The sequence below is a fragment of the Cinclus cinclus genome, chromosome 4 (genome assembly GCF_963662255.1).
Source record: "Cinclus cinclus chromosome 4, bCinCin1.1, whole genome shotgun sequence".
In the NCBI taxonomy this organism is placed as follows: domain Eukaryota; kingdom Metazoa; phylum Chordata; class Aves; order Passeriformes; family Cinclidae; genus Cinclus; species Cinclus cinclus.
The window spans coordinates 32,321,309-32,393,397 of record NC_085049.1 but is presented as its reverse complement, the minus strand read 5'-3'; the positions used below and the strand labels follow the sequence as shown (position 1 = coordinate 32,393,397).

Below are 72,089 nucleotides of genomic sequence, written 5' to 3'. Positions count from 1 at the left end.
GTGTGTTCAGCCTGGAGAAAAGGCTCTACAACTATAAGGGCTATAGCTAGGTGGGGGTCAGTCTCCTTTCCCAGATTAAAAGAGACAGAACAAGAGGAAATGCCCTCAAATTTCACCAGGGGAAGTTTAGACTGGTTATTAAGAAAAATTTCTTCAGCAAAATGATGATCGAGTAATAGAATGGGCTGCCCAGGGAAGTGGTGAAAATGTCCTTGGAAGTGTTCAAAAAATATGTAGGTGTGGTGCTTAGAGACATGGTTTAGAGGTGAATCTGGCAGTGCTGAGTTAAGGGTTAGACTCAATGATCTTAGTGTTTTTGTCCAACCCTAATAATTCTGTGATTCTATAAAAGAGCTGACCTTTGAAAGAACCAGAAATACCAGAGCCTGACTGCTACCTGTAAATCCAGTATATGGCCCTTAAGTTCATGCCTCGCCACCTCTCCTCTAGGGGAGCGTCTGAAATTATAGAAAAAAGAAAGGAACTTATAAAAGTGTAAGAAATTTTATTTTCACATCTTCTGGAAGTTTTGGTGCCTCCTTCTGAGTCCCCTGTTGATGTTCTGGACAGTGACCCATCTTGCCAGGGCTTGGCTGAGTGCAAAGGTGCTGGTCTGACTGCCCTGCAGAGGTGAATCCTTCCCACCAAACAGGGCAGGTGGCCATGGGGCTCCTGCCAGGTGAAGCCACAGCCATTTCTGGAGGCCAAGTCTGTGCTGCACACAAATGGGGAGCCAGAAGAGCTGGTGTGGGACAGTCCCTGCACAGCGTGGTGGGAGAACAGATGTCCTTAGAGGCTGTGTCCAAGGCCTCTTCCTTGCCCACAGGGTAGCACAACACAGTTACAACTCTTAAAAAGCACAGCAGAAGCTGTGAGTACTGCAGACTTCCATGTCACCACTTGTACATCTTTCTCAGAAATCCATCATTTCAGTGGAAGTAATGATTAAGGCAGAGCAGCTTTACACCAAAAATAGAGAGGACTTGTCTGCAGGCTGTTTAGAGAGTGACACAGATGATCACCATGGGTTAGCCATGGAGTATTTGCAATGCCTGGATGTAAGGGGAGAGGTAGCTCCAAACACTATTTTCACAGGTGCAGGCCCAAGTGAAACAGCATCTGAAGGGTGCGTACAATTTCAGTAACTAACAGCCAGGAAAAATTGTTTTGAATTGGAAGAGGGACAGAAAATGGCTGGGATAACTGGGGAACTGAAGAGGCTGTCCTGTGAGAGAGATGAGAACAGGTGGTGGGATCAATCTAGCCAAACAAAGGCTCAAAGGGATTTCAGCTCATGTCTATAAATACTGCAACGTGCAAATAGCTACAGGACATAGTTAGCAGCAGGATAAAAAACAAACTCTGCACAACTGCATTTGGATCAGAAATCAGAAGACACATCCAAACTCTTAGAACAAGAAGGTGCTTGGAACAGCCTTTCCATTAAAAAAAAAGGGCAAATTCTTACTGTTGAAACAATGGAAGAAACTTATGAAAATAGTAGTATGGTTTGGTGTTTTCAGAAGTAGGAGCCTGAAATTGGTAACACAGAAGCTCTGCTATTATTTAATTAATGCCCTTAGAAGTGATAACTCCACAGGATCTGCAACCTGGAATAGTGCTGAAAGTTGTAAAAATCTCCTACAATTTGTAGTAAGATGCTCTATTTTCAAATCCATGTAAGATGTAACTTTAGACAAAGACTGTTACGTGGAAACCAAAGTTTTCTACCAGATTCTGGCTTAATACTATCCACACTTGACGCCAGCAGGAAACTAATAATTTACTAAAGGGAGTAGAATTTGGTTCACTTATTGATAAGCCCAGCATTGCATGTACACTCTCTGGTTCTGACAGATCTGTTTGTCCAATGCTGCACTTATGACAGAATTAATTTTTAGATTCATTCCTCAAAAGTTATAAAACAATTTTACTTTGACTTGCCAGTTCAATTACTTGATTTTGAATTTTGAGTTCTTTAATAGGGTAGTGATAATTGTGCCTTACACCCAGGAAGAAAGCCTTGCTTAAAAAAAGAAAAAGTGTGCCTGTATCACTGAGAAGGTGCTCTTTAGAATCACCTGGTGATTTGTGGTGGCCCCTTTTATATAAGTAGCATGAGATGTTTTTGTTTTCACACGTGTGAAATATCTGCCTACTTGCAGTGTTTCAAGTTAGGCACTGAATGAAGTTTCTGTTCAGGACTGTGATTTTTGCTGTATTTTTAGTAATTTTATTTTTTGTGATAGCTCTCCTGCTTTGCGAAGTACAGAGGACTCATGTTTAAGAGCTGGTACTCAGAAAACACCATTATCAAGGGAAAACATCCAAATATCCTACCTCTTGCCTGGGACTTGAGCTTCCCAATCCTCAGCCTCACCCTGAGCTGCCAAGACCCAGAGCCAGAAAGGAGTAGGATTAGGGGCAAGGGGTGCTGCCACAGCTTGGGTAGGCAAAGTGAAGGTCTAAATCTGGACAAAGCAAATGGTGATTGGTAAGGATTGGTAAGGATGGACTCACCATTTGCCCCAGCTCCACACTGCTCCCTGCCTTGCCAGGGCTGTCCTGCAAGGGCAGCATGGGCTGAAGCTCCATGCTGGTATTGGGGGATGCAACCTTATGATGGAAGGCAAAGGAGAGAATGGCAATGACAGCACAACAGTTGAGGGCTTTCTTTCTTTAAAGATAGTGGAAAAATAGGGCCACTGTCATGCATGGGCTGCAGGGTAGCTGGGGCACTATCAGTATGGAACTGTTTTGTGTGAAGAGGATGGATCCGCACAAAAGAAAAATTGAGATATAAAAAAATTCTGTCATTGTGAAAAGCAAGGAAACAGTCTATCTGTGAAATGTATTTATTTCTATCTGTAACCTTTGACTACTTCCAGCTTCAAATGAATATGAATGGCAAAAAAAGTGAGTTATTTTCTACAGAACTATAACACAGGGAAAGATGAGGGTTTTTTCATTAAAATACAGTCACAGTAAAAAATCTTACTGTCTGGTGAGAGTCCAGACATGTATCTCAAAGCCAAGACTGAGGGTTATGTCCTGGGCTGTTTGTGTACTCTGGGGTATATTTTTTCATTTGTTATGTCTCTCTTTTGCCTTGGAGAGATCAGTACTGATCCATCGCACAGTGCTGCAAGGTTGTGTTCACACAAACTGAAGTGTGCTCCAAGAGCCTCAGGCATCAAGTGCTATTGGATCCATTATTACTATATTTATTTTAATTTTATTATTGCTAACATGAATACTTTGACTGGTGGAATATAAGTGAATACTTCTAATTGGTGAGAGAAGCATAGCCCATGATACATTGCAGGAAATTTTGTAACTGCAGATGGGGCAAGCCATGAGGACTGGAGTCTCACAGCTGACCTGGCTGTGAAAGAATGCCTATGAAAAGGAAGACACGCCATTTCTGCCATTTCCTAAGAAAGAAAGAAACAAGCATCTAAGAAATTGGTAGTTAGAAATGCTTATGCACTCTGAGGAGGATAAATTTGGGATGATTCCCAGGAGTGGCCTCAAAGACGTTTCACCAGACTAACCAAGTATAGCCTCTACACATGAGACTATTTTTCTTGTGTGGGACATACTTCAAGTTTCAATTCTACAGATAAGAAATTAATTTCTTCTGCACCCCATTATGCCTTTGTGCTGAGAGCATTAGGTCAGTCCACCCATGAAGGACTAAGTATTTCCTGGGCTTTTCTTTCCATTTTTTTTTTCCAGGAAACATTTGGAGCTATAGCTGTATGTTTTAATTATCACACTCGTGAATGCTCTTGAGGGCAGTCAATGAGCTACAGTTAAAGCAGTGAATTTTGCAGGCACCTGAAGGAAGTGTTTATGTGTACACAGTGTGGGGTCACCCCTGTTGCTCAGTCTCAGCTTACTGCTCTCTAAATCTGCAACCCATGCATGTGTTGCTGTGTTTCACAAACAAGTTGGAAAGCAACAGCGATCAGGTTTCATATGCTCCTAATCACTTCTGCCAAATTCCATCCCTTTGTTTTCCTCTTGTCTAAGTGTGCCCGGACTGTGGCAGGTCAGTCTCAGCTGCAGAGAGTGGGCAGGTACAAGCAAACTCTGCCCATACTGTGAGTGGTGAGACAGGCACCAGCACCAGACCAGAAGGTTTGTGACTGCGCAGGCAGCACCCAGACAGGGCAAATACTTCTGCCTTTCATCCCAGTTTAGCATGGGTTTGGGTGTGTTACAAGCCCTTGTGACAAGATTTATATATGTCATCTCATGCCAGGATTATCCTCTGTCTAGCCACTCATGAGCTAAACGTTTTAGTCTCTGCTATAGTTTAAAGTGACTAAAATCAGTTTGAGATCCAGTCACTCTGAACATCCCAGTAGTTGGATTTTAGGTGTAACAACAGCTAATGCAGCTCCAGGACAATTCTGCAGCTCTGGATGTGTGTTGCAGGAAAAAAAATGTTAGCCAACAAAAAGGAAGACTGTTCCAGTTTGCTTCCCTAGACCCCTCACTGCAGTTTCAAAGCTGTGTTGCTAGTGAAAAGGAGATGCTGAGAACCTCTAGCTAGGAGCAGAGGGAGGACAGTATTGGGTAGCATGGATTTAGCATGGATTTAATTTTTCTGGATCAGTCTCCTAAGCTCTTTGTGACTACAGAGTCACAGATGTTGATAGTTGATAGCCCAGCACAGCTGAGCAGGCTGAATAACCCCACCGTGCCTCTGGCTCCCGCTCTCAAATTCCCACTGCAAAGAATCCAACAGGTCACATGGAGAACTGAGTTCACAGCTGGTTGTCAGACAATCCTGAGCCCTAATCCTGCTCTGACAGCTCCCTGTTACAAGATGTGGTGTTACCTCAAGGGCACTGGACACTGAGTTTTGTTGGCTTCCTGTCTGTAGAGCATAAAAACTCCTCCAGACTGGCCTTTGCTACAAGAAAGCATCAAACATAATTAAACTGGCCCTAAAAAATACATAGTAGATGGACCTCCTAGTCTCCCTATGCATTTGGAAAGTCCTGTTTAGTACTTTGTCATGTTCTTAGGTGAAAAGTAAAGTCATTAATATCAACCACGCTGGACATTGAGGACCATTCACACTGGACAGATATAATTTGATTACTTCAGAGTGGCGATAAATGGCCTTATCTGTGAGTGACTGTATAGCCTATCAATACTGAAACTCGCCCGTGTCTCATTCTAATGCTCAATTAAACACAGGGTGAGCAGACCTGTTCAATGCAGAGGGCACCAGGTCCTCAGCCGGACCCCTCAGGACCCTCAGCTCCTTGCCCATGTCCATGTCAGCCAGCTGTGACCCCACCTGCACACTGATCCTGAAGCAGTCAGCTTTCCTCCCTGCAGCGCATTTCTCCTCAGCTTTATTCCACGCCGCAGGAGATGTGGTGCTGAGTCACTGGGAATGTGGGGTCCTTATCACATTTGGGGATCTGCCTCACCCAAGACTGCTCTCCCATCACTTGCTCTGCTTGCTGATTGTCTGATACTGTCTCATCGTTGTATTGAGCTAGCAGTGCCGCCTGGGATAAAGTGGCAATGGGGTGATAGATGCAGAGGTTCTTTCCTCAGAGATGGGTCAATTCCAGGGTGGATTTTCTGGGTCTCCAGTGCTGCCGTTGTGGTGAGACTCACGTGCCTGACATGGCTCAAAGCAAAGACCTGAACTTTACTCTGTCCTATTTCAATGAATGTTTAAACACCTGCTTTCCAAATCAGCTTCTTTCCAAGATGATAAATACTTAACCCCTCCTCCAAATGGAGCAGTGGTCTCAAAAGATTATAAATTTGACTATAGCATTGTTTATAGGATGTTTTCTTATTTGAAATTCAAGTTTAATGCATCTCGTGGGCAGACTCAAGGTCTCTCTCTCACTGGATTTTAAATTAAGAAGTCTGGAGAGTTCATTACTTCTGGGGCAAATGGTAAAACCTCTCAGTTCTTCAAGAAGCCATGAGGTGGAAAACTGCAGGGTCATTCAGTCCTCTTGCTGGGTCTGGGGGAGCTGCAACAATCTGTGAAAAGAAAATTCAAATGTGTTCACTTTGTTCTAGTGTTTGTCAGCAAAAAATGCTGCCTGCTGTCCTGGGGTCATGGGCAGTTTCCAGGGCTCTTCCTGGCATTTAAAAGCATGCAGTGGGCTTGAGTAGTTATTTCTAACACAGAATATCATACTTTAAAAACTGAACATCTGGTTTAGTTGAAACCAGCTGGGGATGACCTGAAGGCAAATCAGGAGCTGCTTAATTACACTTAGCTTCTAAGTGGAATTAGGGATTTAGTCTGGAAATTTTGTTGAAGTTCTCACTCTACGCTGACCTCCTGCCTCTTACACCAGATACATTATAATCCTTCAAAATGAAGCTAACTGCTAACTGAGCTAACTGGTGCTGGCAGAATTTCCTTCAAGGTATCTGTACAGCTGCTTTTGAGCGGGGCCCACACTGTGCTGCAGAGGGGAAGGCTACATTCAAATATACGAGGAAGAAAAGATGTGACATCCCAGCACAGTAAAGACGTCTACTTTGAAGCGAGTCCAGAGGAGGCCATCAAGTTGATTAGGAGGGTGAGCAGCTTTCCTATGTGAAAAGGCTAAGAGAAATGGGATTGTACAGCCTGGAAAAAAGGTGGCTTTGGGGTGACCTAACTGCAGCCTTCCAGTACCTGAAGAGAGCCTACAAGAAGGTTGGAGGGGACTTTTTTAGATCAGGTAGTGGCAGGACAAGGGGAATGCCTTGAAACTGAAAGACAGCAGGTTTAGATTAGATATTAGGAGGAGATTCTTTACTGTGAGGGTGGTGGAACAGGTTGCTCAGAGAATTTGTGGATGCCCCATTCCTAGGAATCTTTAAGGCCAGGTTGGATGGAGCTCTGAGAAACCTGGTCCAGTGCAAGGTGTCCCTGTCCATGGCAGGGGGTTGGAACTAAATTATCTTTAAGGTCCCTTCCAGCTCAGGCTCTATGAGTCTATGATTTTGTTTGCCTTTCCCCCAAGTGGTGTATGAAGGATCACCTTGCTGTGGGGCAGAGGTGAGCACCATCCTGCCTGTGATCTGACTTCTCACTTGAAGGGCTTTCTCACCAGCTTGGCCTCCATGATGCACAGCACCAAGAAAATCATTATTATGGTCAGGTTTTCTTTTTTCTTTCCATATCTCTTGCCATTCCTCCAATTACTTTCAAAATTTCAGAGGAATATGCTCCATAACATCCATTTTCCTCTGCCAACGCTTCCCTTCATTGCAGTGTTTTGCATAGAATAGTTTTTTTTCCATGTTTGCTTTGGGACATTTGTCTGTTTAATAACTCTCTTGGAGACATAATCAGTGTGATTCAAATGTTATCAGCGTGGGCTCAGGAGCTCTCATCACTGTCAATCCTTTCCTCACGTCTGTCTGCTGAAGTCCACATTTTTACGTCAAAAGACACCCTGCAACCTTTTTTCCCTCCCTCTTTAATCCTCACCTGGAATTGCTCAGGTAATGGCAGATGAAAGTACCTGAGGTAAGGAAAAGTCAAGCCTAATCCATGAAGACAGTCTGAATCAAAGCTTCATCAAGCCACTTTCTCCTTCCCACTGGCTCTGAACCAAAACAAAGAATAATACACCTTGCATCTTATATCTTGCTACTGATGAAGAATATTCTCTCCTAGTAGACATCACACAATCCCTCAGTTGACATCCCTCTCTGTGTTTCAGGTAAAGGGTTGTGTCCTTGTCGTTGTGATATCGAGCCCCTCATGATCTGAGCCTCCCAAAACTTGAAGAAACCAAAATGTTTCTTTGCTGCTAGTCGGTAGCTAGAGCTGGACAGTTATGATTAAGCAATTGCATTGTGAACATTGTGTGCTTGGCTAATCTTTTAAGGGAAAGGGAAGAGAGTCCCAAGCTGAATGGGCTGTTTGGACAAGAGCCACCAGGAGTGAAGTCAGCAGAACTGAGAAGTAACTGGGGGAAAGGTAATTCCAGCAGTGGGAGATCCTGACCACCAACCCATTGACCACCTACTCAAAATGAACCCAACTGAAAAGGAGGAAAGAACTGTGCATGCAGTCTAATTAGTGTGAGAATAAGAGTTATAACTTGGAAATAGGCATTTCAGTACTAATTAATGAAAAAAAGTTATGTAATCTGTAACCAATGAATGCCGATGCCTTTGTTAAAATGTATAAATAGCATAAAGTTGTGATGTCTGAGGAGCTAGCATACACTTCAGAGGAGAAACAGTGGTGAAACACAGAGACAACCTCATAGCATGAGTCCCCAGCAGACAGCTATGGCACAGGAGATCTGCTCAGTGGTCATTAAGAAAACTAATTCTACAGGGACTCACTCTCTGCAGACTAATAACCCTACTCCTGCGGGTAAAGTCTCACACTAATTAAACACATAATCTTCTCTGGGACTGAGACTATTGCTAGGGAAGTACAACTCTACCTCTGCACTTGCTGCTGCAGAGCTCCCAACCCGGTTGTTTCCAGGACATCCCAACAGCATGCACGTGCATGCACAAAACAACCAGTATTTAAACTAAGTGAAAAAATTTGGTGTTATTACCTCTATGAGCTTCTGCTCAGCAAGACCTTAAGGAATTGTGTAGGGCAGAAACATTTTGCCAGTTTCACTCAAATTAGCAACACAAAGGACACACAAAAGTTTTGTTTCTTTTTTCCTTATTTATTGCAACAAAATAGATGCTGCTAAGTAAGCACCGGTCTTCACAGTAGTGAAACAGAAGGTCAGATTTAAAAAGATGCACTTGCCCTTGTGTTTCTTAGAAGCCTTTTCTGTCTCCATGTTGACAGTGCAGCTGGTTGACTGAAAATTATGCAGAAAGATTAATAAAATCTTAGCTGGAATCTAAAAACTTATGGCAAGCCAATTTTTTTTTAAGTAAGCATGGATCATGTTGTTCAGATACAACAGCTGACACATTTTTACCTTATGGCTGTACTAGTTATCAAGTGCAAATTGTAAAAAATTAATTTAATGGAGGAAAGTAAATCAATCTGCCTTCAGCCACACCCTGTCACAATTTCCCCTAATGTCCCATGATGATCCAAAGAGGCTGGGGAATATAGGGTGACTATCATCCAGCAGCAAAAATATTATCATACGCTTCAAAGGTACTGGCTGCCTTTCCTCTAACAAAGTCAGAGCTCTAACGCGTACCCCGATGAAAACAGGATGGCTGCTCTCAGAGATGACAGAGACAGACGAGGCAGTAAGATGAAACCAGCAGATGCCAGCACACACAGAGCTGCAGTAAATCTAAGCCATAAACAGAATGCCTCCTGTACTTCAAATCTTCCAAGGGTCCTGCACTTTCTGAAAGCACGGCAGCAGCACTGCTGCACCTTGGACTTTGAAGACCTATACGCAGAGAAGCAACAATTCTGATTTTAAAATGACTCACGGCCATGAAACTATGGCTTTTCACATGTTTGGGGAGGAATGTGTGGCTGTGAGTGGGCTGGCAGGGAGGCAGCCTGGTGCAGCCCTGGGCACAGCCATTCGATAGGGCTGCCCACACACTGCTGCAGGACTCCCTGTTCAGGATCAGTTAAGCTTCTGACACCATCACTCACAGTGAAGTGCTCCTGGTGGGAGCTGTGCTGCAAACTTGGCTGGCAAACCAGAGGATTAGCAACTAGTCTGTAGGTCCCAAACTTCATGTTTTTTACATATTGTATTAAAACATTTTTCGTTTATTAAAACTAAATCCATGGGGAACTGCGTGCTGTGGCAGGGCTTCCAAAATGTTAAATCAAAAACCAGTTTGATGCAATATGACCCAATATGTGCACACACAAGTAATCAAACTGCTCAGATTAACTACTCTACAGACATGATTCACGTTGTTTTGATTTTCATTTTGAGAGATTAAAAATGGCTACTGATCCTGAAAACCAGGCCTTGTAGAAATGAAAAAGTCTTACCTAATGTTTTGGTGTGAGAACTGCGATAACTAAATTTGAACAAGGAAAACGGCATTTAAAAATATTTCAAGTGTCACATGTCTGGACTGCAGTACATGTCTGGACTAGATGTATTTATACTCATAGTGCTATTAGCACCATTAGAAAATGAGCAACTGAGGCACAGGGTAACACAGATTTGGTTTCAGTTATAACACCTGCACCTAAGTGTCTGAAGAGCAAGATGCACCTGCTCGGTGTCTACACGCTCACTACAGCGGGTGGAGATAAGTAAGGGTCAGAGGAGTGACTGAGCTGGACAAATGCAGGATTCCACTTTGCGCTGCATCCCTGATTGCACATGTTTCTGAGAGAGCACAGCTACCCCTCCTGAACATACACCCTGGGGCCTGGTGTATGGGACACCACCCCCACACTGTTCTCTATACTTTCTGTACACACTGCTGAGATGCCCTGTGCAGGTAACCTACCCTGATGGCTTGGTGACTCTTTGAAGTCACCTTCAAAAGAGCACCAACAAATCCTGCTTGAAGTTTGACAAGATGCTTCTGTCACACACAGCAGCAGTTTCATTTAGGGTTCTGTCCTCCTGCTAACAACCTGAATTTGTTTTATGGCAAAGAATGAACAAGACAGCAAATGTAGAGACAGCTTGACTTTTCTCTGTCTTTCAGAAGGCACTATCTAAGCAAAGAAGGAATATTTGAAGAATGGGCCAAAGGCTAAGAGGCTTAGTGCTGAAAATGGGCTTGGGGAAGGAAAGAAGCATATGGGGAAGAAGGAAGCACATAATCTAGTTTTGGTGCAAAGTAAGGAACTACAAAGATCTGTATGATTTCATACTGTAATGATTTCATATTGCATCACTCTTCTGGAGCATTTTAGGACTAACAGAAAGGCTGTTCTGACTGAAAATACAGAGGATGCAACTGACAACTTGATCTACCACTGTATTTGATTCCAGTTAGGAGGTTGAAATTACAGCCTTTCAGAAAACAAAGATACCTTGTGTCTACAAGTAACACTATGACAATTCACTTCTGCTTGGCAGAATACACAGGTCTCACCAAACCCTCCCCACTGCAGAGTACCTGAAGGTAACTCAGGTAAAACCTATCATCCGGGGCACAAAATACAAGGAAACTGCTCTGAGCTCATTCGCAATCCAGTTATCATCTCTAGACTGGACAGGCAGCTTGACTGAGGATGCATATCCTACACATAAAATGGTGGAATGATGATGAACAGCCTGATTGGTTGCTGCCCAAGGTGTACGTGGTTTCCTGAGGTTTGTAGCCAGGAAGTGAGCACACACAATGAACCAGGCAATGTGCCCAGTACCAAAGAAAGACTGCAGTATTTGTTTGTTTTCCATGCCAGTAGTGATCTATGTTGGGTTGATTCCTAGAAGAATGCTTCTAGGATTAGTCCTGTCCTTTAACCAGCTACCCACCTCTCACAGTGCTCATGACAGCAACCAGCACAGTGTTTACCCAACTGGCCATTTAGGATCATTTTCTTTTATCAACTTGGTACATAGGCAAGACCATTTTTTTTTCCCAAAGAGGAATCCACATCAGGACAACTTCTGTTCCCTTGAAATGTGTTCAACAACAGCTGTGTGCTGTAAGATGCTGAAGGTATTTGTGCTAACTGTATTTCTACCAGGAGGTTTAGGGGCACTGTTAGTGAAGACAAGAATGGTCAAAAATAGTAAGGGCTGAGATGTGATAACATCTGAGTTGTCCAGGCAGGACATTAGTGTAGTATGAGTCACAAGAATATCCCAGCTCCTGTAAGGCAAGCATAGATGATACTATAATATGAAAGGGATCTTTTAACATTTCAGAATGATTTCATACTCTTTCTTCTACCAGCTGCAGGCCTGAGCACTGTGAACACAACTGACAGCAGAGAGGCTTGCTCTCCATAAACTCCTACACTTCTTACCTGTGTCAGAGACAGCAAGTGAGTTTCAGTAACATATTCTCTAAAGATTAGCTACTAGAAGCAACTGAGGTGAAAAAGACTGGTACAAACTAGCAGATTTCTGCTTTAACCATGGGCCTTACACAGGAGATGAACCACAGAAAACATGTTAACTGTGTGTCTGCTTTTTCCATTTTGAATTTAAAAATAAAGCCAGATTCTCTGCTGACAGTTGGAGAGCTGTAACTTTGAATGACTACATTCTGAGGATTATATTTTCTCTTGATTATTAAATAAGCACTGCTTTCATCCAAAGGACTACTACTCTGTAGTATTATCCAGAACAGAAGGAGAACAGAAAATGCGCAAGCTTCCCAACAGTTTGTCAGTCCATGCTCCTTGTATGCTGAACAACTGCGAATGTCCCATCTACCAAAAAAAATCCATATCAGATGCTCCAGCAGTTCCCTGGTTTTTGGCATCAACATCCCAAAGAGCCAACTTCCAATTCTGTGTTCCTGCCAATGTCATTTAAACAAAATACTTTGTCTGACATATGATACAACCATTATCCTATTTCTTAAGCTTTAAACATCAGATTTCATTGTGTTCCCAAAGTGGTACATACAAAAATATAACGCTGGCAATAGCTGTTTTTTAAATTTTTTAAAACTTGCGCTCCCTCATCTAGTCCATAAGTAACAAATTTAGAATTCCTACTGCACAAGTAGCCAAACTCAAGATTATTAAGCTTCAGGGAGGAAAAAGCACGCACATGAAGTAACGGCTCAAGAATTTCACTCCAGAATAGACTCCAAAAACCCTTTAGAGCACAAGAAAAAAGGCCTTAAAGTATATTTGTTGATACGAAGAGATAAAGAAAAAACAAATAACCCCACAATAAAGGCAACATATCAAACTTCCCAATTTCAGCCACTATTTATAGATGAGCAAATCCTGCAGTTATTACCTAAAAGTATGTTAGAGAAAAATGTTAGTAACTGATAAATTACTAGTCTAATTCATTTTAGCAGGGCAAATTTGCCCATTTTACACGGGCAAATACTGTAAAATTCACTATAAAACACGATTTGTCAGCAAAACATCCCACTAACTATATTTGGGCAATGATTGTATTTCTCAACATGTATCTGAATTGTTTTCAAACAATCAATGTTTTATTTTTTTCAAGCATAATGTAGCAGACAAGCCATAGAAATTCAGCAATTAAAGAAAAGCAAGCCAAAAAGACTCCTTCACAACTGAATAAACATCTTCAAACTTTCAAAGACTGTCTTAGATCTTAGATGTGTCAGGCTAGAGTCACTGACACGTGGTTAAAACACAGATGTTAAACCTTCCCAGCTCACGTTCTAGCTCTTACTACTCCATCCTTTCCATCTTCTCACTCACAAGAAAATTCCAGGCAGTAAACAAATACATAGCAACAGAGTCTCTTTGGCAGTGCTAGAGGATAACACTGGTCCTTTGAGAGACAAAGGCTGAGTATCTTCTAAGCTTCCCTAAACCATTTTCACTTTTCTATAAATAAAGCTGCTTATCACTGTACTTAAGCTTCAGGAACTTTAATTAGACCAAGAATTCCTCTAATGATTAGATAACGGCTGTTGCAGTGGACTGCTAAGTCTAAAAAGCAATAGGATCATTCCTCCATTTTCCTCTTTACAAGAATCTTATTTGGGAAAGCAACCACTGTCAAATAAAAAACTTCTTTCAAAAGCGTATTTTAATCTTCTGCTTATGAAGTGGAAAGGAAATGATTATATACCTCAGCTCATCCTGCAGTTAATGATTCCAACTTCCTCACACTTAAGGCCTAGACATCAGATAAGTACTAACCTGGTGTACACTTTGTTTTGAGGTTAACAGTTTGAAATGCTGGACTCTTCAGATGCTTTAGGAGAGAGAAACAAACTTCTGAAGTATCCTGAACTCAAACTCTATAACATGCAGGACAAAGATTTGCATCTGTATAATCAAGGTTGAGTTAGAACATTCATTGACAAGAGTTAATTATTTAGAACTTCTTCTAGAATGTTTATTAATGATCCCATGTTTGTTTGACCTTGAAATGTTGCTGATTTACTGCACTTGCCTGCAGCAGTAGCTGTTTCCAAGGAAGCTGCTTAGCAGAGGTGAGATTTGCCAGGAGGACAGGGTGTCACATTCTTACTCATTGTGTTTACTCAACAGCACAATCCAACTTTCCAGAGACATGAAACTACTGTGATTTGACAGTGGCTCTTTACTGCTTTGTGAACTTGGCCAGGTGACCAAAGTCACTTTTAAAGTGTGTAATCAATTTACAGATCTATTTTAAAACCTGTGCCGCAATCAGCACTTAAAAACCACACAGTTTTACACTAGTTGGGTCAAATTAATTTTATTATGCTTCATGATGAATTGCCACCAGTGCAACATCCTATTCACTGTACATTTCAAAAATTCACATACTAAAAATTTCAGTTTGATAAATGGAAAACTGAATGATTGAGAAGTTCTTACGAATTTCATACGTACAAGTGGCTAGCTGATATTGTCTATGCACATAGAGTGTTGAGATACAAAAGCCTCATGCTAGTTTGTAAATTACTAAGGCTATCTGGACAGTCAATTAACCAGAATATATAAGAGGCCTTCATTACAATGTTTAGCAACAATGCACCAGTATCATGAAATGCTATCTTCTGCTCGGAGTGCAAGTGGCAAAGTGCTGAAGCATGCAGCTATGACTAATGTAACTGCCATTGCAGTCTGTGTGCCTGAAATTTATCATGAAGAAACACTACTTTAAAGTAAATAGTAACCTGGACACCACAGGTGTGAGTGTACTTTTTGTATGAAGAAATAGAAAACCCAAAAACTTTCTTTGGCCAGTATCTACAAATCAAAGTTTTATTCAGTAATGCAACTTCAGAGCTCCCAAAATCCAGAATAGAAATTTGATTCATGAACTGTGATGCTTAATTATTAACTATATTACAGAAATTCCAATTCTGGGAACATAACAGCTAAACATATCTAGCAAGTATCATGTTAAGAAAACCTCTAGGCCTCATCTGCTTAATTTTTAAATGCCCTATATGCAATAAAAATAAGAGTGCAGTGCCAGAAGTTATATGAAAGCCATACAAATATTTTCCTAATGCACAAGTTGTTAACTCCACTGCCATTAGCTACACCAGGCTGCACTTGCACTTGATACAAAGCTCAAGCCATTACAGCAGCAAAGCTAGCAGGAAATGTTTCCAGCAGTGGAAACCAATGAGAAAGTTACTGCAAGAAAGTGAGACCACTTGGCAATTTTTTTCTCAAGTTATGTGCTTAAATTACTCTTGGAAAGAAGTTAGCATCCTCTGAATAATTTAACTACCACCGTACCACTCCCACTACTTTTCAGCAACTTTCTTTTCTCCTCCTACGACTAAATTAATTTGCTAAAGACTAGGTTATAACTGGGTTAGAAATCCAAGCCGTATCATGCAGGTCCAGCCTGTCAAGATCAGGTCAACACTGGGTTTCAGTCAATACTTTTCCGATAACTTAAATTTCTTTTGATACCCTGACTACAGTCAAAGACCCAGGACACTGTATTTAACTACACTCCAAATGTAACTGACAACTAAACATTCTGTGTCAGATAATGTGGTTTTAAAAAGACTTGTAACCTGAAAATTACAGTAAGTACAGTAATTAATGTTGCAGATATTAAATACCCACGTAGCATAGGTTAGTATTTCATAATAGGCAGATGTGCCAATGTTTACTGCACTACAAAGTACAATGCATATAAATGTGCAAGCTGTGAAATCAAAATCCCATTTTCTGCCTACCTATTCAAATATTGATCTTCATCATAACCCTTGGTCTTAAAGCGAACATACGAAGACAAAGTACTGCCATAAAGTTCAGTACTTATTCAAAGTGTATAATTCTGAGTTAATGACCTTCCAACCTACAAGGATGTAGGATTGGTGTTTCAGCATCTGTTGTGTACCATAAAGCAAAGACTGCAAAGTAATACCACTTGTGTTTATTAGTACACCAATGTCCTACAGATTTTAAAAAGTAATTAAATGGTATTGAAGCAAGCCTTAAATGCAGCCCTTCAGCCTAAAAACCACAGAAAATACAGCCCCCAGTAATTTAGACATCTTCATTCTGAGAGTAAGAGCAGGGAAGAAAAAAACCAACCAACCAAAAAGAAACAAACAAAAAACCCCACCCAAAACAACAAAAACCCACAACCAACCAAAACCCCACCCCCCAAAAATCCCCCAGAAACCCTCCCCAAAACCCCAAACCAAAACAAACTGACCAGAAATTGAACTTGTCTGCATCAAACTTGCCATTACCACTATGACAATATAGAGCCACCCTGTTTAACTTCAGATAGAAGTCCCCAATTGAAGAATTTAATTACTACTGCTGTTTAATAGCAGTCAGTACTATAGTTAGGGCAAGGTAATTTTAACAACTAGCTGTGCATTTCTGTAGTGCTTTTGTGTTATGTAAAGCATACTGTTAAGATTTGAACTGCAATGTTTTGATGTATTTGAAACCATGCAATAGTATAAACCAGCCTCAACATTCATATAGCATTGCATTTGAAATCAAGGGGCTAAATAAACTAAGAGCTGCATCATTTAAAGAACATAGTGCTATACTAGGCTTTAATAAGAAAATTTAGATACAGAAAAAGTAGGGTATGAAAATAGTGTTTTCCTTCTTGCATTATAACTAAATTACATTAAGGTTTTTGTCAGTCTCACATATTACATTTAAACTCCCTTAATGATGGAATGGAAAGTATTCACATGTACATGATCATCCAGGTGTAAACTTGCACACATTAATAGGGAGTAGCTTTGTAGAGGATTATGACAAACCTTTACAGATTAAATGAGGTATTGCACAGATTAATAAAAAAGCAAAAGGCAACAAAAATATACAGCAAATTGGTAGAACATTTACATGATAATTTTACAGAATCCTTAGACAGAAAGCAGTGTTTAGTATATCATTCACCTTAAAAAAAATATATATAATAATATTTGATCAATCATCCCATTCGTCATCATCCTCAAAGTCTTCTTCATCGTCTTCATCCTCATCTTCATCTGTAAGATAGGAAAAGCATGCACAGAATTAACATGATAAAAGTATTACTGATTTCTATCACAATTTCCTGAAAAGAAAATTATCAGTTCAAGGTCATCATGGCAATACATTTAGTAAAACTCTCTTAAGATTGCTACGTGTGACATCCAGTTCAGATAGTTACAAGCTGGAAGCTAAATCTAATTTGTTTATTTTCTCACTCTTTTCCTCACATAGGAAAAACATGTTTTGTACTAGAGAAAAAGAATCAGAAGCTCTTGTTTAACAGTTACTACTTATTACTCTTTCTTAAAGAGTATGCAAGTTGCCAGCTTGTTCCAGGGTGTTAAACTTCAGAAACAGACTAATTTCTGGAATGTAAGAACTGCTTCCCCAGGTTTACTATATAATGGAACTTGTTTACTTTACGAGCAGATAAAAAAAGCAGCCTCCCAAAAAAGGTCTGGTGAGCTAAATGCCATAGTGCATACTGGAATATTCAAAGCTGTGTAATGAACATCAACTTCAAAGTCAATTCTTGTTGACTTTATTCAGCCTTCCACTTATTTTATATGCATCATACTTAAAAAAATGTAGTCTGTTAAAATTAGACTACTTATTTTGTTGGACAAGAGCATTTTCTACCCATAGGAAAACACTGCATTTAGCTTCCTTTGGGTATTTAATTTATATTAAGTACCAAAATTGGCAATTACTACATAGGGCAGCATATCAACAAACCATACTGCACTTGGTCAGATGCTCTGCACACTGCATAACCAGTTCTGATATCAAAGCAAGCTCTAGAAATTTATCAAAGCCTAAATAGAACAGATGCAACCAAACAGCTGCATTGCAGCTACTGAACTACATTTATTACAAGCTGGTATTTGAGAAATGCAAATCCTCTGGCAGCCCTGATTTTTTTCCCAGCACTTAAGCATGGAAAGTTGATTCAGTCCTGGTAGAAGCCTAGTCAACTAACACTTGAGTATCTGTTCCTTATCCAGGAGGTGGCAGCCAAAGCCCACCTGGAGCCACAGCACAGGACCTGAATACTGGCAAGAGATTTAGCGTCAACAAACAGACAGCATCAAAAACTTTCTTTCAAGTTATTTTGACAACTTATTTCATCAGACAGCTAGTAAATAAAAACAAGCCAGTTGCAACAACAACAACAAAAAAAGTCTTTTTAAGGATATTAACCTTCTTAGTAACTCAGTTGAGGATTACTGCAAATTGTTACACCCCAGTAATTCAAAGCAGCATCAAGGAACTCTTCAGCCCATAGCCAGGGCACTGCCAAGAGCATTTTGCCCTGAAATCCATGCTTTTCTTCAGGAGTATTTTAAAATAAATAGAAGTGTTAACTCTTGAAAACCTAACACCATGAGATCAGAAAAATTCCATCAGACTCACCTGAAGAATGAATGGCTTTGCTCCTTTTCTGCATAACTTCCATTAGCGCACCCACAATTCCTGAGGTGGGTGCAGGTGTAGGCGGTGCACTCTCCTGACCATCAGATACCTCAGAAAAAAATGTTACAAGAGAAAGAAGCAATTAGCAAAACAGAACTTCTGCATTTGAGACAAACTTCTTTGTATGATTAATGAGTTTATTTTCCACGAGAAGAAAGTGTGGAAGAGCTTGTTCCTTTAGCTCAAACTGCAAAATCTTTCTTGATAAAGTAAACTTTTTTACCATGTAACAGAACTGTAGTTAGCCATACCAAAGCATAAATATTTCAGCTCTGATGAAATGAGCACTCATCTAAGGGGAAGCTTCTTCATATGACTGTACAGGCATGACTTGTGTGGCTGCATAATCATTATTTAGCTTTGGTATATACCACAAAATATTTTTCATTGTTTGGGTTTGTAAACTGAGACTGCTTTGGGCGGATAATCCCTTCAGCAGAAGCCTTGAGTGCAGAGGAGTGGCAAAAAATAAGTACCAACACGCAAAATAGTTTTTAAGAAATTACTTTTAAGATAATCAGTGGTATCAGTGAGAAACAGTAATAGCCTGTGCTGCAGCAGGGACAGCTATGGCATCTCTTATGGTAGCACTTGTTGAAACACACGACAAGCAACCACCTTCTTACAAGCCTCAGTATTTGCAGAGCACAGGTCCATACTGAGATGAAAACAGACACAAACTAATAAATCTAGTGTTTGCCTTCCGCTACCACTAGCCTTCCGCTACTCCTGAACTCATCCCCTGCAGTTTAGCTTATTTCGCTCATTAGTGAAAAAAGCAGCAACCTTTCATAATTCTTGTAAAAGTTCTGTACAGCCACGATACTATGGAATCATCACTGTAAGATTTACGGATTTTACTCAAAAATGAGCAATGAGTTTGAAAGGGTAATTTCATGCACCAGGACTCATCTGTCGCAAATGTGTTCTTTGCATTTTCTCAGTACTACTGTTTAGTCACTGATTCAGAAACTCTAAAACATACAATCCGGCCCCCAAAGCAGAGCCTCATTTTGCTGTTCACACTGCATTTGCAAGTCCCAAGGGAACGTGGATGAGAAACAGCTCTTACTCACAGATTTCAACTGTATACCCTGTCGTATCTGGTCTAGCAGTGCATCTCTTCCTGAGCAGGACACTGGTCGACTGTTCTGTTCTACCTTCTTTAACTGAGCTCCTTCTCTGATTTGATCCAAGAGCGCTGCTTTGTTTCCCGCAGGAACTGGAAGCTGGTGATCAGCCTCTGAAGGAAGGCCTGGCGGTGGAGGAGGACCAGGAGGGGGCGGAGGAGGCGGGGGAGGTGGAGGAACAGAAGACCCGCTTGCTGGTGGCGGTGGGGGCGGAGGAGGGCCGGATGGTGCAGATGAGGAATGCACTGGCGGTGGTGGAGGATACATCCGGTTGGGAGGAGGCGGGGGCACTGCTGCACCAGGTCTAGATGGAGGTGGGGGTGGAGGTGCTGCTGTGGGAGCTCTGGAAGGAGGTGGAGGTGGGACCCCTCGGCCCCTAGCAGGGGGAGGAGGAGGGCCCGAGCTATGGGGAGGGGGAGGTGGAGGGGGTCCTCCTCTGCACGGTGGTGGTGGAGGTGGAGCTGAAATCAAACAAAACAACTTTGAATTACCTGCTACTCAATACCCCTAAGTCTTACAGAAATGAGCAGAAAAAGAACACAGGCTGTGCTGTGCCTTGCCTTTTGCAAGGATCTCTGTGCCTGCGAAAATTTTACCAATTCTGGATTAAACTGAATGCAGCTGATTATAAGCTACACCTATAGGGCAAACCAAGCTAAACATAGCCTGTCAGGTGTGTATTTTGTAAACATCAACCACCGCATGAAGCAGGTGCAATACATAGAATGACTGATAAAATCAGAAAAATCATGTAAAATTTTGAGCAAGGAAAATAATAATAATAATAATAATAATAATAATAATAATAATAATAATAATAATAATAATAATAATTTTTGAACTAGGACAGAAAAAAGAGGAAAATTTTTCTGAAAATACACATAAAGTGAAAAAGAATTTCCACTTTCTAATCTATCCATTATTCTATTAGGTAATTATTGAAGCAAGCACTTTTTGAAACAGAATCCTCTAGTAACATTCCCACCCCCCCCTCCCCCAGGCATTCTAATGCAGCATAAAGCATAAGCTGACTCTTAGTCTCTTTTACTGAAAATTACTTCCAACAATATCTTTATGCCAGTGGCTGTCAAAAGGAAACAACTTCGGGGCTACACACAGGATCGTTTCTCTCTGAAGTGGCCTTGAAATGTACTTGCTTTGCTAATGGCATTTTAAATAGCACTGTTTCATTTCCTCTTCCATTAGGCATCTAATGGCTCACGGTACTTTAGGTTGTGTGGTTGCTGAATGTAACTACTTAATAATCCAGGTACTATCATGTAACTAAGAAAATTCAAGATTGATTTTACATGCCTTTATAACAAAAAGGGTATTACACTCAAGAAGTTACTTCTTTACCTCTTCTATTATCCCCTTTGCATTACTTGCAAAGAAAGCAGGCTGGCTGCATTAGCATAGAGAAGTGAACTTCCATAAAAATGGGATTTTGGGGAAGCAGGAGTCACTAGTACCTCAATGCCTCCTTCCCTGCTCTGCTTTAGAAAAAAAGATGTCACTGTTGAAATAATGTATTATGTTGTTAAGTTTCACGACCTGCTGTTTTTTTCCTACCCCTTCACAAGAACAATACAGAGAGATTTGCCTCTGAAATGCCATGTATTTTCCAAGAGACATACTGCCAACATTCTTGATTTTAGAAATTTCAGGTTTTGGCCGATGTGGCTATAGTTCCGTTCACGGCCACTGGAGGGCGGTATCACCAAGTGTAACAGCCCGCCAAGCACTACAGACGGGTTTTTGCAACACTGGGGAGATACTCGGCCGTGGTCGTGGCTCCAGAGCCTGTGCTGTCCCTACACTTCGTACACAAGTTAGGTTCTCCTGTGGGGATATGGTTTATTCACATTATAACTAGAGAGACAGGCCACATCCAATGTGTGGAAACAGCATTCTGCCTGTCTGCAGTCAGCTGAAGTGAAATGAGAGAGGAGCAGCAAGGAAAGAGCACCATTAACTCATCCTCCCTCCCTTCTCCCTCTAACAGATGGTACAAGCAAAGCACTAAAATAATGTTGGGTTTTTTTTACAAATGCACACTGATCTGTACACTGCTATTAACAATAAAGTTTGCATAATTGTCTATAGATGGTACTGTCACCAAAAAAACAACGACCAGTACCAAAGCTGGCACAGGGCAAGGAAAATAGGAAAATATTTTCCATCTCAGCAGAATGGCTCGTCCACAACTCTCTAGTCAGCATACTAGCAGGGTGAATATGTAAGCACAGAAATTCTTGCAATAAACACAGAAAAACGTTTTTCAGTTGAGAAAGAACACTTCAAACAGCAGTCAAGCCCATACATCAAATAATGCAATCGTGGATAAACCCACTGAAGTACTGGAATATTTTATCTACCTCTATCAAAAAGCACAGAGGTAGATTATCATCATGCATATCACAGATGAGGCAGTTTTTCTTTTAAGTGCATACATGCAAATGGTCATAATGTGAAGTTAACACACATGAAATAGAAAAACAGGCATTTAAAAATATTTTAAGCTAGTCATAAGACTCCAAGCCAAGTCTCCTCAATCTAGTTTTAAAGTAGCAACCTGGGATCAACAACCCTGCAAACATTAAAACAGAGTTAAGATTCTACAGAGAAGCTGACAGATTTCTTACTGAGAAAAAAATTCGTAATTAGGAGTTTTGCTTGCAATTTAACTAAGAAGTTTGAACATATTTTTTAGCATTGGATTCAGACAGGAGCAGACTCAAGTATCATCTAGGAAAGAAATCACACAATAGCATGAATACTTTGAAGCATATGTTTAGATGCCAGCTCAAGTACATACCACTCCACCGCGGGGGACCTAAGGAATAAATGTAACAAGTCACTGTACCCTGATTCTGTATCTCTTCAGTATTTCACTGCTTTCAAACTGCTATAATTTCACTTTAGTTTTTTTTTTTTTGTCTTGAGAAGAGCTCCAAGCAAATTTTTGAAAGTTTGACATCGACAGTGCAATTTTAAACTGACTTGCTATCTTCCACTAGATAATGCATCAGCTGAGGTCCCATTCAAAGGTTAGGCAGGCAACAGCTTATTTGAGAATTTTTTTGCAGCACAAGCATGCTCAAAACTAGTATTTTCAATTTCAGATTAGAAAAACACTAACTTTAAAAAAATAGAAAAATTGCAGGTCTGTAGCTGTTGCAAGGCTCTCAGAGTGCTGCCAGGGTAAACAGGCAGCATACATACCTGCCAGCCATCTACTACCACTACAGCTGACAAAGCATTATGGCTTCCAACATTTTCATTTATTTATAAGATTGAGGTTATAAATAAATATTTAACGCGCAGAGTCTGAAAAATCTGTATCAAACATACTGCGTAGCTTTGCATTCAGACTAAGTGCTCCTGGAAATTACTTAATTGGCAAAAATATCCTTATTCCTCAGGGACAAGTACTCTCATCATGGGTCATGTCTTTATGCTTTAACATAGTGTATAGTGTATGGAAACATGATCCAGTGCAACTGCAGTTGCCCAGAGAAGAGAATCAAAAACTGCTCACCATCAACAGTTTCTACTCTAATCCTTAAGGCAAAAAATACCCTGGTAATTTTTATGTAGAAATAAAAGGAATCCCACCTTGTCTGCGCAGTTCATTTTTTACAGCTTCCACACCTCCTGTTTTTTCAATGAAATCATATATGACCTTTGAAGTTTCTTTGTCTTTTAGCTGAGCTTCTGAAATTCCACACAGATCAAACAGATTTTTCAGTTCTGGGTCTAAGTTGTTCACCTGCAAGTCAGATACATTAGTTTTAAGTAGCTTGGAATGTGGAGATATTTTTAAAATATCATTTGTATTAGGGGAAAACAATATCCACAATCTTAGAGTTAAAAGGAACAGCAAGGTTAAGAACAAGTCAGAAAGTACTACTTTAGGAGGGCTAAGTACCCTGCATGTAAAACTGAAGGTTTTGAATCTTCTCCCCCCTCAGCCCCCTGGCTTATTCCCTTCTACTCTAACATCTCTCTGTTTACATCACATTATAAAATCCCAATTTATAACTATTTAATTGTACAGTTAACTTTTTCTTTAATGCAAAGGGTCTCTAAAATTTAAATCATTGTCTTCAGTAACTTATTAAATTACTTACATCAAAACCTGTGTTTGGATCCCAACCAACATGTCCAATATGCCTAAAAAAGCAGAAAAGTCCATTTAATCAGCATACAACTGAAGATGACTACCAGCTTCTAAGCAATTCTTATTCCTCAGCTCCCCACTTGAGAACGGAATAGTGAAACTTCTTGTCTTTTTGTCTCATGTCCCAAAGACCAAGTAGAGAATTTCTCCCCTTAGGTTACAATCCGTGGCAGAACATGAAGGCTTCATGCCACCCTGTGGTGCATATGGATAATGATGGAAGGACTTCACAGAGATCAAGGAGAAGTTCAGCCTTTACATATCAAATGGACTTTGAGCTACTGCCAAACTTTTCAGTGCCATGCAACTGGAAAACATCCTCCTCCTCCCTGTTACCACTGTGGATTCTCCTATCAGCCCTTTCCCATTCACATCTTTCAAAGATAAGTCAGTACTGTTTTCAGCTGCCATCTTCCTGAGCTTCTAGTAGCCATTTCATGTGGCTATTAAAGTATTATTTTATGTGGAGCTATAACCAATCAGAACAAAGATGAGTTTTGTGTCCCTCCAAGCTACTTCATGATACTGTTATTGGATAAGGAGAAGAGCACCATAATGTTACCAGGACTCCATGGTTTGTGATTCTTTTCACATATGGTGACTTTAAGAAGCATGATACAGTTTTCAGGAAGTTCAACTCAGAGTTATAAAAAATAACAGGTGAGCTGTTAGTAGCCAATGTTGTCTAGGCTAAGCTTGCTAAATTACAAAGACTATTTGGCTGCTGTTAAACAGTGTCTTGCACAACAGACCTTGTATTCTTGCTTGGGTCTGTTTTCATCAACAGCACAACATAAAATACTGAAGTACAATGATCAGTTTTGGTTTTGGTGTAACTATGACTGGTTAACTACTTATTTTAAGAAGCAAGAAGAGTCAAAGGTCTGGTTTAAAGTGACATTATGCCATAAAAAAGGAAAACCAATAAAGTCCCTGTTTTGCATAATTTAAATGCCTTTGACTACCAAAATATGGGATGATTTGTTGATTCCAGAATTATGAATGCTAAGCTACAGCCTGCTTCACATAAATTAGACAAGCATTTCCTAACAGGGTCTCACAGCTGATCACAATGCATTAACCTGGAATATACAAATTGACATTAGTTTACCACTAATAAAATCTTACCCAAATATTTGTGCACATTGGTGCATTTTGTGCACATCTGTGTGACTTGGGATGCTCTTTTAAGAGGTTGTGAGCATACAACTCAGAACTTAGTGCACTTAACTGACACTAAAGTTTTATATGCCATAGTTTTAGCATTATTTTTCATTTATTTTTCATCCTTCACAGTAATATAAATTACTTGCACATACTGACTGTAACACATGTTTTTCAGATCTTTTCAATGCAAATACATACTTATCAGGTAACCCCAAGCTTTCTGTGACTTGGAAGAATGTATATAGTAATAAGTTACTTTCATGTTGAATACAGATTGTTGTTTTTTTTCTCAAAACACTGAAACTCCACATCTAACAGAAGGCATTTAAAAATTTTATCTACTGATTGCAACTTTAATCTGGCATAAATAGCGACCGTGCTGGTCTTCACAAATATCACAGCACAAGCAATTCTGGTTATCCTACTGGCTTATTTGCCTAACAATACCAAATACCAGTTTCCATATGTTTGTACAAAACCAGCAATTAAAATAACTTACAAAGAGTAAGATGACACATAGTTGATGCACTCTACAGGAAACTTATACAGACCTTAAAGCCAAAAACACTTCCAACAGACTTCTTTTGTAAAGGTTCACATTTACAATTAATGGAATGTCTCTTTTGTTTGAAGGTCATTAAATATTTTATCACCTTACTCTCAGCTTCTCTAGGTCACAATCTGATAGACACCATAAACCAAGTCTCAAAGCAATTTTGTATCTATGCTGCTGCACAACCCCTTCCACCAACTCTGAACAGAGGTCTGACAGGGTAATGCAAATTTTGTCTGCATATGCTCAAGTCTGCATTGGTACAGTCACAACTGTGACCAGCTACCAAGCATCCTTCATTTTTGTTTCCCTCTTCCTTCTTTTCTGTATTTTTCCATTCAAGTGACACTTACAGAGCAGCACTTCACTGATACTCAGATCAGTAAGAACAAGTTTGATGCCTGAGTTTTCTAAGCGGAGTCTGCTTAGGGAAGTGTTTTAGCTCACCTTTTTTATGTTCCATCCACTATCACATTCCACAGAGCACCGTCTCAAAACACTGTGCAGTAATGTTACTGTAACTAGTAATGTCAACATTACTTTAATGGAATTTTATTCTGGGAAAACACACAAGTGTAATGATGGAACACACCAGTTCAAAAGAATAAGACATTCACTTGGCATGTAAACATCACACTGGTTTTCTCATGCTTCACAGAAACTGATTTCTCCTGTAACTAACTCAAGTTCTTTAAGTTCTTGTTGCTTCAGCAAATAAAATACATTTATTTTAAAAGGCAGAAGATTATTGCATCAATTAATGTTCAGGAAAGCAACAGTTAATTAACTGTAAAGTGACCAAAAGCAAGTTTCATGAAAATGAAGCTTAAAGTGGTACATTGCAACTACTCCAAAAGATTAAAGATGGTAAGAAATGACAATACTAAAAATTCATGAAGTATGCTGTACTTTCATCACAAGATACACATCCTAGCCTACACATCAGAAAAAGTTTGTAAACAGAAGGGCAAAGATGAAATTATGGCAAGTAATTTCTGCAGCTATGACAAGTCAGGACCCAAATATGTATTTCACATGACAGTGCACAGCTGAATATGCGCAGGTGTAGGAATCATGGTGTTAAAGAGTTGACCATTGAGGATGAATATGAGTCTCCAACTTCAATAAGGCAGCTCTATGCAGCAAAAACATTTTCTAAGCTGATTTTGGATTGCAAGTTACTTTTTGCTTACAGCTGCAGGAAAATCCTCATCTGTGTATAAGCTAACCTTCTTTTAAACCACACAGCATTCCACCTAGTATTTACTAAGTTCAAGTTACACAAATTCAAGTGTAACTGACACAAAAAAAAAAAAAAAATCAGAAAAGCAAAATGCCAATATCCCATCAACCCAATTTCCCCCCCCAACCAACAAAACTCCCACCCATCCAAAACCAAACTCAAACTCAAGAACATACTTACTGGAAATTAGATGGAGTTCCAATATCTGCCTTTGTCAATCTTCTCTTCTTAGTTTTTCCTTTCTTCTTCTCTTTGGTATATGAAATATTGTTGACTTGTGGAGTATAAAATCTGTTAGTTGTAATTTCTGGGTTTTTGATATCAACAGTTGCCATTGGTAGATTTGGGCCTATGAAAGTAAATAAAGTATAGGATTTTTACTACTGTGTTTCACCAATGCCTTGTTCAATCCACAAACTGTGGGAGTTGTTTTTGAGTTGTAGAATACTTGTAACTCTAGCTGTAGCTTTACACGCCACATGCATCCAAATGGGTTCTGGATGTCAGATGCATAAACTAAGATATTTCATGAAAAAAAATATGTTGCTAGAGCAGAGCAACAGGAATATTTTTTGAACTATAGCTTGTTTTTTGCCATGTGCACAGAACACATGGAATGATGAGACACACTAAGTAAAATACAACATAGCTACAATCCTAGGTAAGATAAAAGATGTGACTTTCATAAACAGTTAGACCCAAAGAGCCAGCAGGCCGTTACCTGGGCAGCACACTAAACTGATCTTTCAGGAGACAGAACTTCATTTAGTAAGCCCCCCACAGGAATGCCTTCTGCCATCACACACAGAACCTGAACATCACAACAGCTTCAGAAGGCTGCTCTGGACACACTACTGTCTTCAAATACAGGACAATATCTACGGAATTACTCAGGATTTCTTATGTCTTACTCTTTTGACAGGTTTTCTAAACAGTGAAGTTCCAGATGAGAAACACCTTGCAGAGACAGTAAAAAGAGACCTAGAAATATAATTTGTAATTTGTGTATTTCATTTATTTTCTCAAACTTTGTTCTTAATTATAAATAATTCTGAATTATTATTCTAGGTATTTAAAATGCATCTGAGTTATACTCTTGTCAATTTTAGCATTTTAATATTATGTTACTTGTGTAATACTAGCAAATGAACATAGCACATGTTCCGCTCAGGTTTTTTAATTTTGAGAGAAAATAACTCTTGACATAAGCAAGTGATAGCAGTATTTAAATACTGAGGCAATTTATGCATTTATCATACACATATATATGTATACATACACATATACACAGGTGTATTTTTAAAGAGACCTACACAAAAGGTAAGTAATTTCAGTTTCGGAAGAATGAGATTAAGCAGGTCATTTAAAACCAGTTTGGCTAGAAATAGTTTGAAAACACTCCCTACTTCCCCGTGAGTTAGGACCCAATGGCTAGCAAATCAACTGAAGAAAGACACAGTCTTACTGGACATATGATGAAAAAAAGTCTAATTAGACTTTGATAAATCTGAACCTTGTTCTGACACTATTTTTTCATAACTGCATTCAGAAAGAACCAACAAGCCTTATGTTCACAGTCCAATATAAAAATCAGAAAGGACAAGCAGACAACACAACAGATAACACAGCTGACACTTGCAGTTAAAACACCTCAGTGGGAAGTACCCAGTACTGGTCAGGACAAGGAACAAGAACAGAAACATCACACGGGGCTAGACAAAACTCATATAAAACATACGACAACTCCAACACTCCTGTAGGAATCTTAAAGTACAAGATTAAAAACTGCATTCAAGCCGCATGAAAAAATCTAAAATGTTTTCTGCTAAGCAGAAATGCTTTTATCTAGAAATGATTTCATCTAGACAACTGTCCTTTGAGAATACCAAAACATAAATTGACCACATAAGACTACACAAATCTTGCATTGTTAAGAGTTTCTCTTAAAATTAGCACTGAATTGACTAATCATCAAATATTATCAACTCTAAACTTAGCAATAAATTCAGTAAAATCTTCAGAATTAATTTAAAATTACAGTCTTAACTTCCTCTGTACAAAACAAAAAAAAACACTAGGAGTTAATCTTAACTTTAATCACCTATTACATTTTCTGTTATATTCTGTCCATTTTCACCTATTATATTCATATTTACAGTTTCAATACTTGAACTGACATTCAAAAAAGAAACAGGTACTACCTTTATAATGCTAGCAAGCTGGTGATATTCATCTCTCAATTACTAGCAGTCTTTGAAATGCATCTTTCTGCAGATAAAATCCTGAACTAACCAAACATGGTCAGTTTTATGTAAAATAGCAGCAATTTGCAAATGGTAGTTTTATTCAGCTGAGCTAAAATCAAGGACTGATAGCCTGATTCCTTGACAATAATATTAATACAAGAGGTCACAGTAAACTTGAAGATGAAAATTTTTCTTACCATCTGGTTTAGACCTTTGATGTCCACGAGGGATAAAAGAACCTTGGAAAGAACTGTACTCTTCTAGAACTGCCATATTTATATCCAGTAAAATTTTCCCCATCATTACGCATGCACCTTCCCCAGCAGGTGTAGACAGCTCAATAAATGAAGATGACAGAGGCATATAGAGCTCATCATTAGGAAGTACCTGACAATACAGTGGCCTTAAGCATCCACTGTTATCACTGACATCTTCAGAAGGGGCTCCAGAAAATGTTGTACAGAACATTTTGAAATGTTAATTCTAGTCTATATTTTATTTAGAGCCTCTCTAGGTATCCTGTCCCAGGCTACAGACAGCCCTACAAGAAATGCAAACTGTTCTAGTTAATAGCTGAAACAAAATTCTGCCACATGGCTCTTCAGGATTTTCTCAAAACCTAATACCCTGACAAATCCTCATTTCATCCTCATCAGTACTTCACTATGAGGTCAGTTCAACCACAGTAACTCTTCTTTATTTGCATAAAGAGACCTAGCTATTACAAATGAGTAGAACATAAATCCCGGGAAATTACAGACTAATACATTTTACATAACTGTTAATGCCAATTTGAGTTTAATCCTGCAATTCTACAAAAAAAACAAAACTTAAATCCCTATCATCGAAAACGTCATACAAAAGACCAAGTGCTTTCTCCATGCAGCTTCAATGTATGCAGAAAATCCAGACTAACAAGTCCCAGTAAAATAAAATTCCTCACAGTATTTCAACCATGGGTCATGTGAGAACAGAAATGTGACTGTTCTTGTTTTTCAGTTTTAGAGCTAATAATACATTAATACCCAGCAGAAAAAAAGCAGGTGTTTCATCTTTTCTCCCCAAGAATTTCTGAACAGAAACTGCATATAGAGAGTAAAGGAAAAACTAGCTGTTATTACAACAGGTGTGTTTTGTCTTTCTCCCAGTTACATGCTGATAGCATGTATCTGCTCTGGTCTTAATTCCAAATACTGAAATGTGAAGTCTGTGTAGGGTGTAACAACCTGAAGCTATAATCCATGCCCTGACCATGCCCTATCTGTGACTACTGAGGACATGGCCACAAAACTTTTAACCAGCAGAGAAGCCAGGCATTACAGAATTTTATAAAATCAGAAAAGTAAAAGGTTTTGACAGGTTTTGAATGTGGATGCCCCAGAGGAACAATTTATTAAAAAACAGATGCTGTAAAACCTTTGAAGTGATTATACATCGGAACACTGAGCATAAAACCCATGTCTTCCACAGAATACTCAGGATACAGTCAGCATAGGGACAATGACTGCAAGTCTAGTATGAGAGAATTTTTCTCAGAAAAATATTGTTCCCACGTCTTACAGCATTAGATATGTAGAATATTTTAAGCACAAAAGTTTTTGCAGGCTTATTTTTCTTCAACCTTGTTCTATTCAAGGATAGCAAACTAGACCAATAAATTGTTTGTGGTATAACAGAGACTAAATTTTTTGTGGGAGGTGTTACTACATGATCACTACTGCTGCTGTAATTCCCATCTGCTCTGCAGACACTGCTATCAGGGATGTGCTGTTTAGGTAAGCGGAGAAGTTAAAACCTTCTGAAAGCTCAGAAAAGCTGGCAAGACCATCACAGATGGTATTACTATGAGTGTGTCAAAACTTAACAGCCCAGTCAAAGTTTAATCGATACTAAAAATGCCTAACCTAAACTGATGATTGCCTGAATTCCCTCAAAACCTGAAGTTTATGAAAAAGAAAAAGCAGTTTTTTGAGAAGTATTCCATATGAGGGAGGTTTTATCTAGGTATATAAAAGGAATCATTAGTTTCCATAATTCAAGATTATAGTTATGAATGACCTATTTTGATGACCTACAGAGATGCTTGAATGATTTGGTTAGAACAAATTTTAAGGCTACTCCCTCAAGACATTAAGATTTCAGAAGATTGGCTGACTCTACCCTTGCTCAAGCAGCAAACTCAGAGATACATGCTATGACCTATGATCTGGATCACTGACAGAAATATGACAAGAGAAATCTCTTTTTAACTTCAGTGTGAATTCAGAAACCAGAACCACCAAGCTTGGTATTAATTGATGTGCCTTTTTCATGATTTTAGAATGGACGGTAAAAAAGCTCTGTATTAAACTGATACATAGCTCGATTCCTTCCATCATTGTAATAAGAGGATGTCATGAGGAACCTGTATCTTCATGTTTGTAAGACATGCTCCTGAGAGGCAAAGAGATTCAAATAATTCTTCATTCAAAAGTAGTCTAATATTGATGAACATATGACATAAACCCAAAAGACTATGTTACATGGTTAGCCAGATATACTGAAATTGATCCATCATTATTATGCCTGCCATTAAGACAAATGGACAGACATTGTACAGTGATCCTATACATGCATATTCTGAAGATCAAGCAGCAAATGCAAGGTACAAAGTTTTCTTCTTAGTTAAAGCTGAAGGGCTCTCTCTCCTACTTGCAACAAAACATGCTCCTCCAGAAACATTCTTTACAAATGCCAGCTAAGCCACAAAGTTTTCAAGCCACAACTAAACAAATACCAAAGAACAGAAACAGAAAGAATACTGTAAGCTCCAGTTTACTGCTTTTGCTGTTTCATGACTATCCTGAACAAATCTGAAACAAAGCTCTACATAAACAGTAAAAGACAGCAGAAGGAAAAAATAAAATGCAGTGATTCATGCAAAAAGCTTACCATTTGGTGGGTCTCGTCTTTTTTCTGTTGAAAAAGAAAAAGAGCCATTTAACCATAGGTATCACAGGAAAAATTAATTCTAAATTTTAGTGTCTAGTGAAGCTTTCAGTGATCTTGACCTCAAACTTAGGAATCTATTAATATCCTTAAAGTCTACTTGTGCAGTTGAAAAAAAGTATTACAGAACAAAAAAGAAAACCCAACCTTAGACACTAAGCACTGATTTTAAGTGTACAAACTGAGCACGAGCAAAAGGCAATAGATTACTGAGTTGGTTTCAGGCATTTCAACCATGAAGTAGAATGAGATATTCAAAAGGATCTGTTTTAAATATAATCTATCAAAGTAAGATTCTTGAAGCATTATGCTTTTAGATAACCGCTGAATAAAACTGTTCTGCCATTTTTATGTGAAATATAATTACTGCTTTTTTAGAGTATTGCTCCCTCCCAGAACCTAAAATTTAATTAATTTTCTGCTTCATTCATAAAAGATTGGACACACAGGAGCAAGACATTCCACCTATGTTATCCAACAGGTAACTGAACAATACGGAAAGAACTAGACTCTCCTTGGTACTAATATGATATTCTATTCACAGCATCACAGTGTTTCACAGACTATGAAGAACCTGGCTTGATGACTTAAAATGTAAAGATTTCACACCTCAATATTCTCAGCCTATAATAGTAATTTCCCCTTTAAAGGAGATTTCCCTCACTTACTTTTAATTCCTATCCACCCCCAGCACACATCTACACTATTTGTCTATCGCTACACACACTCTTAAGAAATTTGGATTTAACAGCACCCATAAAGCCAAGCAGTTTATCATCTCACTGCAACAAAGGCCACAGCTCTGTAAGGATATGGATTATCTGTAGTATAACAGGGGCTCCCAAGAGTTGCATAATGAGAATTTGTAACAGGTACTTCACTTTCTAGCAAGCCCCAGAAAAACTGGGGGCTTGCTGTATTTTTCCAGACTCACAAACATAAGAAGAGAGACAGTACCTCCACAGATGGTGCTGACCTTGTCCTAGGAATACTTAAAACCCCAAAAATATACAATCCTAAGTATGCAAGGCAAGTCAGCCTCATGACAGTCTGCTGATCTTCAGGTAGGAATAAAGGAATCTGTCAAGACCATCAAACCTTCATGGGGAGGTGACCACAATCCATTGAGAATCAACTTTTTATGAACAAGCCTTCCAAAGACAGTTGATTTTTATGTCACAGCAGGTTAGTTTCAGGCATAGAGGTGGAGAACCTCTGCAAAGATACCTCAGCATAAGGTAACAGGTCTGAGGTGAGAAAAACTTTTACTTTATGGCTAAGTATTGTGCTCTCCCTTCCTACAAGATTCAGTTTAAGAAACCACATCTTGTACTGTACCCTGGAAATAAATTTTTTAAAAAATAAAAATCAACCCCCAGCTCAACCTGTAGACCATAATCAGAGTTCTAGTCAGCAACTTAAGAGACAGCAAAGGAGAGTGCAGGACTGGTTGTAAGTCATCTGTCATAGGATGGGAAGATGGCAAAAGCAGGAGGCATTCACAGGAAATGTTAGATGGCCTTGAGTCAAATCATGCGAACCCTTCACAATTTTCATCATAATAAACAGTTCAAGTAAAAAAAAAATAGGGGGAAACAAATCAAAACATTATATACACTTCCTATAATTTTTACTGGCTAGCTTAATTTGTGAGAGACTAGCTCTGTTTTTCTGTGGTTGCCACTGCTGACAAAAAAAATGAACTTTTGTTCCTGAAGTGCAGATGACCTGATGAGAGTGGCAGATTTTTGGGTTTTTGAAGATGTATGTGCTTACTGATCTAAACCAGATGAATATCAGAAGCTGCCCGTGTACTAAGAACACAGCTCCCTTCAGTGAGTATTCCTGGAAATGAGAATAATCTCTGCCAAGACTTGAATCCAATGCAAGCTGAGCAGGTTAGAGGCGCCCTTGTCACTTAGGCAGCAAATACAAAAGCTGCGACAAAAGATGAAAGAAATAAACAAAAACAAATATAAGAATCCCTCTCCATATGAAGGATCTACCTTGAAACTTACAAAGCCCATTATGAAGGTAGTGAAGAGCTAAAAGCTGGTGAAGGAAAAAAGCAGTTTCATGGAAGATCAACAGAGCTCCCACCCATTAACTACAAGCAGTACATAAAAACTAATCAAGAAGCCTCCTACTTCAGAAAGAACTACCTGCAGTTAAGAACAAGTGTCTGTTTCCCTTTTAGGGATGAGTGCTCAGCATGTGGAGAAGGCACTTGTCGGTGTACACATTAACATTTCCAAGGCAAGATAATAAAAATAAAAACTAATATTATCTATGTGCAATACCCAAAGTGAGAATGTACTGCAGTGACAAGCACTGAGAAGAGTCACACTGTAATCACCCTGTTTACTGAGAGAACTACTTGGGATTGGTTCAAGAAGTAAATGGAGATATTATTGAAGTAAATCTACAGACAAAATAATGAATTATAGCAATTTCTTTCTAATCTAAGGTTAAGAATTTAATTGACTAAAAAAACCCAAAAAACAAAACCAAAAATCCAAAACCCCCAAAGCCCCCAAAATGAAAAGGCCAACCCAAACCAGGGTTTACATGAAACCCTGCACTATTACAAAGATTTGGACAAGAGATTAAGAATTCTTTCCCTACCTTTGTCCCTCATGCTATTCTCTACTTGATATTTTGTACATTTGCAAGCTTCTGTAGATTTCTGTTTGGAGCCAAACTTTCACCTCTCTAGAGCTCCAGATGCACTTACTCAGGGGCTGTCTGTACAATGGAGTGCATTTCATGCTGAGTGAGGAAGAGCAGAACACAGTTGTGTCTTCTCTTAGCTGTCAGACAGTATTTTGTGTGCTAACCTCAGAACCAAGCCTTGGCTTTGAGAGCCAGAACTGATGCTACTGCTACCTTTCATCCACCTAAGTCTTCCATAAGACTCCTGGAGAAGTCTCCAAGCAAGTCCTGAAGGGCATATCAGGCAGCTAAATGATCACATGGAGTACTTAGCTGAGCTGAAAGCATCTCAAGTGGCACTGCTATGAAATTAAACATAGTTTGGAAGGTATGAAGGTAAAAATCCCGTTAAAACAGAAAAGCATCAAAATTATCAGACTATTACCTCTGTAATTGTGAAATTAGGATGTACTAATATTATAAATTATATACAACTCTGGTATCATTTATATATATGTAAATTAATATGTTCTATATAAGCATTTATAAATGAATAAAAGTATAAACATCAAGAGCAAATCAGCTTTGATTTGAACAGTGCAAAACTTGTTATTTCAGAAGCACAATTAAACAGTCACAAGGACAAATACAGAACTCCATCTGGTGGCTTGACTAAGGAATCTTGTATCTGTTTTAAATTCTTGGTTTGCAGCTCTTAAGAAAAAACCTGTAGTGTTGTGAGGTTTTTGAGTTTTTGAGTTGTTTTTTGGTTTTTTTATAGTTTTTGAGGGTTCTTTGTTTTTCATTTAATTGTCTGCTTAAAAGAAAAGCTATCTTGAAGTTGCAAATGTTTGGGGAGGTGGAGTTGTTTGTGAAAACAATATACAAAGTAACATGAGCTTTAGCATACAAACCAAGATATTAGTTCAGAGAGTAGACTAGAAAAACTTAATGTGGTCCTGTGGAAAAAAATCACTATATGGAAGAAAAACCTCTGAACAGAAGGTTTGACTGAACCACTATTTTCAAATAAAGTTTGCTATGGCCAATAATGCAAACATACTTCTTCCCACATAATATCTGTGCATTGCAGCATTATGTTTCAGACACGTAATAGAGTAAAACTTCAGGAACAATAGATGCAAAATTACTTTTGTAATATGAGTATGAGAAACTTGGTAATTTCCACTTCTTAATGATCCCACTTCTTCTCATGAAACCTTATGAGCTTATTCTGAGCTGAGGGAATCTTAAAGAAGTCATTTAAGCTCCTGGAACAAGTGTTCTGCTCCTGAGTCACCATGCTTTAATGAAATCCAAGTGAATACATACAGATAATGCACACTCACAAGAGTACCTGCAAGAGCAGCTCTCCAGGATGAAGGCTTCCTCCTTCTACAGTAGCCTACACTGCATTGCTAGTGCAATTCCAGAATGGATTACAAAAATGCATCCTGTAGCTTGCACATAAGTCCACATTACATCTCACAGCAAGCCTGAACACATCTACTTCTTCCAAGCCTGTATTTTATATCACTTTATACTTCACAGACATATGGCTGTAAAGACAGGAAAGTTGTTTATGGGCTCCCTGGAAAATGCCCAAGACAAGATCTGTAGGAGCCTGAGCTGCCTTTAAAGCACTAACCACGCTCCCAAGGCATCTTGCAGCTGGCAAAAAGCATGCTGTGCTTCACTGACTGTCCTGTGCTGCTAAGGACAGTATAGGCACATCATGTCTTCTGTTCTTGGCATGAGCCAAGATCACTAGTTCTGAATAAAAGATGTTTCTCTACTAACTGCTGGATCATTGCCAAAATTTCATGAACTACTGAACATACCAGATGGTAAATTTTTTGTTACAACCCACTTGGGCTGAATTTAACAAATTTTAGCCTAGGGCTAAAAGAGGGTTTATTCAAATACGAAAACAACTTAGAGAAAGATTTCTAGTTTGCCCAATGTCAGCTTACAATTTTGTTCCCCCAGTCTGTATTTTCAAATCAAGACCTTGGGGTCCCATCTTACACAGACACTTATAGAACAGAATACCAAGGTGAGTAATTTCAGAAAACTAATTTTTGCACACCAGAGAAAGAAACATGGTTTAACAGCTAATTACGCCAAAATATAAATATGGCAGTAGTGCCTCCAGTGGCTTTCAGACATAGCAATAGCTTCCTGCCTCCCCCCCAAAACAACATAAACAAGCCTGAATTTAAGATTAATTTGAATATTTACCAGATTTTTTCTGCCGTCGTCCAAGTAAATCTGTTACTGTTTTGCGGAATAGTTTAGCTTCTTCTTCATTAGCAAAATTAAGACCAACTTGACATGTCTGAAAAACATTAATATTTCCCCCCCCATGACTAAGAAAATGTTTTAAAGGCTTTCTTAAATATTGTCTTACACCTTTCTAAAGGTATAACAGAAAAAAAAAATTACCACAAATTTGGAAATTGTATCTTAAGAATGTCTGTCTACTAATCAAGTTTCTAAAGATCACAGCTAACATATTAGTAAAATCTTGTAGCTTCGAATCAAAAAGGGGAGGGGAAAGGAAAATTTCTGCTTTTAAGAATACATGATATATCATAAATATCATCTGCAAGTCAAAATGCAATTTCATTGAAGAAAGTTGAAAATAAAGAACCATGTTTTATGCTTCTGCACTGTATATTAAATTTTCTAGTTGATATACCACAAAAATTCCTTTAATAAATAAGCTTTTACCAATAATTAATAGAATTAATTAATAACCTTTGTTACATTAAAAGAAGATACTGTTCAAATCAAAGGCATTTTAAAATAGGTATTCAAAGACATTGAGACTCACATCTCCAGCAAAGGTATGAAAATATCCTCTAGGGCTATTATATACAAAGTTATTGTACAGCTCCTGCTCCCACAGTAATTTCCCATCCTGAAAAGAAGAAAACAAACAAAAAAGAAGACTATTAAACTTCTTATTAAACTACAGATTTTAAGTTCTTTTACAATAGAACCTATTAAGAATTGGACACAGCACAGTGTTAAACATCTGCCATGCTTTTAACCCAATGGATTAGCTCAATCAAAATCAAAGCAAACCAGAGTTTGTGTAAGTGCTGTGAAAGTCTATTCCATTGGGTCACCGTGTTCTCTTCAAATTCCTGGATGTTACCAAAAACTTGCTTCCAAGTTTTACAACCCTGCAACAGTGATACTGAGAGCAGTAATAGTGACCAGCCACAGGAATACAGGGACAAACCAGCAACAGCAATAAAAGGAGGCTTCCAGTCTCCTGTTCTTAACTCAGTCTTGACTTGAAAATACTTAACTTAAAGAGAACAAAAAGCTCATCTTTCCAAGAAGTCTCATGTATTTAAATGACATTAGAGTTCAGCACCCAAGGAAGAGTTTTCTGACAGAGTCTTAGCAACCAGGAGACCAAATCACAAAAGTCAAATGCAAGTGCGAACTGGCAATTCTGAACAAGTCTGAGAGATTTTAAGCATTGAATGCTGACAGATAAGAAGCTGTTTCCTGGCCACAGAGATAACGGGAAGCTTTCCAAAGTCTCAGCACAGTCAGTAGGACTTAGTATTCTCAGCATCATTTTTGTTATGAAAACACATCTTGGACACTTCATCTCTGAGTTCCCACTTTCTTGAATTGTCCTATTATAATAGGACAAAGATCTTCAGTATGAGTCTATTTTTTGTGGAAGGAGAATGAAAGAAAAAGCTATCCACTCCAATCCCCCCAGAAAGTCAGAACACACAACTTGTTTGTCCTGCAGTTTTTACATGCACCACCACACTAATCAAAAAATTGTTTCTACCCATTATTTTCTTAAACCATCCAAAGTAGTGACACCTGTTAGAATTTTGACAGCTATCCATATCAGTGACACTATACTAATTTCCACTAACATGACTAATCAGATCTGAAGAGGACAGCTTCTGAGCGCTGTAAAAAATTGATATTTATTTCATCTATTAAAGGTGAAATGTAGGAAATTATTTAAATTTAGAATACCTGAAAACGTTATCAATTGGCAAGTGCAACAAGTGCAATTGCACTGCTTAAAGCACAATACTTAGTTGAGAATTTCTATTAATGCATAGCTATAACCTATACTCACTGAATTCAAAATGAAGAATGAATACAACCAAATTTAAAGGCTCTGAAAAAGAAAAAAAGACGCTTACCTTAATGTCAAATATTCTGATAAAATATGACCTCTGCGGATTGTCCTTTACAAGACAAGCAACACCACAGCACTTCTTTGACCACATGGCATTGCGATCTGCTGCGTATATCTGAACAACTGCTGAAGACATAGTCTAAAAAGAAAAGGTAGCTATTACTTAAAAGGAAAAAAAAAATCATAAATTCTATAACTGATCCTTTCCCAAAGCATCTCTTAGTTTTGTTCCTTGTTCTAGGCAGCAACTTTGCTGGTTTCCCAGGTAGTTAACACCACAAGGTTCAAATGACCCCAAATCACTCCTGTGCTTTAGATTTTCACTTCTATGCAAGATTTAGACACCTCAAGAACCCAAATGAACTTTTCACTCTTTTTCATTAAAATTAGCAAAGAGATCTGGCCTGTAAGAAGCAGATGAGTAACTATGGTGGTCACACAGAGTAGCCCTACTGTGCAAGGAAATGCATGTTTAGTAATTCAAGCTGAATACGAACACAATACTCAAGATGAAACTGTAAATTGCACCGTGCCTGGACACACTCCTGCGTACTGGAATGCAACTGGTTGCATTGCTTAATTGTTTAAATGGTCTCTGGCACAATTTTAACCTATGCCAACTAGCAAATTCTGAAAATTTCTGGGCACTTTTTGAGAATTCACATGAGCTAGGCTCATTCCCAGCTGGCAACCATAAATTGTCCCGTTTTCAAACTGAGAGATTTTAATAAGAGATGAAGATTATTCCACAGCAGATTGCTTCAGTCACAAGAACATTCTTGAGCATATATATTGTATACATCTGTCTTATATTAAGAGTCCCATAAGGAAAGGAAAATGGAAGCCCTCAAATACTATTTATTTAGTAGGCAAGCCATAAGGACATAAAGCTTAAATGATCTGCAATGGGCCAGACTGGAGGCTATCTAGCCTAGGATCTACACCCCAGCAGCACCAGATGCCAAAAGAAGGTAAGAATACCAGAATATACCGTTACAATTATGGAAGCATATCGCCAGGAACTACCAGGCTAGAGCTCAAAGCTCCCCAAGCCAGCAGCACATACTTCATTCTTCCTTTGTGAATTTGTCTAGTCACTCTTCAGACCCATTTGAAATTCTGAGCATGATAACACTGAACAGGATTATGTTTCACAGTTTTCTTATGCACTGTGTGAATAATTAGCTCCTTTTATCTACACTTTTGCCACCTGCTAGTTTCAGTTGATCGTCCCCTCCTTACTCTTAACACTAAGAGATGGTGTTGATGGCCACATAGTTGTTCCTTTACGCTGCACATCCTTTTATAGATATTTGCCACACTACTTTGGACTCTATTCTCTCTTTAGGAAGTTTAGGAAGCAACAGCAGTTTTATGTCATTCTTGGACCAAGAAAAAAAATCATAATACACATTAACCTTGTCAGTCTTACATGGATATTAACTAGTCCCACTATTAGGACTATGTTCTTCTTCGCATGGAGATGAGACTCATGCTGTATGAATCCAGTTTGTTAGCCCTTTGAACATAGAGTCACAATAATAGTTTTCTGCTTTGTTCTCTACTTTTTTTTTCACTATCAAAAAGTTGCACTTCCTTTATCACTATGAAATATTAAGCAGATGTTTTCCAAGATCTGTTATAGCTCCAAGACCTTTCTAGATGACTTATACCTAAAATGAGTAATGGGGTTCCTATTAGGTTTTCCCCACCTGCTCCACAAGGATGACTTTGCCTTCATCAACGCTGGCTATCTGCCAAAACAGTAGACATCTAGAATGCAGGCATGTCCTCTTACATTATAAGATTATCTACTAAATATCATTGTCATCATGGCCACATTTCAAATGGCTTAAAACTACAAAAGAATAGCCTACGTTTCACTGGATTTTTTCAATCAAAAAACTTTCAGTTTTGTTAAAATAGAGTCAGCATAATATAGTCAGACTGACAGCTACACCTTAGGGAAGCTATACAACCTTTGTCCAAGCACTGCTAACTTTACCAAGTCAAGATATATCTCTTTCTCTTTGCAGCCACCTCGCCAGAATTTATCAGACTGAATACTAATCTTGCTGGCAACCTACAGAAGAAGTTAAAGCATGGTGTCTGATGAAAAAAGTGCTCTGTAGTTGCTTCCTCAAATGCTCTACAACTAAGTGTAGAGTATATAATCCTATAATCTACAGTAATATGAGTAATTTCATAACTGCAGTTGTCAGGGGAGTAAAAAGAGACCTAAGAGTTAGCCATACTACCACAACAAAACAATTACATCTGCAACTTAATGTCATCTAAAGGATGTCATTTTCACCTCTATGTTGCAAACAGGCAATGACCTAATTTTGGCCACAGCTGGGCAGATTTTGCTCAAAACCTCTGTTTCCCTAACAGCCTTTTCCCCTCATCTCTCCAATACAGTCTAATTGTTAAACTGATAACCTTGTGGACACAAGACAACACACAGGAGCAAAATAGGCTATTCTACAGTTCACATTTAACCACAGCAAGTATCTTGCCACCCCTGCAAGAAGCATTCTTAATACGCCAAGTCCAGCTCCAATAACCTCTCCCCAACAAGACTTCTCAGAGAAATGGGTGGTCTTGAAAGGAATTATACAACTTAAAATCAAGGCATAGGAGACAGTGACCTGCATTAAGACAGGGCTCACAATGCATTGCTTATCATCATATCTTACAGCAAAAGCACCAACTGGATTATCTGGGTAAACCAGTAACTGTCGTAAGTCGGCAAGTGCTTATAAAACCTTGAACCAACACCTACCTCATGAGTACAAAGAATATTATGCAGAGTGTGTCCTCATTCTGGATAATCATAATATATTTAATGTATACTTGGTTACCCTATGAGTAGAGCTTGATTTAGAAGTTAGAAAACTATTTCGATGAATCTAAAGTAGATTTTGTTGTGAGGGCTACCAAGTTTAGCATTCAATTGCATTTTAACTTACTCTTTAGCATTGTACAAATTCCTAGTGTTGACAAGCTACAATGAGGCTTTTGCATATTAGAATATAAAGTTACAAATTCTGTTGTCATACCACTTTTTTTTATTAAAAGGGCAATATAGGAAAAAACATATAAAGCGTATTTTGGGGGGGGGTGGGGCAGGGGGAGAAAGACAACAAAATCCAACTCATTTTACTTCATCCCCTGTTCATTTTCATGACGTAGAGCAGTGGTGCCAAGTTTTCTGCTATTCAGCTTCTGGAACAAAGATGGTAAAAGTAGTCACCCCCACCACTTGGAAATTTACAGACACACAGTAAAATTTAAAAGTTGAGAAAATAAAACTTCATCTACTGCTATTTAATATGAATCCTAGCCACATAAATTCAATTTTAAAACTTCAAATTTAATCACATTTGCAGCATCTGAGAGCATTTACACAAATACCATAATCTGAGTATACTACTGCATTTACTGAGGGAGCATTCACAGCCTATTGTGAAGGCAATTAAGTAGTGTAGTCTCAGTGTAGTCTCTCACAACATTCTTGAGGAGAATATTGCATTTAAAAGTATGGGTTCTTTTGTATGTAAATATTTCTTCAGAGTTGGTCAGACCACTGATTCAAGGACTGCATTTTTTTCTGAGGTGTAGTAGGTTACTTTGTTACTACTGTATTTTCAGGAGGAGGATTTTGAAGCTGTCACTACTGCTTTTTTAAGAGTTTTCATGAGGACCTTGTCCTTTCTATATAGCTGTATATTTAGAAAAGGTCTATAGGGTAAAAAAATAAGGTAGTCCATCAAAAACTGAAGGGCCATGGAGGTGAAAACCAACTCTTTACTTTTTCCACAGTCAGCCTCCAGCTGGAGGACATACCACTGATTCCAGGAATCTGTCACACCCTTCAAGATGATGAGCTATGAAGCAGTAAGTCTGTGTTGTCAGCTGTACACTGGCTGTGCTGGAAGAGCTGGTCCTACCCTTTGACCCATACTGCAGGATATGTGGCATCAACAAAAGGCTCACAAAAACACCTTCTGCCTGCAAAACTTAGCCACAACCAGTCATCACACATCTGCAGAATGTGATCACAACAGCCACTGACAGTTTCTGACTGGACAGCAGATAGCTGTGTACTTTGATTGGCTTCTGGTGTGAACATTTCCTGCAGTGGTCTGTCAAGTTAATGACTTGCTGTAACTCAAGTGTTTCTAAAAAAAACAGTGAAGCAAGCCAACCCAGATGGTGGCACATCTCATTACAAGAAAGAATCATTACAATGCATGGCTTATGGCTGACAGACATTAAAACAAAGAGTGGCAGCAAGATTAAAACTGCAAGATATTCAGCCACCTCAGTACACACCAGAACAGAAAGCAAGACCTATTTGAATGTTTTTTTTTCCTGTGTTTACATACAGCTGACAACAGGCTGTGGTGCAAAGATCAAAGGCCCATAAAATGACTTTGGTTGGATGTGACTTGTGTAAGTTTTCCAGGCCAAGCTCCTGCTCACAGAAAGGGTAATAAAAAGCCTAGAGTTCATATGCTTAGGGTCCTGCCCAGTTATGTTTAAGGAAATCACCTCTGTGTTTATTCACTTCCATTTTGGTGCTTGTACAAACACATCTAGACTTCATGTATTTCTCTAATGGTTCAGTACTGTTATGTGTTACATCTTGAGAGTACTACTAAAGCATTAACTTTCAACATTTTCCCAAATTTAAGAGTGATGTTTTTTCCCTCATAAAGGGGCAGAACCCTGCATACACACAGAAGCAGATCACACATGACAGACAGCTTGATGTTCTGGAGTTACCCTTCCCAGCCCCTGAAAGTGTCTTACAAATAAAACCAGGAAAAAAAAATTTAAAAAAGAGAATACTTTGTCCTGTAATGCATGAAAGCAAGTAGTAGCAGTTGCTTGCAAGCAGAGTGACCTCTGGGAAAAAACCATGCTTATACAATGGCTGTAGCTTCTTTGTCAAGTCAGTCTGAAGACTTTCAGCTCAATGAGATACTTTTACATTTCTGAGGGGGAAAAGCAAGCTATGGTGAATAGTTGAGTGCAATCCAAACCATATAAGAGTAGAAATCAGTATTCCTATTCTCTTTTCCATAAAGCATTATCTGGAAATGTTGTCCTAATCAATACTAGAGCTGGTGAGAAGATACCCATGGCAGGTATTTTTAAGACATGCTATGGTGGAAATCCTCATTAGAGCTAAGCCAACATGCTGCAGCCTGACCCGATAATGCTGGGTGCTCCTGGGTAACACATTTCTTCTTTAATACAAGACCAGGAAGATTGCCCACAGTTTGCTTCTAGGATGAAGAGCTGTTGCTATTCACTCACATTACATTCACAGCAACAGTAGTTTTCCTCAGAGAGCAGGGTTCAGGAACACAGGGATGCTGACATCAAGTACCACTTCACTGCAGAAATGCTTAGTAAGGCCTAACTTTAATCTTGACAAGAACAGCAGGAAACTTCAGTACCAAAGCAATCTCTAATAGCCTAGCATTAGCTGAGTCATGAAAGAACATGCAAAAACAATATTGTTAGGACTTGTGAATAAGAAAGACAAAAAGCTGAAGTGAGACCATGCTCTACAGAAAATTGACCTTCATTCACATATAAGTAGGCAATTAGATAGAATACAATGGCTGACATCTTTTTCTCCAGATGACAAATATTCTGAAGGAAAAAAACACCTAAAATACAACCCTGACTAGTCAAGCAGAGAGCACTTTAAATCTTAGGGTTTTTTTACAAAACAAACTTAGGTTTTGGCAATTACACTTTAAAGTGTTGATACTTTAATTCATGTTATTCAATGCAAACAAAATTGTAATTAGACTATGATAATAACTCCCTGTTGATTTGCAATTGCCTTAATCTTCAGTGTCATAAATATATGGAGCCTCCAAAAATGTTTCTGCAGTGCTCAATACTGCTATGCATTCTATATCCTCACTCAACACAGAAACATAAAACCTGCTGTAGGGACCAGGCACCAGAACTTCCATCCCTTTCTCAAGGGAAGACTTTGGTGCCCTACACAACCAAGCTCTACTTGCTCTTTCTGGCAGTTTAATTTTCCTTCTGTACAGTGGTTCTGTTTCAAGAAAAAGTGTAGTTTTTTTTCTTGGCATTGAGGAGTCTATCATGTGGGAACAGTATGTTCCCTTCCTGCTAGGAAGGGCTGGTAACCCACTTCAGGGAGAATGTTCTCTCCACCATGCACTCCTACAGAAGGCATCCACTGCAACCTCTCACAATGGTAATTTTAAACAAATTGAGTAAGCCTGCCACTACTGAAATGACCCCTAACTAATTAGGCCACATAAAAACATGCAAGTACACTTCCCTAACAATTGCAACATTTTAAGAAGCAGAGGGATTTGCTAGAGTAGACAAAAATACTTCCTAGCATTTTGACAGAAACTTCGAATAGTTTAATTAGGTTCAGAATCCTACAGTATGCATTAGTCCTGGAGAGTAGGTAAGCCAAACTTCTTAATAAGTATGGGTGCCTAGTATGATGGTATAGGTAGAATTCAGGCCTAACAGTGAGAAATATGAACACAAATTAACATCACCACCAAATTTTAAAAACCTCAGGAAGTATTCATGAGTGTCAACTTGTACTTACTTTTCAGTTATGGATGGGAAAGAATTGAGATGGGAAGAAATTGGAGAAAGGACTGGTGATGCTGAAGGCAGACTACTCTTGCTTACTGCTAACACCTTTATCTGAAGGACTGCAAGGATTAGGGCCTCAGATGACAGCATAAGTACAACAGATGCATCTAATGGTTTTTTAAGGCTTTTCCCCTCTAAAAACAGTGTATCAGGCTATTTATGGTTACTGCATCTTGTACAAAAGAAGTGTGATGATACTGTCTTGATAGCACGCACACACATGCATGCTAAAAACACTCTTCAAGGACTCCACAATATTTTGACTGCACAATTAGATTTTCAGCAGTCAGATTTTGCAACTCTCAGACTGGTCTATAATTTATGTTTTCACACAAGGTTGCCTCCAGAATCTTCATAACTCAGTCTAAATGTGACAGCATTCATCCACTGGGAATTTGATTACTATTTTATTTCTAATTTGGACAAACTGTGATTACTTCAATTTTTTAAAGCTATTGCAACTTCTAAACATGAATTTAGCAAATTATTAAGATTCTCTTCTTTAAAGACAATTGTGTATTGCAAAAAAGCTACCTTCAGATGCTACCAACATGATTTTAAATGTTTCCCATAGAGAGAAGACATACAGAACTTCAGAAGTTTAAGCTGAGCAGCTAGAAACAATCTTCTAATTTTTATGCCATTTACAGGACATTGTTTTCCAAGGACCAACTGATTGCTCCAAAGACAGGAAAACTAAAACAAAACTGCACATTATTTGACAGAACTGACAAAATAAAGCAAAATATCCAACCACATGAGTAAAACTTTACTTTGTGTCAACTGAAAAATAACTCAGCTGAAAACACAGCTACAATTACCAATGTTCAACTTTAAGCTTAAAGCTTGCTTTTCATTTTATTAATTTCCCAGGATTTCTCACTGATTTAAAAATGCCACACATATAGATGCTAAGAAAATAGTAACATTTTCCACCTATATACAAAGTTAAACTGTTAGAAATAAAGCCACCATGTAAGAGATGCTTTTTCTTATTTGAAAGCAGAAGGAAGAAAGAAATTTTTTCAGAAATAACAAAGCCACTTCAGGTATTTCCTATCACTTCTGAAACATGAGAAGACAATTCTGCACAACACATAGCCAAAGCATTTAATGAATTAAGAGACCAAGAACAATGTAAAAAAAGTTAATACCTAAGAACAGATACTCTGTTCTTGCCTGTGCCCTAATAGCCAAACAAGTTAGCTGCAATATCTGCACTGAAGATCTTTTATTGATGTGAAGAAGGTATCAGTGATCAGTAAGTGATGTTACAACAAAAAAAGGGAATTAAAAAAGGGATGAAACAAGGGACTGCTGTTTGACAAATCCAAGCCATAAAAGTGCTTATCTAAACTTAAGTCTGCTGCTGTCCAGCAAAGAAATCCTCCACTCCTAATCTTCAGTCAGCAGCCTGTTACAGACAGCTCACATTTTAACGAGTGTCTTCAGATACAAATGCATTTGCCTTTTCCAGTACCTCCCACAACCCCTCAGTTCAGTTAGAGCTGGCCAACTCCTTTTCAAAACATTGCTCAACGGTGGATCACAGTAGACCAACAATTAAGGTGTGGGCAAACAGCAGAGCATATAAAGCCTAATCAAATAGCACATGATTAAGAGAGACATTCTTTTATCAGACACAGCATGAAGGTATTTTTAAATCCTACAACCTCAGTTCCAGACAGCACATGGAAGACTTCAGCCTTCCTGAGATATGACATAACCATAACCACAAGTACGCTGCAGATTACAATATTCCAAGTTATCTCAGTTGGGCAGATCATTTACCAGCTGACATACACAACCTGGGGTTTCCACTGATGAGCAAACTGAACACTGTCACTTCCTGTTTACCTGCACAGCACCACTCACTGAGCAGCACCTCACTGCTTAAGGCTGCTGAAACCGTGGCTGGCTACAGAACAGCACACACAGCAAAACAGTTACTTGCGTTCTGGAGCTGAAGTTGTTCACATAGTTACTTTCAGAAATAGAGAATATGCTGCATACAGGCTTTCCATAAATTTGTCAGCGTCTACTGCCAGGAAACGAAATTCTCACTAAAGAAGACATTTTGTCTTGCAGTTCTACTCCCTCTTCAGCCTCCCAAGAAACACTCAGATTCAAAGCATGTAAAACTGTTCTTGCCAAAGTTCAGGGAATTTTTAGATGAAAAGCTATAGTCTACGTTTCAATTTCAATCCATTTTAAACTTATCAAAACTCCTAAGACTAGGATGAACATTACACAACCAGACCATTGTACAGATACATAGATTAACCAGTTCTCAAAAACTGTGTTTCATGGTCATACACATAAACTGCAGATTCAAGTCAAGAATAACAAGTTTTATGCAATGTACAGGATAAAATTTGAGTTCTCCTGTTTTGTCCTGTTCCACTGCCCATCCAGCTATAAGAAAATCCAGCTTCTTGCCCTCAACATTCCCTTTTCTTCTACAGCAACTCACTGCCTTCATGCACTAAGGTCCTCTTTCATCAGCCTTCAACCATTCCATTCTCTGCACAGTAACATTTTTGTAGATGCTATATACTAGTTCCATATTAAATGCAGATTCTTACAAGCAAATCCTCATGCCCACTTCAATGATGAGAGCACTTTGAGAAAAAACATCAGAATTCAGGCCCATGTTTTTAGAGCTAGATCCACTGCAGTTCCTTATTGACCCACAGAGTGACACCGGTATCACGAAGCTCACAAGTAAAAATCTGTAGAACAAAGTTAAATTGATTGAGGAAAGGATGTGAAGCATAAACTTCAGGAATTCATGAATTATCCCAGCTCTGGAACACTCAATGAGCCCTTGGAAATGCTATTTAGCATCCACTTGGTACTCCCAGGTCCAGATCTTAAAAAACAGATTAAAAAATGAGTATCTGCTTTACAGAGATGTTGTTTAGGTGAACGTTACTTATGATCTTTACACTCGAAGACACAAAATATGGAATTTTGACTTTTCATACCTAGGGAAGATTGAAATAAAACAGCTTAAATTGTTTAAAAAGAACTCTTTTATAAGAACACATTCATTACATGCCAACACAAAACAAAAACTCCCTTCAAAATATTAAGAAATATGAGAAAAGGCTATTAAAAGTAAAACCTCTTTGAATAATAGCCAGCAACTGGTCTTGCAATTGTGTATACAACTTGTGTCCTGTCTTGTAAAGCAGACTCAATCCACTTACATAAAGGTACTTAGAGATGCAGCCCCCACCTCACACTTTCACTGTGCCACAATTCAACGTGCATTAATTCCTCCTTGAGCAGTTCACATTTGAAAAATATATACCAGCAAATGAGTTTGCTATGAACAGTTATTCCCAGTAATAAGTATTAAAATGTAGATGTACTATGGGGGGAGAAAAAGGCATGAAAATGTGTTAATTCTATGATCCTTTGCCATATTCAAAGTTTATGGCACGATAAAACATTAGATACCAGCTGAATGCCCAGGAGACTGCTGGTTTTCATTTCATTCTGGCAACAAGAAGTTGCACACTAGTGTTCATTTCTCCCCTGTGCCTCAGTTTCCTCATCTGTAACATGTAAGGGAGACACTGACCTGTAATTCTGTAAAATGCTTTGAGAACTACTGATGGAGAAGTATTATTCTGTCACAGACAGAAATTATTTTTGGAGGGTGTGAAATATGTGTCAATATTATCTTCTCTGCTAACAGCAAAGGTTAAGACAGGTTAATTTCCACATCTCTCTTAGATAAGGAAATTGAGATATTATTTTACCATGGGAGATGACCCTTGAGTCTAGTGACGTTTATTACAGCTAACATTTTCAATTATCACTGCCCAAAGGGGCTCCTCCTTTGCAGGTACCAGCACTATATTTACCAAGATGCTGTGGAGGCCAAAAGCTACTCAAATTCACCTGTCCGTAAACTTCAGTTTGGAAGCAGTGTCACAGAATGATGGTCTTAGATGGCCAAATGTACTTAGATCTCAGGCCTACCACTTAAATCACCTGCTTCCATTCTAGACAAGCCATGGCTGCAAATTCTTTGCTACAAACTTACTAATGCTTTTGTAAGTCACCATCACACTTATCTTTTATACAGTAATTTAACTTTTGAGATGGAAGACTAAAGAGTACAAAACGTATGACTTAAAACTCCCCATATACCTGGAATTTCTCAGTGATCTATTCCATGACGACCCCTGAACAATAATAAACCATGAAGTCCCAGTATGTAAGCAATGAAAAAAAAAAAGTAAGACAACGCACCAAAAAAAGGGTAGTTTTGAAAACTAGGTACTCTATCCTGTTTCTGACACAGCCCTTCAATAAGGGCAATCTCATAATCCCCATATATCTAGGTTCATTTACAAAGGATCAAGGCTGCATGAAAAATGCTAGGAAGAGCTTACTTTAGCTTTTGGCATTGCTACTTGGTCCCTGAAACTCTCCTAAGAGCTGAAAACTCCAGTGTAGCATGGGCTTTGCAGCTCAAGACTTGTGTCTAAACTCTCAGATCAAGTATTACAAACCATCAATTTCTACTACTAAAGAAAAGCCCCTGTCACAAAAAATAATTTGTGTTTTTGTTATATTCTCCCCATTGACTGTCTAAATGAGTAGTACAAAGGCAATATTTGAGTGTAGTTTATTGAAGGGAAAAAACACCCAACCTTAAGGGAAGAATTGCTGAGTTTGCAATATTCAATTTCCAGGATGAAAAAAGAAATTAATACAACTGAGCTCTGCCAAGCTGCAACTTCATGAAAAGTTCACATTAACAATTACTTTGAAATTCAGATATTAACAATGGAGTTGACAATTTACGAACTTACTACCCACTATCTGAAAATAAATGCAGAGGCCTGCTGAATGGGAAAGCTCTTTCCCTGAAGCCAATATTCTTCTGTAACTCCTTATGGTTTCTTATAATGAAGTTGCCCCTGCTGCTTGTCTTGGTTTTGAAAAGACAGGTGTGTGCTAGGGAAGGGCAGAGCCTTCCCTCTGAATTAGCATAGTTTTGGAATTAAGGGGGCTCTCAGGCAAAGATATGGGGATAGGAATAACAGTTCTTTACTGATATCTATCTATCCGTCTATCTATCTAACAAGACAAACAAAACAACAACTATGAAATTACCAACAGAACAGGACCCCAGCAGAAGCTCTTTTGGCTGTGGACACCTTTCCCCTGTGGTGCAGTTCACATACCACGGGCAATCAGTGCCAGCAGCTCCCAGTGGGCAGGGGCAGATGGTGGCTGCAGGAGTGCCAGGGGTGATGGAGGCTGTGTCCCGGATGGAGAGACTGCTCAAGAATCCTTGGGGGCAGTGTCGCTCCCGGTGTTCCAACAGGATGCTTGGAGGAGGCAGGCTGAAGCAGGAGGGTGTCCGAGCAGGGGTGTAGGGGGGTCCCACAGCCGAGGAAAGGCAGCTCCCGGCACTGGGATGGCAGGCGAGGTTTTCCAGGGGCCGTCCTCCCCGGAGAGCCAAAATGAGCAAGAGAACGAGCAACTGCCCACACCTCGCCTTTACCTGCCCCTGATCTCACGGTGCTCCCCCTCCTCGCGCTTCCAGAGACGCTCCAAAGAGGGACAGGGAGCCTCCCCCTATCACTAGCCATCTTAGCATGTCAAAGGGAAAAAATTCCAGAGAGGAGAGGGGGGAAAAAAAAAAAAAGAAAGAAAAAACCAACCCCCAGTACTACTGAACACACCTAGAAGAGCAAAAACTGTAAAGAATCTAAATTTAAATTTAATGAAGAAGTGTTCATTTATACAAGAAAAATGTTGTAGAATGAGGGCAGCAGAATGTAATTTCCCACTGCACTTGTCACTTTTGTTTCCCTATCCAGTCACCACTTTCCAGTTTAAGACAAAAATTAAAATATCACGCAATACTTATTTTTTCTTTCAGTGCAGAGCTAGTAGTAAAAGTTCACATAGAAAGGGGAGGAACAGATACAGTGATATTAAATATTAATGTCTGAATGATCAGAAAAAAAATCACCCTCATCTTCATTTGAAGATAGTTAGCTCTTCATAACTATTGTGTTCCTGTTTGTAACAATGTTCAACACCAGTAACATACATGCTACATGAAAAGTTACATGTACCCACCTGAATTTACAAGTAATACAAAATTTCATTTTACTTACAACAGTACTAGTAGTACAAGACTTTTGTGAGAAACAAAGCCTACATTAAAGAAAAATCAGTATTTATTAGACATATATAAGAGTTTAGAGTCCACAAAGTCACACCAATATAATTAACAAGGACACAGTACAGATATTTTAACCACTCTTAAGACAGAAAATATTTCTTTCAAAGAACAGCTAAAAGAAACATCTGGCTTGAAATGGACCTTTAATCTTTTTGGTGAGTATTGTCTCATTAAATAAAACAAAGCAAGTTAAGCCAAAATATTAATTTAAATGTAAAAGATCTTAAGACACCTTCGCTTATGATCAAAGTGAAGTTGTAACACTGACAACAACCAACCTATATTGCATTGCAGTCCAATCAGTCAATATTGTTAGCCAAATCAAGCATCAGATTTGAAGCATTACATGCTTCAGTTTCTGAACTACTTTTCTGCAAGTCTCCCAAGTCTGTTCTGGAGCTGACAGAGGCTAACATGCTCAACATTACTGCTTCTTGCTCCTTGGGATAACTGGCAACTGCTTTGTTGTCAGGTGTGTGTCACTAATCTGAAAACCTCCATCTACGCAATAAATTACAGGGCTTTTATGACAGTATAAAATCACCAGGTAAATTGTTACACCATACTAACATAATAAAAATGTACATAATAAATACTATGCTAGTTATAATCATTGAGCAGATACAAGTTATTAGTGACATGCTGATTTTTCTTCCAGATGTTAACACTTTCGGAAACAAGATACTCCCTCTGTAAGGGCACTGATGCACCTTAAATCCTGAAGACTCAAAGAAGGTACCCCTAGTCAAAGCAGCCTTTGGATTTCCAGTTTTTGTGTAGATATTCTCTTCCTTTGCGATCAACTAACTACATCAATTGCTCTGAGCACCTGAATAGCCTCGACCTGTCAGTACAGACACAGAAAACTCTTGATACTGAGTATATGACAGATAATACCACTCCCATGAGTATACAGTTTAGACAAAAAACAAGCTGGTTAACTCACTAAGACAGAATTCAAGAAAAATTACACCCTACTCAAGAGACTTCATGTGAATATAGAAATAGAGTACCTCTCCAAGTCTCCTACAATAAATTATCACAGGTGTGGGACCTACATAATAGCAATACATTGCTAGAAGTTCAGTATGGTTGAGTGCATGCACATCAGATTTAAGTCTGTATAACTGGGTCCTCAAAAGACCTAGGAGATAAATTGTCAAAGTTTTAACACTGTGGTACAAACACTTCCTACAGGAAGATGGTGATGGAGAGTGCCAGCAACACAGCTGGATCTTGAGAAAGCCTTGTGGGGTGGGGGTGTTTGGGGGTAAATTAAAAAAAAAAAATCAATCTTGATTTCCTGATAGTGTAGTATCCATTCCTGGGCACAGAGAGCAGATTTACAGAATAAATTGAAAGCTAGTCAGTGTCATCAAGGAAGTGTCCCACTGAATATCTGTTACTTAAAAGCACATCCTTCAGAAGGCCACAGCCCTCCACCATGTTATGTGAAGTATGATACACAGCTTGAGAGCTTCTTACTAGATTATGCGGAACTAAGGTCTCTTAATCTGCCAATCCCTACATAAAAACTTCAGTTCTGCAACAAATGCAACAGTCCTCTGCTCCTCCAGTCTGGAGAATTCCAGACTCCAAGAAGTGACATGTCAGTCAGCTCAGTTCAGGACTAGGTTACTGTAACAAACCAGGCACCATGCTGCACCTAAAGTGCCCAGAGAGCCTGAACTGAAAAACAGCCTTGATGATGCATGGCAGACATTTGTATTCATGGCTGATTCGTTTATTTGGGATAAGCCAAGTACGTAACAGCCTTTGCTAATTCAGACTTGCATCATAGTGATATTTTTTTGTATGCAGTGACCTTGGAGAAATTATTTCCAGTCAAATGGATATTGGTACTCCATCATTTCATTGCTAAAACAATTATCAGAGCCAGAATTGACAAGCAAGTCACCATCCTCAAATAAAGCCTAAAAAAACTCGGCTTCCAAACCCATGACAGATTGTTACCTACCTTCTGCTCTGAAGCAAATGCTACCTGTTGTAGAAGAGAACTGCTTGCACAGCACCAAGCCTCACCAGGGGACCAGTGCTGACTTTAAAAAGTGACATTGGGAAAAAAATATGGCCTGAAGGAAGGAAGAGAGGGAATAACCAGACACTCAAGGGGAAAAATGATAAAATAACTTGAGAGAAGAGTTTACAGAGCTGAGGCATGCAAACACTATCTAGCAGATCTTATGAACACAGAAGACAGAATGAACTTTAAGGTTTCCTGAGCTCATACCTTTATACCCCAGAGAGAACCAATGATTAAAGTGAGATATCAGAACAGGCAGAGTATGTGATAATTGAACTATCACTAATTACACTACTTCACACCCTAGAACAGTCTCTGGAGCTCAATCAGTAAATTATTGCATCTAAGCTGACAGTAAACCACTACAACACTCCAAAATGCAGCTTTAGGTAAGATTCCAAGACAACTAAGTACATCCCTGGAGGCTCTGAGGATGCACAGAACTTTTCTTAAATTACTTACAAACTACTCATCAGAAAAGAAACCTTCAGACAGGATACATTTTCTTGGTAGGCCATTGCTCTGCAAACAAGAAGTAAAAGAAATGCAGCATTCTTTGAGGTCATCCCTGCTGTACCTCATGCACTTTGTAGAAGCAGAGCTACAAGTCAGCTACATCTCCTTACCAGAAGGCAAAATATGTTTTTTATCTCCTGAAATCAGAGATCAGAAACCTTATGAGCTTGTGTTCACAGTATCAGTATCAAATAGAGTTGATAATTTGTCTACTGTAGCAGGTGATTACATGCACAGGCACACTTTCATCTGCTGCAAATTTCTAGGCACCTTCATTTCCTCAGGTTTCCAAAAGCAATTTCTAGGACCAAAAAGACAATATTGGATTTTGCTGCTGGCAGGAAAACCAAGTTTGACTTGAACTTAACGCCAAAGCAGATAATTACGTACACAGCAGCAGAGCTGACCCTTATTCTGTGATCTACATGCTACTGACAATGCTAGAACAGACAGCTCACATCTCCCCATCCCCAGAACTGCTTTTGTCTCCTCACAGATTTCCCTGGTTCTGCAGACAGTAGTTACTAAGACCTGGGCCACTTCCTGCATATGATGAGAATTGCTGCATATATGCACAGAGGAGCAAACTCTCTTCCCAACACAACACAAATTGGGTAACAATGGCCCTACACCATATAATGTACCAGGAGATGTTTACACCATTCTAATCTCAAACCCACACTCATTAATTTGAGAAACTACCAGGCTAGCACTCAAAACTGTACCAGGAAGTGTGCAAACAAATCGAACACCATGGGTGGTCACGGAACAGTGCTGAGTTCATGCTACTGCCCTAAGTTCATGCAAACTTAGGTTTGTTAGCCACCAGTATCTTAGCACAGCTGACTGTAAGACCAGAGGTAAAAAAAGGACAAGATGCATCCTCCTGCCACCAAGCTTAAATACTATCAGCAACACAAAGGTATGGTCCAGACGGGTATGGCCAGTCTCTCGATGGGCTCCTTGGTAACACAGTGTGAAGCCTAGAGCAGCAGTGTGAACACTTACTTTTTTGATAACCAAACTTCAGAGAAACAGGCTTTATCATTTACAGGCAGAAAAGACCAGAGTTGTTCAAAGAGGCTGTTAAGGAAAAACCTCAATGATGAACTGAAGCATTCAAAGCAAGACATCCTAAGTGACACAAAAAGATGAAGTTAAAACCATGAACACATGAAGTGAGATGTACATATCCTAGCAAAACATCTACCATCAAATCCATCTCCATGCATCCTATCAAACAAAACTGTAAGACAACTACAGGCATGTTGCATCTAGATGCTTAACTAAGGCAAGGAAGGGCCCTCAACAGAGAAAACAGCTGTTATCAGTTTCTCAGGCACAGAAATAATGGCACCTGAATATGATATGGACTAATCTCTTAAAGACAAAACTATGTTTTAAAATAAAGAAATGGTGTACTGAATTGCTACTGAGTTCTAGAAATCAAGTGCAACTAGGATTTTCTGTTGCAATCACACTTTAAAGCTATACAAGGTTTTAAAGTTCGAGCTAGACAAACTGAGCACAGTGCTAACAGTACAGTTTAACACAAAGAGGCCAACATTGTTTAAGAAAGGTCAGAATTAAAACATTTATTGTATTGCTAAAAAAGACTGGATCACATAACATCACAAAATTAAGCCCAAACCCTGAATTTTTTAGAACCGTTAATTATCAGGTTGCTAAAAATATAAATGTTAATAAATGCATGTCCAGTTATAAAATTAATTTCATACCTGAGATACTCTTAACTAAAACCTAAAGCAAATAAAGGAAAAAGTAGCCCTGCACTTAATTTGTTAGACACTACCACTTCCTTCTCTGCAAATGCAAGAGGAAGCTTTTGCCTGTGGTATTGCACAGAACAAACACCACTACAGGATGTTCATAGTTTTCTTCCTCTTTTCAGTTAACCACAAAAATCAAGCGCAGTTTTACAGAGAGGAGCTTATTTGGATGCCTTTGTGTATATTTAGTGTCATAAGCCAAGTGATGTTTCTGTTTGCTTTGGCTGACTGAGGGGGAGTAAAGGGAAAAAATGTCTACTTAGAAAGAATGACCACATCTTAGCTATGCTCAGAGAGAGCTGTCACATGGTTAGAGGAGCAGGAAATAACTTACAGTTCAGTCGAAGCAGGACTAAGCAATTCTGTGGTTTCAAATCTGAGCCTGCAGAGTTGCTGAAGCTGTATCTTCCAGTATACAGTTTCTTAATATAGCATCTTACAAACTGGAGAGTCCGGTCCTGCCTGGAGAAGCAGCAGTGAAGGGTGGAGCAGTGCAAAAAGCCTGAAGAATACCATACTCCTGTTTTTGTGTACCTTTCTCATGTGCACTAAAAGTTCTCTTCCCCATAACAACATTAACAATGACTTTGGCCAGCGAAGACAACATAGGTGAGAAATGTGCAATGGCCAGGTCTCAGGCTCAAGTGCACTCAATGTCTGCATCAGCAAACAGCTGCCTGGCATGGACACTGCCTCCCCTCCTCATGACTTTCCTTGTCCAGGGCCCTGCTGAGCTACAGTACATGCCATGTCTATCCCAGCACAGAGTATGGGTAGGACTACGCGTCTGATGAGACACAAATAAGATTCTCCTCTCTTCAGCCTCAAGAACAAAGCATTTGAGGAACTGATGAGGGGGAATAAGGGAGTGGAGGAGAGAATCGTGAGGAAGAGAGTCAGTCCTACCTGGAGATCTTAGCACAGATTATAGATGCAGGAGCTGAAGGGAGAAAGGAAGATTCTGGAAGCACTTGAGGTGCAAGAGGAAAACAGGGAAGGAGGAAACTGTTACTGGGACAGGACAGAAAACTTACTAAAAACATAAAAAGAACATGTGTGTTAAAAGAATACAAGGAACACGTGATGAATACAGAGACATGAGATTTGGAGGGTCAGGACTTCAAGGTACATCAGCAGGATGGGGCTTACAAAAGAAATAGTCATTAAATTGATTCCTAAAATAGAAAATTGTTTTAAAGTCAATAAATTACTGCTTCTGTTACAAGGAGGTTATAAAAAAAAAAAAATCTCACTTTTCTTTATCCCCAACACAGAAAAAAGTTAGTTCAACAAATCAGAACTAATTTGTTATTCACAAATCACACACAGGTAAATTGGCTGTGACCCTGAGAGGAAAGAAAACATTTAAAATTTACTGCCAAATTCCCACTTTCAAATATTCTTGTCCTTCAGCTTAGACAGCAAGACAAGTACTAGGGCTTGTTACTTAATCTCAGCAAGTGCAGGCTAACCTTTGGGAAACCATTATCATCAGTAATACTTGAAGTAAATTCATTTTTTTAAAAGGATCTGCAATCTCAGAGGCAAGAGCTATCTTTGCATAATTGAGAGATCCAATAATGAAAAACAGTTTTCTGTTAAAAAAGGCAAAAGTCACACTTTCTTTTGCTAGGTCAGTGTTTCTCAAATTGCAGGCACAGTACCTTCATGTGCAAAATATGTTCATATGGGAACATATCTGTACTCACTAAATATACCACCCTGATGCTGCATAGTGGCTAATGAACGAGGGGAGATAAAGGCAAAATAACATATTTGCATCGAAGGGAATGGAAATGAATGCAGGGAAATTCTGAATTACACAAAGCTCTACAGGGGAAAATGGTGTGTGAAACCGTCTTACAGAAATGGAAACACAACCTTAGTGTGATCTTTCAGCTTTAAGCTAGACACACTGGAAATGTATTAACACTGTTTCTCAGAAAACGTAAAAAGAAAATGCTGCCTTAAGAGTGAGGATTTTAAGGACAGCTAAATAAACAGTAGAGGGAAAACAGCCTCACCAAGGTGGGGATGCATGTATGAAAGCAAGTGCCTAAAGTGAGAAGCAATCTGCAAATGTGTTGTTGAGCTCTGCAGCAACAGTTTCCTTGCCAGGAATGATCATCTCCACAGAACATTATGTCTACAGGAATTGAGTAATTCATTTAATGAACTTATTCCAGAATCATATATTCTTAACACAGACATTCTAATTTGAGATGCATAAAGTGTCATTTACTGCACAAAGAGGTGTCAGCAAAACTGTCTACCTTTAACTCAGAAGTGTCTGAGAAAACACTACTAAATTTTAAGAATTAAGCAAGTGAGCAGCTTTCTAAGAAAGTGTCCCTATGATTGTTTGAATTGCATGTTTTCTTTTGCTATTTGGACCTTCTAGAATACTGCTCCTGTCATGTGATGATCACAGTATACTTCAAGATCTTCAAATTTAACTACAGCTGCCCCTGAAGGAAACTGCACAGCTACGGTCCCCATTTTATTGGTTATCCAGGCATCACCATGTCTGGAAGCCACAAAAGATAGTGTGGCAGTGTGCCCAAGCAAATACCCCAAGAAACTAAACTATCTCGTACAGCATCTGAGTACAGTAAAGTGGGCTGCTTAAAACCACCCATGAAGATAGACTTCTAGCCCCACTAAATCCACTCTGCAAGATTTACTGTTACAAGGAAAACAAACTAGCCAATTAAAAAAAAAAATCCCTCTGTGCTAGGCAACACAATGTCAGCCTTTCTTCAGGAAACTGTACTCTAATCAACCAATAAGCAACTCTGTCTAGTGCCTGTGACATTTTTGTTACTTCCTGTATTTTATTATCTAGGTATTAGGTAATGAAACCGTAAGTCTCCTGTATATTATGCTTTATTTCTGTACTATAAAGATTCCTCAAGAGACTAGCCAATGAAATGTGCTCACTGGAGGAGAGGACACTATAAATCTTACCACACAGCTTCAAGTCAACAGCACATTTTCTCAGCAAACTGAGCTTTTAGAGCTCCACAAAGCCCATCTACTCTGCAGACAGTTGTGCCTATGAAAGGTCAATGACAGGATCGGACCTTTTTCCACATTGGTTAATGAACTAGTACAAAGTTCCTAGGTGGCACTCCACTATCAGTGAAAGCAGTAGAAAGGTTCTTAATGCTGGCACCGTTAAAAGTCAAACAATAAGAGTCATAGGAAGCTCTAAAGAAAATAAAGAAAATTCTGAGGTTTTTTTCAGGCAGAAGCACCAGAACCTTAAAAAAAAAATAAATCTAGAATTAGAGCATTCCCCATTATCATGTTTTTAGCCCAAAACTGCATGGTTCTTACAAGATGGATCTCATACTCTTTACTTGTGACAAATTCAGCTAGTACTAAATCTTTCATAACCCCAGAAAAAATAACCAGAGAGAAGAACATTCTAGCAATAAATTCTAAACAATATTTACAAGCCGATAAAGCCAAGAATTCACATCAATTTTCCATTAAAGGAAGAACAAAGTAGTCTTCACATTTACAAATTCACATGAAATAGCAAACTCAATCTTTAATTTCTAACAAGAACACAGCTCTTCCTTGGGTGTACTCCTAAGCAAGGGCTATCTGGACATCTTGGTGAAAAACTTGCAGTCAAAACTTGACTGTTCATCTGAATCCTACATTAAACTTTGCCCTCTTCTAAACTCCTTACTATGATTCCTAGCTGTGAAAAACCAGTAAGTTACAACACAACAGCTTGTGATTACAAATTGTTTTCATCCTGTTGTGTAGGTATACCATAGGATTCCAGAGCACTTATCAGTAGCATGAGTAGCATACTTGACTATCTGATTAACCACAGAGATGCTGAGAGACTTTCAGCACTTGACTGCCTCCAAGCAGATAAAATATATCTACAAAGATGCTCAGAAGAGAATGCAATAATGCTGAAGCCTTAACAGAGCGAGGTACAGGTCCCTGGTCTATCTTAATTAATCATCCTTCACTCAGCAATACATAATGCCTCACAAGAGGGACACAGTGACTGAAACTTGCAGACTCTCTCCTCATCAAGACACAATTTGTCTAGCACATGAGGTACAAGAACCAGGAGATGTAACCACTATGGTCACTGAAGCAAAGATAAAAACTTCTGTTTGCTGAGCTTCTGTCTTAAAGTCAGTTGAACAGGAGATCTAGATAACTGACAATGAGGTTTATTAACAGTTATGGGATTTTAACACCTAAAAAAGACCTTTTCTGTCTTTTACTCCTTAATCATATCCCACCCTTTGTGAATGACACTTTGTCTCAAATACATACAGCTATGAGATGCAGTGCCTTCGAGACAGTTCCCAAGTGGTCTCAAAACATTTCTCATCCATGGCTAAATAAGCTAAGGCAGTGAACTATGCTGTAAAGACATTAATAGCAAGCTGTGAGGAGAATGAGCATGAGAAGCACACTATGATAAGAACAATGATTGTACCACTTGCTCTACAGAGTCTGATACAATCCATTACTGTGAAAAACAGTTTTGTAAGCACAGGTTTGGTTCAAAGGAACTGTCAAAACCCCACTGTCATTCCCTCTAGAATGGAAGACTATCACTGAGAAATTGCTCAGGGAACTCTAGTGGATACTAGTGAAGTGTCTAAAGATGCTACATGTCTTTTGTAGAACAGAGCAAATCTCAAAAGAAATCCAGGTGTAATTCTCAATACTCTCCTGTTCCACAAAACCCCATCCTTTAAATGTTATCTTCTCCCTCCACATCTCTTTTAAAAACAAATGCAAAGATGAGAGAATCGCCACTGAATTAATGACTCAGTTCTTCCTAATTGTACAGGGGATAAGTCCTTTTTAAACTGCAGTGTTGATGTTTTCTGGGTGTACAGACTGCAGCCGAAACTCAAACTGAGGAGTTCCAACACTTCGCAAATGCATGAAGTTACCCATTACTTAGACCTGCAGTCTACCTTCAAGTCTTATATACACAAGTAATCTCACAAGTCCCTTCCTGATAAAACATTTAATTCTTATCAATTAAGAGCTATAACTGCCATTCAAGTTTTTGTTTTGTTTTATCTCAACTATTACTGCAATTTGTTCTTTGGCTCTGATATACAAACTTATTCTGGTCACATGCACTTTTAAAAGCAGCCAAAAGAGTTTTCTTAGTTGGCTTACTGCTGTGTCACTTCTCTTTCTGCATCCTTCACCAGTTCCTGTTTACTATATGAACCATGGCAGGATCTTACAAAGAACAACATATTCCTAGCCTTATTCATTACATTTATCCAAGTGCTGAGTTCCACTTCTAAGCAGCATAAAATATCCATACTCCATTTTACCTACTTCTAATGCTACCAAGTACATACTTCTCAGGTTTTTCTTGTTTCCTAAGGCCTCTCAAAAATTATTTCTACAGAGTAAAGTAGTTTTCCATTACTGACAGCTCTGACCAATATCAAATCAAGCAAATTATAGAAGTTACTTCTTTATTACAGATTATAAAAGGGACACCTAGCATTTACTTTTTCTTACAAAACTCATTGTTATTTAAAGTAGTGATTTGTAACTAACCAGAACTTCCACAAAAACTTCTAAGGTGCACATAACCACAAAAAATCATTAATATGCACATAACTAATCTAATAGCTCGCTCCCCTTCGTATAAGTGTATACTACATTTTATTTCTGCATTATTATTAAGAAGTTATTGAAAACCTTTTGCAGATAGCAAATTTTACACCTGACCTAGATAACAAAGGTCACAAACCTCAATGAAAATTAGCTACATGCCTAAATAATAGAAGTCCTAAAGGGCTTTACACTGCTTACATTCTGTAAGTACTTCTACATCTGGATTCATATATCAGCCAAAGTAACTATAGCTACAGCTTTGACTGTTACCCAGTGGCTTGGTTTTCAAAGACTGATCTATCATGGGCAAAGGTATTTTAATGGCTTATAGATTCAGATAAACATTTTAAAGCTCAGCAAGTGGAGGGGGAAAAAAAAACAGAGTAGAAAAAAAAAAATCAATTATGCTCTGTATATACACTTGCTTACTAGTGAGCTCCTTGAAATACCAGGAGTAATTTGCAAAATGGTACCACCTCAGCAACACACATAGTGACAGCTCTTCACCATCTCCCCCACTCACAGGAAATTTTTCCATCAGGCATCATTACTTATGATGCTTATGTCCATTTCTGAGTTCACAGACTGTGAGTACTCGATCAAAGTTATACTGCTTGATAAATTCCTCTGCTTTTCCATAGAACAAAATTCAGATACTTGAATCCTCAATGTTATTTCAAAACAGCTGTCTTGTTACCAGTCAGAAATAAAGGAAAGACTGAAATAATCAGCTCCAGAGCACCACATGCTTTCTTAACTAAGCCCTTCAGGCCTGATAGCAGCACTATGGCATCCATTAAGAACTCTATAAATTATTACTACAAAGAGTACCTTAGGAACATAGTTTAATGTCTCAATTTTCCTCTGGTGTTCATTGCAGTAGTGATTTAAACACGAGGTCTAGTCAAACAAAACCTAAATTATGTCAATATGGCTGAACCATATCACATCCAGTAGCCTCCCCATGCCCTGGAGTGACAGAAACACCACGTGCAGCAGCAAGGCAGCTCAGATATTTCTGGACGATAGCAAGACCAAGCATTTAGCATCCTACAGAATTCACAAAATTTTCCTTTCTTAAAAAGCAGCACTTACAGTCTGAAATTTCACTAATGAGTAATTCAAACATGGATATTGTGAGATCAAATATCACGAACATTACAGCAAAAAGGCATTTATCAGCATAGCATGTTGAATCAACCTAGAAGGTCAAGAGTACCAAGAGACCTACTGTGCTCCAATAGATACTACAGTTTCAAGCTAGACAACTGAGGCTGTTACCATCTGCACCTACTCATTTCACTTCTCTGCTTAAGACAATGCTCTCCAAGGGACAGCATATTCAATCTGTTCACTTGTTTCTGAATTTCTGACTCACGCCACACAGCAAGCCAAAACAGCCTGGTTAAATACCTCTAGACCTCCAATGCTCAAGTCCTCAAGATTGAGCAGAGAACCTCAAGTGTACTAAAATAAGCTTATGATTAACCTGGGGAAAAGGGGAAACAACAGACCACAAATATAAGAACCTCAACTGGAAAGTCACCCATCCTAGATAATAATTCAGTGTAAATCAGAAGAGTGTGTACCTTCAAGCAAGCCATAAACCCCATGACACCCAGATCTTGTGATGATATTTACCTCAAGTCTACTCTCAATATACTATTTATGCAGAAAAGTTGGGAGCTTAACTAGGTGAGTTTTACAGCTGCATATAACAGAAATTAAAAGTTCATTCACCTGACAAGAAAAAAATCAAGTTACAGAAAAACTGGAAATCAAAACATGAATTCATGCACTCTTTTTATATTTAAAGTGGCTACTGATTTTTTTTTAGTTTCTTAGCAAAGAAGCTGAAGACATGAAACGTTGCCTGAGATTAAGTGAGGCATTTCTACAAATCTATACTTTCCAAAACATATACTTTAAGGTCATACCTTCTGACACACAACTTAGTTACTGTGACAGCATCTTATCTAACCTACCCCGATGCAAATATTCTCTACTTTCTCTTCAGTTGCTGCATCTTACATTTTCCTCACAGCAGTCAGTTTGATCAACAATACCATTTCAAAGTCCAGAGAGTTACGTGCAATCAGAAAGACTACACGGATATCCTGCTTTAAGTCACAGCTTTAAGTTCATTAAACACTCTCCATAGCTTTACAGCAAGTGCCTAACAGCATTTTAGGTACTGGGCACAAAGCACCAGAAGAATCATTGCTTTGAAAAATACGATTTTTTATAAAGCAGCTTATTTTCCAATGAAAGTGGTTATCTTTTGAAGCTTTCAAATAGTTCTTTAAGACAGATACGTAGTGCTATGGTACATGCAAGAAGGTATTCTGAAACCGAACTTACTGATATAGAAGTAGGAAAATATGCAGCATTTGAGCTGTATCTGAATACGCGAACCTGTAGTTTAGGCTAAGAAAAGTACAGATTAAACCCAAGGCAGGCCTAGCACTGGTACGAGCCTTCCTACAACTTCGTCCAGCACTGCTTTGTTGTATCGCTGGTGCACCTGGGGCCGTCCCAGCCTCGTCGAGCAATGGAACTTTTACCCCCCGAGCCCCGCGGCTGCTCCTCAGCGGCCGGTTCCCCTGCAGCGCAGCGGGAGCCCCGCCGGCCCCCGGGAGCTCCATGTGCCGATGGACACCGAGGCGCGGAAGGACGGCGCCCACACCGGTGCCCGAGGCTCTCTCTGAGCCGCCCGGCTTCGAAGGGAGCGAGGCCGGGCCCGGCGCTCAGGGCCGGCAGCCCCTCCGGACCGGGCTGGCCGAGGGACCGCTGCCGCCGCCTTCCATCGCTCCCCGCCCTGCGCTGCGGGCGAGCCGGGCGGGCAGCGAGGCCTGCGAGGGCCGCCCCCCTCCCGACGCCGGGACGGAGCAGCGGAGCAGGATGAAACTTCCGCAGCCTCAACTTCCCAGCGCACGGCCGGGCTGTCCTCACACGCCCCCGCCCGCTCCGGGCCCCGACCCGCCGCGCCCTGGTGGGGCGGCTGGGGGTGCCCCGGTCCCCTCGCCCCCCTGGTCGGGACTTACCACGCATTTCTTGCCGAGGAAACCGAAGAGGCTCTCGTTCTCCTGCGGGGTGAGCAGCAGCGAGCCCACGTTGGTGACCCGCCGCGGGGGCTGCTGCTGCGGGGCGCCGCTCATGGCCGGGGCCGGCCCGGCGTTGCCCTCGCCGCCCTGCGACCGATGGCGCCCGCGGCCCCTTCCTCCTCCTCCTCCTCCGCCGCCGCCGCCGCCGGGGCCTCACAGCAGCCGCATCGCGGAGCCTCCCTGGCGGGGCCGGACAAGGAGGGAGAAGAAGAGGGGCGGCGGGGAGGGTGCCGGGGAGGGGGGCGGCCGGGAAAGGGGGTGCCGGACAGCGGTGCAGCCGCGCCGGAGCCGCTCCGCGCCGGGGCCGATCCCGATCGCTCCCGCCCCTAAACTTCCAACTCCGGCCCGGCCCCGGCGGCCGCGCGATCCAACATGGCAGCGGGGGCGGGCGAGACCACGGCGCGCGGCAGCCAAGGGGGAGCCGGGCGAGCGCGCGGCCGCCGCAACCATGTGCCGTGCGGGGGAGAGGGGAGGGCGTCGCCTTCCGTGCCCGCCCCCTCGGTACCTGCCGGGCCGGGCGGTGCCGGGCATGGGCGGCCGGCGGGGGCGAGGGGAGGAGGAGTGGGAAGGTGATTAGAACACGAAGAAGAAGAGAGAAAGACACGAAAATGACGAAAAGGAGGAGTGGTCGCTGCCGTGGGGACGCGGCCGCTGTCCCGGGAGCCGCCGGGGCGCTGTACGGGGCAGTGCCGCCCGGTGCTCCGGGCTGCGGTCGCGGGGAGCCCGGGTCCGCGGGGGAAGCGCCCGGAGCGCGAAGGGGCCCCGACAACATCGCCTGAGCGCGGGGGTATCCGGACCGCCCGCGGGGTTGCGGGAACCAGCGTGTGCCGGGAGCCCTTCAGCTGTCAGTGGAACCCCGGGGCAATTTATAACCCCAAAGTCTTTTCTCGTTTCGTAGCAGAAAGGAAGCTGAGTGACACCAGCCGGGGTGTCACTGCGCAGCCTGCGGGGAGGCCGGGCGGGGGTGTTGCCCCAGTCGGAGGTGAACAGTAAGTGTTTCACGCACTCCGGGGGCTAGCTGCTGAGAAATCGCGTATACAATCAGCAGCCTTTGTCGGCCAGGTTTCTCTTCCCCCTGCTTCTCTCCATGTGACAGCAGCCAGCTGCGATAAAGGCTGACATTTCAAAAGCGCTGCTGCTTATACTCGGCTTTCAGTTGCACAAAAGAAAATTTCACGTTTCTCGCGTGCAAAAGTGAGAAACAGATATCAAAGCGAGCACCTTGCTGGTTTTCTGTGGTTTTAGGTGAAGAGTGTGTCTCATCCTCTGACAAATTAACTATCTGTGTGGAAGGTGCTGGGTGAAAGATGGAAGGTCCCCCACTGTAATTTACTGTATATTGTAGAAAAGAACTGAAGAAATGTAAGAGGAAACGAACCAGGGAAGACAGGAGAAAAACCTGGGAACACAAATCTTTATATGTACTGACTTCGTATCTTCCAAAAGATGAAGCGGGGACAAGACGGCAGCCCCTTCTGTACTTTAGCCTGTACTTAAGAGCTTGTAACTGTGTCCTAAAGTGTAAGGTAGGAAGAACATGGAAGTAAATCCTGATTTTACACCATAAATACAGTTTGAAATGCATGCCTGTATGGGACTCCTCAGTCTGCAGGTCTCTCTGAAGTGACTTGAGTCTTACTGTAAAGGAAAACCAGTAGGAACCAAAGTGCTTCCAAAGTATTTCTCAGCAATCCAATGTTCTTCAGTTTTACACACTTTCTGTAAGGTACACACTTTCTGTGTAAGTATGTGTGTATTTTGGTGGAATGGGAAACGCTTAAGCTGTGGAATATTGGCAGCATTTCTTTCATTGCAAATGTATATAAAAAGATAAAACACTTGGAAGCACTTTACAAGATGGTATTTTGTGGGATTTTTTGTGGGTTTTATTTTTTTGAGGTTTGTTTGGGGTTTCTTTATTTCATAAACCAAATAATTATTGTATAGCTGAAGCCGTTTTGGGGAAATTTACATGCCTCCCTTGCTGATGGTGTAAATAAGAAATATAGTACACCTTCAAGGTATATGCCGGTACTGTCCTCATCAATTAATCACTTGTATTCATTTATTATTTTTTATCTTTAAAAACTTCGGATTTTATTCCTGTGTAGATCTTGCCATACTGCCTGGGTGTTACAGGTGATGCATTTTGCTTCATACTGTTCTTTTCAGACCAGCTGGCTGGTAGTTATTCTTAAGGGCCTTTTAACTTTCAGGCTCTATTGTTAGGATTTTGTTTGCTTTTTAATAAGGGGAGGCCGGAAAAGGAAGAAAAGAGGTCTATTTTCAGTCCCTGTGTTTCATTAATTATTCAAAAGCTGTTTCTGTTTTCATATCATGGCTAAGCAGCGAGTCCTGAAGGGAAGGGGAAATGCCAATATCTGTCAATACATCCAAGGGATCCACTGGAAAATAGACTTTTGCCTTTGCTATATGTGTTTGCAATAATTTCAGCAAAAACTCCTGTTTCTGCATAAAGCATCCAATTTGAAGCAAAGTTCTCCTAAGGAAAGCCACCAAGTACAGTTACCTGTCTGTATTTTGAAGACATAGGAGTGCTCTTGCTGACTTAGGGCAATTTCTGTCTATTGGAAGCTGTCCTCTGAATTTCTCACTCTGCCCCTTAGGGTTCAAATTGTGTTACCCATTGCTGATGTCTAAGAGCTTCTTGGGAAGCTGCTCTTCTTTTATATTTTTCCATTTCAGGATACCAGCTCTTAGCACCAAGTACTGAAATACATTGGAAATTGCTTAATATGTTTCAATATAAGTAATCATTGTGATTTAAAAGATCTATATTATAAATACTTAATAAATTGATTTTATTATCCTTGTCAGAGTTATCTTTGACAGAAAATTGAATTTTGTCTTTAAATGTGAACCTCTACGGTAATAGTTCATACTTTGAGTTTCACAGTTTAAATATTCACACAATTTCAGAAGTAACCTTCTACAATTGAAAATGGAGTAAGAATATGAGGAAAACCTTGTACCTAAAGTTAATTTTTCTAGTGCTATGAATCATGCGTTAAAGATTTTTATTAATGTCTGAACTATGTAAGTGAAAAAAAAATTAGTTATCTGAGGATTATTTTTTTTCTAAGTAGCATCACTGCATTTCCCAAGTCTTGATCTTGTCACAGTCCTTATTTTAGGTCATGGATTGGTTTTCTGGTTTTCCATAAAAGGAAGCTCCAGTTGATTACACCAGAGAACAAGCAAGGGTAACAGAGAATATGCCTTTCCATGGGAAAAAAAAAATTCTATCATCTCTTCCATCTCATGTTATTTGCAGTGACAAGTGGAACGATCCAAGTGCAAACGTCGTCGTGGCAGCGACCACAAGAGCGTGGCTGGGGGAGATCAGGAGTGAGAGCATGTGATTACTGTGACCACACAGGAGGGGTATGTCAATAGGGCAGCCTGGGAATGAACAAAAGTGAAGCAAGATGCCTTCCTTCAATACCCTTTTTGGTTGGGCCTGTAGAAAACACCAGTCTGCTCACTGCAAAACCGCTTGTGGTAACTGAAAATGAGGAACTGTCTTTGTGGTTGGATCTGTGAAGATACAAGTACTCTTTTTTGAGTAAATCATATTTTTCTCAACAGAGACCCCGTTGAAGAGGATTTGGTTTGCGCTGTTACTGAATCGATGTCAATTAACATATTAGTTATTTTACTGATAATAGCCTCATTCACTCCTACTCTCTGTGTTCTGAGACTTTAAAAGCTGAGGAATGAAGGCCTGAGAGGTATCTTCTGAGGTAACTGAATCATCTGTTAAGTAGGGGTTCATTTCAGAGTCAGTCACTGCTTTTCCTTTCTCAGAAATTTTGTATTATCTGTTTCAGGTGAGGAATAATCTGGAAGAAAGAGGATCAAACCTATAGTGTTTTATTTTCTCTCCATTGAATTTGTATTATGTAGGTTTCTATAATAGAACGACATGATTTAGCAACCAAAGTTGCCAAAGATGACAGTTAGGTTTTATTTTAGTTGGTCAGTAAAGCCTCTGCTGATTCCATGTGGATGTGGAAGTGTGTCAGTAGGAAGCAGCCTCCCCCTTGGTGGGCAGGCTGTGCAGCAGGGTCCTTGCCGCAAGAGTGAGCAGGCTGCAGCCTGAGAACTAATGCTGTGGTACAATAAGTTCTTTCTTTTCTTGCATGAATCCTGTCTTAGGTGCCAGCTAGAACTTTTCTCTTGCCCACTGTATATGTCATTTGTTTGTACCTTTTTTAACCCTGATTTTTGACATCAGACTGCTTACCTGAAGTAATTTGTGCCCTTCCAGTTTACTCAACAAAGGATAAGGTTGGTTTTGCTTTGGCTATAGAATTGTACTTTCAAGTTATGGGGATATCTAGCTCTTTTTAAGAGCTCCTCAGCAATTGCTTTGTGACCTGAAGCATCAGACTATATTGCTCTCCTTTTCAAGATTGTGAGGAAGATGGACCAAAAACATACTGGAATTTGAGGTGTCCTCTCTCTCCTCTTACTTATTGATCATTGCCTGCAGCAACTGTGCAACAGCTGCTCTGCATATTAGAGGAAAACATTTTTTCTTTCCCCAGCCCAGGTAGCATCTAGTTTTGCATAAGAGCTCATCTTCAAAACTGTATGGGCTTGTTGAAACACTCTTTTTATTGTCTTTGTAACTCAGCAAAGGTATGACTTCTTGAATTTTACACTCCACAATAACCATGAGTGGAGTAAATAAGTTAATCTTGTTTTATTTGCAGATATTAAAGGGAATATTTATTCCTTCCTGTAAGTTTCCTGACAATTTTTGAATTCAATGTAATGAAATCCCCCTTCAGCCATTAGTCAGCCACCATGGAGCTCAAGAACCTCACCAGTTAAAAAAACCAAAAAAGCAAAAGAGAAACATGTTCTTTCCTTACTGTGATCTGAAAATCTGTTGTTAGAGTACATTTCCTTAACAACAAAAATCTTGCTCTGGGTTTGAAATGTCAGTTCTTATTTGCAGCGTGACTGACCTCCCACCCTGATCAGCGTGGTTCTGACCAGGAGGCCTCTTCTTTACTGAGAGGAGGGAAGCGCACAGGCAAGTGCATTCACAATCCACCCTTTTTACTTGTAAGTGCTAAGAACAAAGTACATACTTGCCCTCTAAAATCTGCCTTGAGGTCAATAGTTTACTCCCAACAGGTCAATGAGCAACTGGAAATATGTAATGCAACTCAGCAACAATTGTTTTTTGGAATCTGATGGATGACTTAACAACTTTTATATAGTTTTTATTTATTTTTTAAAATATTTTTATTTAATTCTCTATCTGGCACATAATAACCTTAAGTAATATACATGAACTACACCTTTGTTCTCCGCTGAGGTTGTGCTGGGGCTCACACCAGCAGATCCTTACTGCAGCCCTGTGGTGTGTCAGGGCTGACCGTATCCTGGCAGTCCTGCTCTGCTCCTGCTGCTCTCCAGGAGGTCAAAGACTGGGGTCCTGTCCAAGGGCAGATTTGGGTCTGGACCTGGGGCTTCTCTGTTGCATCATACTGTCTCTGGTACTTCTTTAATTGTTTTCCATCTGTGAGGGTTTTTACCAGTTGATGCAAATATTTAGGGGGAGGGAGAAAATAGAGAGCAGTCTTCATGCATCAATGTTCTTGCAGGTGTATGGCTCCACTTCATAAAGCAAGACTGAGAACATGCATATCTTGATCAGCCTGATTTTTGTGTTTGGGGAGGTTACTTATATAAGCTGCAGGCCAACTAGAACAACTGGTATTATATTGTTCTTACAGGAAAAAGAGAATATATTTTAAAAATCTAAAAGCTTAACAAATGCTGTAGGAGCTTTAACATATATAAACAAAACAAAATCAAACATGCTACAAACTGGCTTGAGAAGATGGATGAAAACTATCAATTTAATTGTTTTTCAAAACTACTATGTTGCTTATTGCCTATGATTCATCAACAAGAAAATCTGTGTAGTCTGTGCAGTTGTTTCACCTCTGAGAGGATTAAGTCTAAAAGTACTTATTTTTTTTATTCCATTCTAGTAAGGAAAGACAGTTAAGTTTCCTTAAGACCTTAGGAATATCTGGAATTTAGAACAGACAGCCAGGTTATTTTAATTGGTACATTCCTGGTTACCCTATTATTACTTTCAATAAAGGGCTCTTCCCATGGTATGCTAGGATGGCACATACAAATTATGTCATTTCTTGAAGCCCTGTATAGATTTGGTGCCCAGCTGCCTTTTAATCACACAAGAGAACTCAGTGGCTGATCTGGGGAGGAGCTGTTAAACTTGGAGAACATCCACAGCAGTCCCTCTCCTAAAACTAACCAGCCTTTAATAAATACTGATTCTGTGTGCTACAGCCTGAAGTAGTGAAATTTAGTTCCGTTTCTATACTTTGTGACAAATCAATTTTGGAAGATGTGAAACTTTTTTATTCATAGATATCATAGTTCTTCAAGCTTACCATTACCTGTGTGTGTATAATATATATATATGACAGCTTCAGAACTACGATTTTGAAATGTATTTTTGGTTTTGTAGTGTTTGCTGCTACAGCATGACATGTAACACTGACCTATTTTGTCCGGTTAGCTTTCTTGACCTTGAATTTTCTCTTGTCTATTTAAAATATGAAACCCAGCATTTTTACTTAAAATACTGTCACAATAATTATAGTACAGCGAGTTGCTGTTCAGTAACTAGAAACCTACAACACAGCTAATAAGGCTTTCTGAGAACATACTTGCTACTGCTCTAGCAGCTCTTTCACAGAGGTCATGGCGGGGAGCCAGAGGAGGTTGGTAGACAGCTAGGCAACCAGAAAAGAACAAGTTTGTCAGCGTGTACAGCTGATTAACGTGAGGATAATTTTCCATAAGCATAGCCTGCAGTGTTTGCTTAAGGTGGGGGTGTTTAATTTTTCACTAAACTTCCTAAAAGCTAAGCCATTTTTAACTGTGGTAGGTAGTAATTTGTTCAATTCAAATGGAATAAGGCTCCATAAGATTTTTATACTATTTTAACTCTGCCTACACATTGTGGTAGGCTGAGGTGGATTTCATATATAGGCAATATAATGTTATTCCCATGAAGATACATTATGACACTTATTTTGGATAGTTGGTTTTATTTCTACTACTTAGAGTGATCAGGACAAGAAAACATGAGAAACATTTGGTGGCAGAAGAGGCAGCCTTTAGTTATTATGCTCGCCTGTATGTGAATGTCATCTAGATTGCCAGCATGTAACAAGAAATAAATTAACTTGCTT

The 72,089-nt window shown here is 39.5% G+C and overlaps 1 protein-coding gene across 1 annotated transcript; it reads right to left on the bottom strand.

Annotated features, from left to right (window-relative positions):
* Positions 1–16,934: 16,934 nt before the first annotated feature.
* Positions 16,935–64,872, bottom strand: WASL (WASP like actin nucleation promoting factor). The gene is made up of 11 exons (XM_062491036.1): positions 64,759–64,872; positions 38,837–38,971; positions 37,480–37,566; positions 36,885–36,981; positions 31,935–31,958; positions 26,938–27,106; positions 23,745–23,787; positions 23,230–23,383; positions 19,558–20,072; positions 18,422–18,530; positions 16,935–17,022 (listed from the first exon to the last, which is right to left on the bottom strand). Exons 1-11 carry the CDS (start codon positions 64,870–64,872, stop codon positions 16,961–16,963), a joined length of 1,509 nt encoding a protein of 502 aa, XP_062347020.1. The 3' UTR covers positions 16,935–16,960.
* Positions 64,873–72,089: the final 7,217 nt, after the last annotated feature.

Bases quoted from the DNA above. Each gene is read 5' to 3' on its own strand.
- WASL (XM_062491036.1), bottom strand. From the start codon at position 64,872: ATGAGCGGCGCCCCGCAGCAGCAGCCCCCGCGGCGGGTCACCAACGTG. The intron at 20,073-23,229 runs GTGGGATTCCTT...GTTTGATTTCAG, and splicing joins AAATGAACTGCGCAGACAAG to CTCCACCTCCACCACCACCG. The intron at 18,531-19,557 runs GTGAGTAAGAGC...TTTTTTTCTGAG, and splicing joins AGGGTATACAGTTGAAATCT to GTATCTGATGGTCAGGAGAG.